Consider the following 72,089-nt stretch of genomic DNA (forward strand, 5'->3'; position numbering starts at 1 on the left):
CTAAAGGGGTTGCCCATAGCTCCATATTTTCCTTAATGACCACTGTAGTGATACTATATGGTCCTGGAGCTCTAGAGGGTTTTGCTCTACCAAGTGCCCACACCAAATCTTCTGGATCCCACTGGCAATTTTGTTCAACCTTTGGCCAGCTTTCCCAATTCAACAGAGGTTCCTTCTCCAGAACAGAATATTTATTCCCAATGAACTGCAACCAGACATGAACTGGAATCTGGCACTCTTCTATCACAGTCATATTTCCTTTGTTACCCCTGTCATCATAGACCAGAATTTCCCTGCATACCTTTTAACCAATGACGTTACAATCTCTTGATTTCTCTTGATTACCGTTTCTCTTTTAATCAGATTAAATACCTGTTTGTAATGTATCATTATCTTCTTCTTTTTCTCTAAGAATGACCCAACAGTAACAGAGTTAAACCTAAATACCTTAATCTCAGCTCTCCTCTTTCTTTTTACTTCCTTGATTTTACCATCTGAGGAATTGGAATGAGTTTGGTTTTCCTGCAAAAGTCCCTTCTTTGCAAGCAAGTTTGCATTTTCTCATCATAATTCCAAACTCTTAGTTGGAGACCATTTTCCACCATATTTCTTATCTCTTTACCCCATGTTTGTGAAATCCCTAACTGTCTTTGTATTCCACCTTATAGCCACACCCCCCCCTTAGTAACCAAAGTAAAGGCCATGTTTGGAGCATATTCAGGGTTATACTTAAGTTATTATATATAGGAAAAATGATCTCTACTCATCGGGTCCCCGCGGACTATACAGTAATTTTTCCTGTTCAGCTCCACAGAAACAAACATGTGATCAATCCAAGAAGCACACCCCCGCCCCCTCTTCCACGTGAAGAAATCATGTATTTCTCCCCCAACTGGAACACAGGTCCACAGGTCCCATGTGCAAAAAATATTTTCTATGAGGCTCCCTGGTGATCATTTGTTCTTGTGATTTTTCCTCTACTAATACCATTTGTCTGTTTAGTCTCTGCACACGATGCATTAAAGTCTCCTGCTACCAGTGTGTTACCATTTCCTTCTTTCTCCAGCCATTCTACAAACAAGAATCCGAGCTCATTCTGCTGTTTTGTTTTATACGTATGAGATGAATTTCCATAAATGTTCATTATCAGGAGATTTAAATCTAGGGAGATCATTTGGATGGATATGACCATTAGTTCAGACAAGGCCATTTCCAGCTCATGATGATTCACGTTCCAACTCTAATCAACAGCTATCACCAATCCTCCTTTGTGGCGACCCATTTTTCCTTGTACTGCCAATTTGCAGTATGTTCTATACCCCTTTAGTTCCAGAGGTTCTCTGGCCATTGTTTCTTGTAAAAGAATCACATTTGCAGCTTCAAAGGACTCACAAGCCACAGATGTTCCATGATGTAAACTTGAGGGTGTTGCTTTTAAAGCTGCTGCTGGGACTTTTTAACCTTCTTGAACATCTCCAAAGCCCCCCTTTCATCCAGGCCCAATGATCTCCATTTACTACATGGCCTTTCAAACCAGTTTTCGCTTCACTTAGGCGGATTATCCAGTATTGGTATTGGATTTAGGAAGCCTCCTATTTCTTCTTGTATAGTCTGTTCTCTTAATTGATAACCCAGTGTTTTCAGGGCCTCTCTGTTACTCCATACCATCTGTGCCACGAGGTTTGAGGCAAAGTAACACACTGATCGTTCTGCCCCCTTTGCAAAATATCCTCCGATCTTAGCACTCCTAGCTGTGGAACCACTTGAAATCCTTTAATTATTGTTAAAGACACTGGCCCCATTATGAGTCCGGCGGTAGCCATGCCGGTAAATACCAGCACGGCTGTCGCCTGAGTCATGATTTTACTGGCACCCGGCAATGGGCAATTACCAGGGCATTCCAGGTATTTATTACTCCCCATCCCATTGAACTCAATGGGGAGGGCGGATGCACCGGCACCATTCATGAATGGTGCCGGTGCATCCGTCGAGGTCTGATCGAAGTCACCCGCAAGTAGAAATCGTAGTTTGACGGTCTGGTAACAACGGTACCGGCAAGCTTACTGGTACCATTGTTACCGGACCGGCAAGCTTGTAATGATGCCCACACACTTTCTCCCGAGCCCCCCCTCCACACTCCAAACAGTATCCCACAACATACACACAGACACGCAAACAGGCACTTATCTCACCTCCAATTTCCATCTTCCTGTGCTTGTCTTGGCCACACCTGTCAGCCCCAGCACACACTTGTGTGCGACAGAGTTGTGGCAATTAGATTAAGAAAGACTACTCTAAGCAGTCTCAGAGCGGTCTTTCTAAATCGTTCTTTTTCACTTGATACAGAATGTTGATGTCCTATTTCCATGGGCATGGCTTGTAAACTGGTGCTGGGTATCGGTAATGCACTATATTCAAAACTTGCTTCAAATGATAGTTGTCAAACAGTAATTTTTTTTTTTATTTGTATTTAAACAGTTTTGATTTTTACAAAGATTTTTTCTGGTTGTAGAATAAAGAGAAGAGTCGTTTTCTGTACTTTAGTAGATTTCTCAAGCAGATGCTTTAACGAAGAAAGGACTCTTTTACGTCACTTGCATAGTCTTCTCCATAGCGATGGTTATAATTTTGGCTGCTGCTATTAGCCAACGCGTTGGCGGTTCCACCAGATGTTTTCGTCAATGATGTGGGATGCTTTATACACAGGACCGAGGAAGGCCTCTCTTTCAAGGTCAATTGCCGGACAGGCTATTAAAAGGTGTTTGATAAATTCAGTGGCTTGGAGGTCTCCACATAGTCTACAGGTTTTTTCTTTAGAAGCGGATCGAATTGCTAAGACTTCCTGCGTCGGTAAGAGGTTTAGACGGGCTTTCAGCAAAGTTCTCATGAGGGATTTACTTGGATATTTGGTGCAGTACTCCATCGGCTGTTTCAATTTGTTGAAGACTGGCGACAGATGGGTTAGTAATTTGTTCGAGACTGCACTGTAGTTGGTTTTTATCCAATCAAGCCACTGCATTTTGGTTTTTATTCTCATAGGATTCTGGAATAGCTCTTCTTCTGAGCAAGCTATTTCTTGCAATATGCGCCTTTGGGTGTCTGCCCAGTTGTTTAGGAAACTGTTGCTCCCTTTAGGTATTTCCTCGGAAATCATCCTGTATATTTCCAGGCTATCTTGGCTCCGAATTTTCCTGTAAAGTTGGATCGTACTCTGAGCGACAACTGCCTCCATAGAGAGCAGCCCAAGTTCACACCTTATGGGTGCTACAGCTGTTGATTTCGGTAAGCCTAGTGTAGTTCTCCAGATGAAGCCTTCTAGTTTGGACCATAGGGTCAGTGGGATAGCGGGGTTAACGTCCAGGCCATATGTCAATGCTTGAATTACTTTTGACTTATAGAATTGGATTGCCGGGAGGAGGCTGTATTTACCGTATTTTCTGTCGACGGCGCAGAGTTGGGCCGTTAGGTCTTTTGTTTTTGACCACAAAGTTTTCTGCATACTTAAAGATCTTTTCGAACTGTCGATGTCAACTCCAAGCTATTTGAATGTGGAGACGATTTCGATTTTCAAGTGGTCTAGGAACCAATTCAATGGCTCTTTTTTTCCGTCCCTGCTTCTATTGAATCAAAATCTTTGTTTTTGAGTTGTTGATCTCCAGATTGTTCTCCTTGGTGTATCGGGCCAGGTTGTCTAGTTGGCGCTGAAGGCCCACTTGAGTGTGGTCTAAAATAATGAGGTTGTCTGCATATAGAAGTCTGGCGACCCTTGTACCTCCGATTTTCGGTGGGAAGCATCTGATCAGTTCTTGTGAGGTTTAAAAATCGCCAAGGAAGGAGATAAAGAGTGCTGGGGCCAGAGGAAAGCCCTGTTTGACTCCACGATTAGATGGTATGGATTTGGACAGTAGCCCTTGGGGTTTAACCTGACTAATACAGTATTGCCGGTATGCAGGGCGATAATTGGGTCGAGGATTTGGCTTGGACAGTTCCAGTTCTGCAATTTGGCCCACAGTTTCGGTCTGTCCAATTTATCAAAGGCCTGGGATAGATCCACGAAGGCAAGGAAGATTCGGGGAGCCCAAGCAGAACTTTTTCTTTTAGGATGTTTAAGATCATTATATTGGCAGCAGTACTGGCGTTTTTCTGGAAACCCGTTTGAAGTGGGTCTCTGGCTGGAGAAGATCTTGCCCAATTCTGGAAGTGAGTCAGAAGAGAGGTAGCGAAGACTTTGCCGAGACATCTAATAGGGCAATAGGACGATAGTTGGAAGGGTCTTCTCGAATGCCTTTTTTGTAGATCGGAACAACAATAGCTTGGTTCCGGGAACTAGGTATTATCTTTCGTTCTTTGCAGTGTTTGAAAATTTAGCTCAAGATCGCTGACCAGGCCTCCGGATGTTCTTTTAAGTCGGTATTTGCTAGACCATCTGGTCCAGGACATGTGATAGTTTCAATTTCGAGATGATTGCCCTTGTGACCCAATTTGATTTGGTAGGAGATGTCTACTCCGTAGCAGAAGCAAGGCAATCGAACAAATTTGAAAAATGGGTGATCCATCGTTCTTCGGAAACCACATTTATCATCTGCAAATTTGGCTGAGCTTTGATGCTGTTGATTAATTTCCAAAATTCTCAGTTTTTTTTGCTGGATATGGTCTTGATCATGTTTTCAGCATCTGCTTGATAAAGTGCTGATGTGGTGTTTCTTAGCCATTGTTTGTAGGATCTCAGCTCGAGAAGATAGGATTTCCATAGTGTTGAAGAGCTCACGGTCATTGCCTCTTTTTTTAGTTTTCTTAGGTGACGACGCCTGATCACTAGGCTATGATTGTAAGTGTGGGTGTGGTTGCTAGTCAGGTTTCCGGGCCCTTTTCTGGGGTTTTTGTATGTCAGAAGCAGTGGAATGTAGCTAGACTTAAATGTTGCATCGTTTGCTTCGATATCAGAAGTAAGAGTTTTTTCTAATCATCTCCCAAAGTTTTGATATCTTTTGCGGTCATACGCAGACGAGAAAGCTGAGTATTGGTCTCGACCGCTACGTTGTAGAATTGTTGATCCCGATGCTGTATACTGCATGTGAGGTTTAGCAGGTTGTGGTCACTAGCCTCAGTTCTAATTACTTCAAAAGAGGATATAATCGCGTAGATTTTTTCTGAAACAAAAATGTAATCGAGATTAGCTGTTGATTGGTCTCGCTCCCATGTAGGAATGGTGGTTTGATTAGTGGATTTTGCAGCGTTCCGAAAGTTTTTAGATTTCATTAGCAATACCCACTGTTTTCCTCTTTCTGCTGCCGGTGTGTGATCTGACGGGTTCAAGCAGTTGGAGTTGAGGTCTCCACAAATAAGAATATTCAATGTTTTGTGTTTGATCATTATTTCATCGATGATGTTAGCTGCTTCGTCACAGAATTTGTCGGCAGAATTTTTTTGTGGGTTCCAGTAGGCATTGATAATAGCCCAGACTTCAGAAGACTTGTTGTTGACCGTTGTTATGAGCACTGCCAAGAACGCATATGTGGCTATTATAGTCTTACTGATGATTATATTGGATCCCATCCGAATTGCTATCAGGAGGCCGGAAGAGGGTCTACCGAACAGACCTTTTAAAGCTGGCGAGATTTCGATGGAATAGCCATCAAGGACAGGCTTACTCAGTAACCACATTTATTGTAGACATAGGATATTGTAGACTCCTATGTTATAGCTCCCAGTTTTGGTTAGGTGTGTGTGACCTCTGGTGTTCCATTATGCTATGGATATACTTGGGTTCTGAAGAGTTTAGCCGTGGAGACGGATAGGCTCCCCGCATTTCCTGCTATCTCTTGAGGCCTGGGGTGAAGGCGTCTCACAGCCAAGACCATGTATCTTTTGTTGGCTTAGGGTCTGGGTGGGTATTAGACTGGTTTATGTTCAGTTTTGATCGTCTATACTGGTCTGTCGATGCGGGTCTTCGTTCCTTATGGCGCTCTGATGATGTATAGGTGGACGTGGATGGTTTTCTCAGCTCTTTGCTATTTCTTGAATCGCTTTTTTCTTCAAATCTTGCATTTGTGTCCCGAAAATATTTCGAGTTGTTGGTTCGGGGTGGATAGTTCCCCGAAGTTCTAGGTTCATGGTGGACACGCTTCTCCCAACGGGGCGTTGTTCTACCCTGTCTTCGCGATCTGTACTGATCCTCAGTTTGTGACTTGTATCTGTAGTTTTTTACTGGCAGATTTTTGTAGTTTACTGTCTGGCTCTTGCTGCTGTTTGTGTTCTGGATCTCCTTCAGGATGAAGCCTGCATGATCCACTTTAGCGTAGACTTCTTGGGGGATCTCTTGGAGCGCCGAGTTTTTGATGTAGAGATAGGCTTTTGCTTGCTTGTTTCTGTGGTAAGGCTCTATCAACGTGAAGTTCTCAGACTTTAGGGTGTTAAGTAAATCAATCTGTTTGAGGATCTTGAGGACAGTTCTTCTGTTCAGGATCTCATTTTTAGATCTAGAAGAGGATTCATGTTGATGTTCTTTTTTTGACTTTTTTTCTTTAGTAGGTGAATGTTTAATCGATGCATTCGATTTAGTAGAGTTAAGTTTTTCATAAAGTTGTTCAATACTCAAGTCTTCCGCTTGGTTTGATTTAGGTGATTTACTGCTCTCGTTAGAGAGTGGGATTGTGTCCGTGGCTTGTTTTGGTGAGTTTGATTGAATTTCCAGTTGATTTTCAGATATGTCTCCTGTTTCTGTGTCAAGCTCACTGATTTCTACTGAGTCCTCCTGTTGTGTTAGATCAATCAATGAGCTTTGGCAGATGAATTCGTCGGCAGACCGTGGAGATTGGATTGGATGGGTGGTTGAATTGGTATTGTTTTCAAGTACAATCACTTGGTCCGTGGTCTCTATTCTAGCTTCTTTAGAATTACCCTTTGCGGCCTGTGGTCGGTCTGCTGTAGCTTCTTTGGGCATTGACCTCAATTCTTGCTGTGGGCTTCTAGTTAGCTTCAGTAGGGGTTGTTTGGTCGTCGGAACTGGTGTTTTTTTTTAAATGGCTTTTGCTGGTGCCATTTTTGTGTTCACTGTTGGTCGAGGGGGCGTTTTGTTTCTTCGGTTGGCAAAAAGCGGCGCTGTTTTCATGGGTTGTGATTGGAGTGTGGTCTGTGTTTCTTTATCGTCTGAGGTGGTTTTTTCTTGGCTTGTGGTTTGGAGGAGTCGCAGTTTTGAACAATGTCGTTTTTTAGAACTATTTTCTAAAATTGGTAGCCAATGTCACACAGTCCCAACCTACTTGCTAGCTGTTTCGTTGGTGCATGTGAGAGACAGACGCAATGGTAGTGTACTCAAATGAAAGGAAGGTCTGATTTCAGCAAGTGTGAATTCTACTCAGAAAGCAATGAAAAGTGCAGGGCAAAATATGCGAAGCAGAGTAGAGGGGCATTAGGTAGTTAATAGCATGTGATGTTTGGCTGTGTGGTGTGTTTGAGAGATGTTACAGATTCCTAGTTACATTGTGGTGGCTTTTTAAACCAGGATTACCTTTTAAATTATTTCATGGGGGAAAACTCTCGAATAGTAATTTGTGAATTGCAAATCAGGAGCTCAGATGTGGCTAGACCTAGAACAGACTGTGTGAAAAGTGAATGTACATGGAGAACAAAAGGGTAAGGTTGCTATGGATCTGTGGATACTTTATAGAATATATTGCAAGCCATTGTGCCAGGAAGAGGGAATCAATTGATATTCTGATAACATCTTGTCTGAGAGTTCAAACGCTGCATGCAGCTGCATGCTCAGGGTTCCTGTGCAGGCAGCTGCATGCATTACATTACACAACTGTTGCCGTGAGGTTATGAAATGATGTGATGGTTTTACGGGCATAATGTTGCAGTAAGGCCACATAACAGGACTCTGAGTTTGCAAGCCAAAAACGTTACTGCTAGTTCACCCAAAGACGAATACTTAAAGGATAGTTCCGGGACTTTTTTTTTATTGTCCCTACGGTTCGGCCATGTGTTTTTAAGCATAAATCGGTAGATCGTAGAAAACTTTCCTATGGACCTTACCCGACTTTCCGTCCATTAACACACTCGAAATCAGCCGCCATTTTCTAATAATCCTATCATTTCACCCCATCGCCCTGGCTCACCTGCTTTTGCGGCACTAAATCAAATCCCCGCCCCTGAAACAGACTTTATCAAAACATTCATATTCCCCGCCTCTATCCGTGACGTGACTGTGCTGCGTAGGCAAACGCGCCCAGGCGTCTTCTACGCGACTACACACAGAACCCGGAAACCAACACAGATCAGCTCACAACACAGCGCGCCACAATTGGGAATATGAAGCTGTACTTTTAAATCAAACCGCAAGATTGTAAATTTGGTAAAGTACATTTATTTGACATCAAATGTTTAGAGAATATTCAGCAATTTGCATTTTTATTTGCTCACGTTCCAAAAAGTTCGTTTTGAGGCACGCGATGTTCCTTTGCTGTACACAGGGTCTTAGATCATCTCACAATACAGCGCCACAATTCGGAATATGAAACTGTGGTTTAAAAGCAAACAGCAAGATTGTCCATTTGGCAAAGTACATTTATTGGACATCAAATGTTTAGAGAATATTCTGCGATTTGCATTTTTCTTTGCTCTCGATCCAAAATAGTTTGTCTTGAGGCAAGCGATGTTTGTGTGCAGTACACAGGGTGTTGGTTTACGATAAAATAAGCTCTTCGGTCGCACTGATAATCGCATGGCTGTTCCAACAACGAGGCACTAGGCCACCACAACGGTCTGTATGTTGCATCTAGCCGTTAGTACCGCGTAAGGGCATACTTGTACTTGGCGATCGTCCCATAAAATGGTCAGGGTGCTAACGTTGTTCACGCGGAGAAGCAACTGGCGGTTATAAAAGCCATCCGCCGGTGTCTGGTACTCGTGACACATACTATAATGAAGGATGTACCTGTTTTAAAAACATAAAAAATGAAATTAGTCTCACCATCAGATCTTTATTAAAATTATTCATTTTATATATTAGGTCGGGAAATTATTTCATAGCTAGGACAGTGCAACTGGGTATTATACGTCAAGGGGGGGCTGTAGGATACTGAGACAGTCCCCCAGTGCAGGGGTTGACAGGGAGGCAGTGCAGGTGGAGAGTGGAAGGGCCCAGGACCGAGGTCGCAGACAGTGGACCATTTGTAGCAGGGGAGAGGGAGAGAGAAAGCAGAAGCAAAGAGGAAGGTTTTGAGGTGCTTCCGTAAAAGGAGATGGTTCTCCTCAAGATAGTGCGCGGCACAAAACAATATGCCACATAGAACGAACAAGTACAACTTAACCCGTCTTTAAAGCTACTGTATAGCAATTAAATTGCGGTATAAACTCATCTAAAGAGTTACTTACATTATATTTGCATTTTCCATTGTGTCTGTGCGTAGGGCAGCCCCGAAATACCACTCCTTCTATGCCGACGTTATTTCTTCTAATGAACGAACATTAAATGGCTTTCGTTTCTGAAATTATATTCATTATCGTTTCTTACGTTATTGCCCCACACCCCCAAAAAGAAGTCTTTCGGGATGGTCCCGGCCTGTCAAGGTCAAATAACAATAGAACCTTATACTGAGTCGTGGGCTATTCCGGCACCCGAGAAAAAAATCAAAGCAGCTGACCTTCACTTTGAACGAGCACACATTCCTAGTTAGCTACATTCAGTGTAAGGCCATCTCACAGGACTCACAGAGCAATCACTTTTATTTACACAATACATAGCTACACATATTCAATGGGCCTGCGACATGAGGAGACTCGAGAGAACAGACAATCAAATTACAATCATTTAAACCGTGATGTGTATTTCTCAATGAGCTCTTCTTTAGGTGGACATGGAACAGAGGCAATGTTGGGTGGCAATGCAGTTGTCCCCTGCACAGGTTCGTTCACAACTCCATGTATGTGCCTATCTAGGACATCAACAATAAGTCTCTCAATAAAGTCATATTGCATATCCTCAAACACTGGTTTGATAACCCATTGTTTACTTCTTTTTGTGAAGGCCTTATTGTAGCGAAGCGTCCCTAAAGTTCCGGTCGTCCTACTTTGTTGACGGCCATCATTATGGTTATGTGCCAAGACCGCTAGAAGAGTCCGATTTATCATGCCCTCCATGCCAAAATGCAATCGTTTTGGCCTGTACTTTAGGCACATATTGTGGAACACCTCCAAATCTCCTGTGTGGCAGAATTCCGTGAGTCCCCTCAAATCTCTTGTTATAGTTTTATCAAATACAATCTTTTCAATGGCTTTGTGAGTGGGTGATGAAGGAATCAAGCACTTCTTCTTCCGTGCCTCCTCTGTGGACAAATGGCCATGTTCACAATTGTGGAAATGTTGCTTTGTGGTCCAGCGGTGAACGTTGCTACAGTGTAGCATTACTGACCGCCATTTTTCCAGTAGAATTTCCAACGACCCTCCACATGTTTTTGAGCTCCACCAAAGATGGTTGCTGATTGACTAGGACCACTGTGAAATACCTTGCATATCTTTTTTTTTACCTGCAGCCGACATTTTTTTATTGATTGTTTTTGCAAGATGCCAAATGTCAAATTGGTGATTTATATTTTTGTACTCTTCTCTCATTGTCTTGGCAATTGAAACGTTTCTGTCCGTGGCTATCAGGTCGATCACCATTCCCCGCGATTGTAGTTCTTGCAATGATGCTACAAAGCCAACTTTCTCCATGGCCACTGAGGATGTACTTTGTGACACCTGCACGACCACCGAACTCACAATTTTCTTACTTTCCATGTCCTGAAAGTGGTAGGTGCAGTACTTGGCTGAAAATCCTGGGCTGTCGCACTGTCCATCACCGGCTAGCCTGAACCGTTTGCCCGCGAATGTACTATCAATAGACATTTTTTCCATTCTCCAAGCTTCGCTAATGGCTGGAAATAGATAATCAGTTTGGTATTTGTAGAACTGAGTTTTCGCAATGAAATGGATTCCCACAAACTGAAAGAAAGACTCTAACTTTTTAAAACTTGAACCACTAAAAAGTGCAGCCGCTGCACAAAGTAGATTGCCTGCTGGCAGTTGCCCCAGCATGGGTTGTGCAGACCATGAGAAAGGATAATATTTTGTACAGGTGGCATGTATTTTAAGGTTAGTGCCTCGAATTGCACGAGTCAAATTAATCAATGGCTCCCCACATTCTTCCCCACCAACCGAATGCCCATATTTCATCCAAATAATAATATCAATCAAACAACTATCGAATACAATGAATTTGGCCTCTTTCCTTATACTGTCACTCTGCATCCCAGCTGGTTCGGCCTGTAACGTTGAGGACATGTCACTCACATGAAAGGTAGAATCTCTGATATCGTCTTCCGCTATGTTCAGTGATATTGATGGTGTTTCATTGTCGTCCAATTCATTCTCTTCCATTGCAACATCTGTTCCTTCTCCGGCGATGGGTGAATAAAACAATTTCTTCAACTTTCTCGCGGTCTTAGTTTTTGCGGGTGTGGATTCTGTGAATTGATCTCCGACTGCATCCGAACTACCAGGAGGACATTCACTATCAATGGCTGGATGTGGTATAGCTCCGTTGTCAATCACTTCATATTCTTCCCATTGGCACGATGCATCTCCAGTCTCAAGTCCCTGCCAAAAGGTTTGACAAGCAACATCTCTCATTCGCTTCACTGTCTGTGTAGATCTAGTTCGTACACCCACTCACAACTAGAGGACAGATTGGAAAAGGGATGTTCAGTTTAAACACAACTTACAGTATTGAACTATTAACAGTGAAAAACAACATAATATAGTGACCAGGACACTAACCTTCTTTTGCTTTCTTTTCTTTGAAACTTTCTTGCCTCGAACTTCAACATCGGGACGCTGTTGCTCCGACTCGTGTGTGTATGTCCCCGCTTCCTCTTGCGCTGCAACGACTATATTTTCATGATAAGCACATCCATCACGCACTGACGCTCCATCGACTCCCTGAAACATAGAACTTTCATTATTATGTATAATAATATTGAAAACACAAAATGTACTTGGGGACCAATACCCACGTACATCTCAATAGCAAAACACGAATGAACGCTTTGTGTAGAACATTCAAACGACAATTATTCACGCATTGTTGATCTAGTTAGATGGAACTGTCAAGATCCATACCTCGGGCTCCTCATAGACTTCCATTGATGATATTATTGAAGATGATGCTTCAGTAACTCCCTGAAACACAGTAATTGCATTAGTATGATTTTCTATTTTGTTAAAAAGAACATACACTTTGTGCAGGTGTCAACGGCTCATCTAAATAGACCTGCACAAATGATCAGTTGTCTAAAATAAATAATGGATATCTAAATATGATTCGATTTGCTTGATCGTTGGAAGTGTCACCACCCAGATATCTGCATCAACTACTAGGGGTGATGTTCTTGTAGAAGAAGCTCCGTCATCTCCCTGAAACATAGTACTTGCGTTAATAAAGAAGGAAGTACAGCGGATGTAATCACGTCATATGATTTCGCTTGATCGAACTGTCAGTATCCATACCTCGAAATGCATAAGAACATCAAGGGACGATGTAACTGCGGTGCACACTTCTGCAAGCTGTTGCGCCGACCCGTAACTGCATGCTCCCCCTTCTTCTTGGACTAATGCTCCATCGACTCCCTGAAACATAGGACTTTCATTAGTAATGAACACAATATTGAAAAAAGAAGACACATAGGAGGGCGACGACAGAAGGACATATCAATGGCTAAAAACGAAAGAAACATTGTGTGTAACAATCACGCTACAAGAATGCAAGATCTGATGATCTCCATCGATGGAACTGTCCGGAAACATACCTCGAGCATCTGAGTGACATCAACGCTTGTCGTCAATACGTTGGACTCCTCAGCATCTCCCTGAAAGACAGTACTTGCATTATTTTGGATAACAATAATTATAACTGAAAACAAAGACTAGAGGACGAGTACAAGGGTGTACCATTAGGTAAAATAATCACACGATAAATTAAAACTATTGATTTACATGCCTAAAACAAGTCAGTGGCAGAATAGCTAAGTAAGATTACCCAATAATCTTCCGCCTTCATATTGAGTGGATACATAAATGGGGAAATTATTGTTAGCTAATGCTACACACTACCGCAAGGCCGAGAGATAAATACGTAAACTTGACTCACCAGTGGAGGGATGTGGACGAATAGAGTGGGAATAGCGGTTGAGAGCAATTTTCGCCTCGCTCGCGGTGTGTTCTCTTTATTAGCAATGATGTGAAGTACATATCTGAGCTAAAGTGCCTGCTGCAGATGCGGTATCGATCACCCCTCTTGTCCGCAAATACTTCTAGGACTCTACTTTCAAGCTCAGACGGTGGATATCCGCAATATCGGACCCATTCTCTTATCTGATCTATTGTCTTAGGGAAAACATGCATTATAGTACCTTCAGATTTATTATGGGTCTTCGAAGGGCAACCGCCAATGGAACAGGCAGGCATTGTGGAAAGTTCTGAAATGTAAAGATCAACAATTCTCTATGAATACCAATGTAAACTCAGAACATGTGACTAGTTCCTTGCATGTACTGTCTTGAACGAAAAGAAATTGGACGCAAAATGATTATGGTACATGGCCTTACCTTGACGAACAAACAGTTAGATGCAGGGATCAGAGTAGTTTCTTGTCGTAAAACAGGGAGCAGTTCACAGGTTGCAAACTGACGAGTTTCCTCGAAGTGGTCACGGAAGTTCACAGAGACGAAGAGCAGATAACCAGCACCTTCACAGGTTGACTAGCAAAGCGCAAAGAAATTCTCATTAGAATATGAAGTGGGTTATAAAGAATTCGAAACAGGGGTGTGTTTGTGAATGAATGACGTGTATATGTCGTGGCATTATGCGGTTTGCAGGGGGCCGTCCAGCGTGAGGGGGGATGCTTGGCAGGAGACACGGGGTCTGGAGGTAGACATGGGAACAACAACCCATGCTCTATAGACCACTTTGAAGTGTACATGGTCTTTGGCACCTCTTGGCCTTTATCGCTCCCTGACAGCTCCACTTGCCAGCACAAGTACCCCGGTGCGAAGTGCCTTTGATAGGGTGGGGGGGTGGATTTGGGCGGTGGTCGTGCAGACAAGACACAGGAAGACTCGTGAATGGAGACACACTTATGTGGATTGCAGGGGGCCGACCAGCGTGAGGGGGGAAGCTTGGCAGGAGACACGGGGTCTGGAGGTAGACATGGGAACAACAACCCATGCTCTATAGACCACTTTGAAGTGTACATGGTCTTTGGCACCTCTTGGCCTTTATCGCTCCCTGACAGCTCCACTTGCCAGCACAAGTACCCCGGTGCGAACTGCCTTTGATAGGGCGGGGGGGTGGATTGGGGTGGTGGTCGTGCAGACAAGACACAGGAAGACTCGTGAATGGAGACACACTTATGTGGATTGCAGGGGGCCGTCCAGCGTGAGGGGGGATGCTTGGCAGGAGACACGGGGTCTGGAGGTAGACATGGGAACAACAACCCATGCTCTATAGACCACTTTGAAGTGTACATGGTCTTTGGCACCTCTTGGCCTTTATCGCTCCCTGACAGCTCCACTTGCCAGCACAAGTACCCCGGTGCGAACTGCCCTTGATAGGGCGGGGGGGTGGATTGGGGCGGTGGTCGTGCAAACAAGACTTGTTTGCCGCAGAGCCTCACCAAGGAGAGGCCATCTAACTGCATGTAAGAGGCAGGCTGCAGGATCTAGTACATGGAAGGCAGGGGGTGAGTTTATAAATACCTCACCCTCCCAGGAGAATATATGGGTGCAGTTCACCCTGAAGACCCTGGATGCCTAGGCAGTTAGTCAGCAGCAGGCTGGCCTGTGGTGGCAAGGCGGCACGGGCCAGAGGGGGTCATCTCTGTACCCGGTGCCCAAAAGGATGATTTATTATGATCAACCATATGGATTATTTACCTATAACAAGGTTTGGTTCAATAAAATCCAACGGCCTTCCTTTTATTGCCAACGCTTGAACAAAGTGGTGTGGTAAGTATTTTTGGGGGAGGAGGCAAGGCCGGGAGGCTTGATGCCAACCCGCAAAATAACATATGTATGTCTGCTGCATATGGGTTCAACGGTTATGTGGATTGAAGGTGGGCGGCCAGCGTGAGGGAGGATGCTGGCCGGAGACATGTGGTGTGACAAGACAAGGCACAGGAAGACTATTCAATGGAGACACACTAGATTCATTTAAAAAATCAAAACAACCATTGTTAAAATATATGTTGGGTTTTATTTTAGATCTTAATTTCAATTGAACATAAATAATAAACATTACACATTGTAAAGTTCCGGTTGCAGCACATCCAGGGAAAATCCGCGGTATTGTCCACTGTCGCTGGGGAAATGTTGTCTAATGGCAAGTACCGCACAGGCAGGTATTACTCTCCGAACGCGGTGTCCGAGCCTCCCGCCGTGAAGCCACCAAGTGAAGCAACGATAGGCCACCAGCCTGTACCACCTGTGAAAATGAAAGATGCAAACTGTATTAAAATGACAAAACTTTCTTATCACTGTCGATTCAGGTAAAAAATGTCATTCTGCTTTGAAAAAAATTCTATCTAGAAAATGCACAATATGGAACCAATTTACATGCATTCAAATGATATGTAGATGTAATTTTATATGTGGGAGACGACCATGAAATAGTAGTGGCATCACTGACATCACAACCAGAGTATACTTACTTGTTACTCAGATTACGCGGACGAACAGTGCCGCGAAGTTCATGCATAAGCACCATCATCATCCTCAACACGGTCCGTGAGAGGCAGGCTTCCCTGAACTCTGGCAGCTCGGTGATGCATTGCGGACTTGGCTCGCCTTCCGAAATGTAGGCCAAGCACCCGGAATTTTCACGGCAGCAGCAGTTCTCCTCCTCAGTTGGCATTAGCTCGCACCGATTGCACGTGCACCAGGTGGAGACGCCGTCCATGCGACATGGTCCAGACTCTTCATCCGTTGACTGGTCCTCCCAACTGCAGTCCGAATCCCCATCGTTTTCGCGTGCTTGCCTTTCCAGTAGTTCTTCCTCGGTGTACTCGGGCTCGTACATATACGGCATTATTGTAGCCATTGTGTGGTAAAGAAAGTAAAATAATTTACAGAGATGGTACAGGTGTTCACAAGGCCTAGAAGCGGCGAAGGTAGCTGACCAGAGCACAGAAACGAGTCACAGAATACTCAAAGTAACACAGAGAGAGTAATGGAATCGAAAATCTGCTGCTGTGTGTTGTGAAACGGTGTGTTTATACTTATAGAGGAAAGAGGCGTCCTGCCATTTCCATGGCGACACTTCATTAGCTGAGGCGCAGCGATTGTTGACACGAAACGTGCTTTGGCGTTGGGAAATGGGCGGTACGCGTCTGCTGATGTCAGGCTCAGGGGCGGGGGATTTGATTTAGTGCCGCAAAAGCAGGTGAGCCAGGGCGATGGGGGGAAATGATAGGATTATTAGAAAATGGCGGCTGATTTCGAGTGCGTTAATGGACGAAAAGTCGGGTAAGGTCCATAGGAAAGTTTTCTACGATCTACCGATTTATGCTTAAAAACACATGGCCGAACCGTAGGGACAATAAAAAAAAAGTCCCGGAACTATCCTTTAAGGGCCCACGGCCAGACAGCTCAAGTGCTGAGAATGGGTTTGAAAACGAGCTGAATGTACTCCAAAACTGACTCACAGGCAAGAGAAATGGTGAACCCTTCTAATTACAACTGTGTGTTTGTATTTCAGAAAAGCAAATTTAACATTTTCACGACTCTGAAAAAATAGCAACATGTTTCCATTATTTTCCCGTTATGTTACAGAGTTTGTATACTGTGCCAAAACACTGTAGTGGTCTCAGGGTGCCTGTGATTGTCCTTCTGTGCACATTATTTGAAGAACATAGGCACATCCTTGGCCCAGCAATATACAGACCTTTAAGCTCTGCACAGAACCAGAGTCTCGTTGTGAGACTGTTGAAATCATACACAAAAACAGGACAGCATTGCTCTACTACTTACTCCAATCCATTATGCCACGATCATTCTGGATTGCTAGTAAAGAAAGTTTAGGGGATCTACAGGAACTTTCAGATGAGAGTGGTGTTTGAACTGCGGCTCTTCTTGGGGCAACCCCCCGCACCAGGCTTCCTAGAAGTTCTTGGGGTTTGGTGGCAATTGTATTTATTTTTTATAATTGTATGTGAGACACTAGTCCTATTTGGTGGAGGCTAGACTCTTCTGGGAGTTAATGTGTATAATGCACCCTTGTGTGAATTATGCAGATTACCTCAACCTGTGCTGCTGTTGCCTTGTCCTGTTAATAGAGGAGAGCACATGGAGTTTATGGAGTCTGCTTACTAGTTTACATTTTGAATTCTTCTTCAGCCATTAGTGCCGATTTCATAAACTGAGCACTGCTTCTATCTATTATTTATTTAGGCGTATTAGAGAGGTCTTTCTATCACTTTATGGCTACTTAAAAGTGTGTGAAATGGCAAAATGAAACACACCCTAGTATAAACGGACAAAACATTATCTAGAAAGATATTATAAATGAGCAAGCATCACGTCATAGAAAAATAAACACGCATTGGCAATGCCAACGGTTTTGGCTTTTGTGTAGGTATGGGAAAGGCACTTGCAAGGCACAGCCGTAGTAGTATTAACTACCCCTTGTTGGTAGTGGTTGCAAAATGCTGTGAGAACCTGGGCATCTGATAACTGTGCCTAGCTGTAACGTTTAAGCACATACACGAATGTAGGCACACCAGACATGAAATCTTCTGTAACTTTTCGGTGTGTTTATTAGTACGGAGAGTTCCCTGAACATCAGCAGTTCCGCTGCCGTCCTCTTCCAGTGTCCTTCTCTTCCAGAATCACGAGGGGAGAACGGCATCAAAAATTGAGGATGCAAAGGTTCTAATAACCTTCTACATCACACAACATCATAACATCTCCCTACCTTATTTTTTTTAAAGAGAAACATTATAACTATGTACAATGAAAAAAAAAATAATAATAATAATAAATCACACAACAATGTATTAGCTCAAAGAAAAGGATACACGTTAACATTTCCTCCTGGAGTTCTAGATGAGTATATAATATATATTCCCTTGAATGGCATTATCAACAATATATAAAATCCTTTTTTTGTAAGAAACCTTTCTTCTAGGTCTCAACCCATCAGTATCATTATTCATAGTATCTGCATGAGCTTTGGATTTTTGTGAAAATGCCACATCATCCTTAGACACATCTCCAGAATCTGCCCTGCTCGGACTATTAGAACTTTGTATGTCTTTCTCTCTTGCCAGAATAACATAACTGCATGACCATCTATTTCCGTCTTCCAATGTCACAGTTTTCCTTGAACAATGCACAACTCTTTGTGGTGAGCGATATCTGGACTCCCCTTTCATGACTCTTCTGGGCTCCTTCACTCTGACCCAATCACCATCTCTTATACTGCTCTCCTTCACATGTTTTTGACTGTCATAGTATTTTTTGTACTGTTCTTGTTTTTTTCTTCACCCTTCTAACAATTGCCTCCATATCTATGTTCTTGTTCTTCTTGAGTGTTAACCAAGCAGGTCTAAGTCTGTTGGTGGCAATTCTTCCCCTCATCAGGGTAAAGGGTTCAACCTCCGTTGCATAATGTGGAGTGACCTTGTATGTATTCAATGCCTCTTTAAGTGTCTCTCTCCAGGGTAGATTGGTTGCCACAGCCAGTTGAATAACATCTTTTATAAAGCGGTTCATTCTCTCCACTAATCCATTGCTCATGGGATGATACAAGGCTGTGGTTTTGTGCTTAATGGCCCGTTATCTATGAAACGTTTGCACTTCTTGCGATATGAATTGTGCACCATTATCTGATATTAGTTCCTTAGGCTCACCCTCTATGTTGAAAATTTCCAGAAATGTCTTTACCTTCATGGCAGACACAGACTCCTCTACAATGCCACACTCTACCCACTTCGAAGTGTAGTCAACCAAAACTATGAAATAGATCTTGTGGGGCTCTAATATTTCAAATGGACCTGATATATCAATAGCTAATTTTGTCCATACTGAATCTGGTATCGTTACGGCTTGTAACGGTGTAGCTCTGGTGACCTTCCCTTTGTCACTTACTGCACACGCAGAACACTCCTTCACGATGGTTTCTAAATCACTCCACATATTGGGCCACCAAAATGTCTCTCTTACTCTCCTTTTTGTTAGGCCTCTCCCTATATGCCCCTCATGTGCGATTTCCGTAATTCTCTCCCTTAAGCTTGCAGGTGGAACAATGCGGTGTCCACGATATATGCACACTCCATCATACAATACTTCGTCCTTCATCTTTTCCCAAGACGAAAATCCCTCAGCCCCTTCTTCCCAGCCACTCTTCACTGCTCTCTTTAAATGCTCTTGTTCATCATCTGTATTGGTAGCTTCAATCCATTCCTCTTTGGAAAAACTGGGATGTATCTGCGCTATTACACTATCCGTTTCTACATCATCAACATCGACTTCTTCACCCGTAGAAGAGCATGGTAAATGAGAAAAACAGTCAGCAACTTTGTTTGTTCTACCAGGTGTAAAATTAATAGTCACATTGTACTGCATTATGATTAATATCCATCTTCTAATTTGTTGAGAAGTTAAATGTGGATTTTTTGGATTCATTATATGAATAAGTGGCTTATGATCCGTCTTAAGTTCAATGGGAATGCCCCATATGTGCCCCTTAAAATGCTCTAGGATCCACATCACAGCCAAAGCCTCCTTTTATATCGTAGAATAATTCTTCTCTGCGCCTCTTAATGCCCTAGAGGCGAAAGCAATTGGTACCACAATTCCATTCTGTACTTGTTCCAGTACCCCTCCCAAACCTACATTGCTCGCATCAACTGATATAATAGTCTTTGCACTGCAATCAAACATCTTCAAGACGGGGGCTTTGTTTATCAATAGTTTGATTGTTTCCAGCTCATCCCTGCATTCATTTGACCATTCAAACTTAACACTTTTATTCATTAAGTTTCTCATGTGAGTTGTCTTATCAGCATAGTGGTCAATACATTTTGAATAATATTCAGTAAGACCTAACAAGCTCCTTAATTGATCCTTATTAGATGGGTCTGGAAGTTTGAGTATCGTGTTCACCAACACTTCTTTAGGCTTGATCCCCTCAGCATTGATACAATGCCCAAGATAGGACACCTCACTTTTCTTTATTTTGCATTTCTCAATTTTCAAAGTAAGACCCTTCTGTTGTATGACCTGCAAAACACCCAATAGTTTGGCATCATGATCTTCCTCAGACATCACGGATATCAAAATATCGTCCTGGAAATAATATACTCCACTCAAGCCTTCAAATAAATGTTGCATCAATCTCTGAAAGACAGCAGCCGCTGATGCTAGACCAAAAGGCATTCTCTTAAAACGGAAGGCACCCAAAGGCGTTATAAAGGACGTAAGATGTCTAGATTCCTCTTCCAAAACAACCTGATGATACGCAGACGACAAATCTAGGGTGGTAAAGTACTTGGCATGCTCCATGGTGGTGAGCATCTCCCCAATGTTGGGCAGAGGGTGTCGATCTATCCATATGTTGTTATTAAGATCTCTTAGATCAACACACATCTGAATTGCTCCTTCTGGTTTCCTTCACGATCACGATGGGAGAGAGCCACTCCGAACTCTCTATTGGCTCAATTATGTCTTGGGCACATAATTTTTCCAATTCCTTCTTCAATGGTTCACAGGTGCCAACCGGTATGTTCCTCAATTTATGCACAACCGGTCTCGCTCCTCTTTTCAGTATAATTTGATGTTTAAATCCCTTGAGCATGCCAATAAAGTTATTAAAAACACTTGGAGAACATTGAGCCAAACGGGCAGCCGAATCGCAACAATTATTCATGACACTCAAAATGGGATTGCTCTCCCCCGGATGAATTTTGATTCTCAAAGAGGCTTGCTCCCACCAGCCGACTATTGCTAATCCTTCAAGAGCCACATACAGCTTGCAATATGTCTGTCTCCCTTCGAATGTCAAATTAACCCAAACATAACCTATGATATCGATGGGAGACTTGCCATATCCAGTTGCTCTGACTTTAATCATATGTAAATCTTCTGATTCTTCTTTAAAACTCCCTGGAATGTATCTCTGTCCACTATGGTATAAGGAGATCCTGTGTCAACCATCACTCGAAGGGCAATTCCATCAATAGTCATGGACACCCACGGACCCACTGCTCCTTGAATTTCAGAGAGAGCTAAAATGTGTACTTCCTCCTCAAATTCAGTTGTTATTGCTACTACCTCATTAGAATTGTGAGCCTCTTCAACAGCTCTTACTCCAGAGGTGGCACCCCTAGCCAGCTGGGGATAACTTCTTCCTATACTTCTACGTACATTCAGTCTTCCTCTGCCTCTGATGCTACGACACACTTTGCCATAATGTCCCACTTGACCACATTTAAAACATTCAGCCATGTTTGCTGGGCAGTCCTTGTCTGGATTGGCATGTTTATACCACCCACATCTGTAACATTTGCCTTGGAGTTGAGGAAACATCTCTCTGTTCTGCTTGGGATTGATTCCCAGATCAGACCTCACAATCCTCTTTACCATAGCAACCAAGGCCTCTTCACCCTTATCTGAATCTCTGCACTGTATGGATTGGACAGATTACACATCAAGGAGTTCTTGTTTACTCTGTACCTCCCTCATACATTTGTCGCCCAACTCTATGGACCTTGCAATTTCTAATGTTTGTTCCAAAGTTGATTTTTCGCTTGCCAAAGTCTTTGTTGAATTTTGGAATCAGCAATGTGTAGAACAATCTGGTTTCTTAAATATTCGTCTGGTACTCCGGTAAACTCACATGTAGCTAAGAGTCCCCTTAAAGATGCAAGATACATGTCAATAGATTCGTTCTTGAGTTGTCTTCTGGTGAAGAACCTGTACCTTTCCAGAACGATGTTCGTTTTGTTCCCAAAATGTTTGCTTAGTTTCAATAATGCAGCATCATACTTCCTAGAACCACTTGCAGAGTTTCCCGATCCACCTCCAGCACCACTATCTCCTGGCAGAGTTCGGAATATCCTCAATGCCTCCGCCCCTATACAACTGAGTAAAGTGGCTTCTTTTAAATCATTGTTAAACTTTGCAGGTACACTTGAAAATTGTCCAACCACTGTTCCCATGAAGAAACAGGGCTTCCCGGTTGAGCCAAAAAAAATTCATGAGCTACAATGTTCTGCATATTAAAATGTGATTAGTTGACACTGTTTTGTCTGTTGTATGTTATGTATTATGATCGCAGTGTTTTTTTTTTTTAATGTGTCTTTTCAACTGGTCCTAACATGAATAATATATATATTGACTGCACACATCTGCCATGTTGCTATCACAGTTCATAAATTTCTTCACCCGTGTACATGTTTCCCAAACGTATTGAAGTATAGCTGGTTTTATGTAAATACTGGATTCAAACTCTCATTCCCAATTATAAAAGTCACTCTGCAGCAAGAATTACAACTTCCTTGGTTGGCAACATTGTTTCTCTTCCTTCACCGACATGAAGAAAGGCGTGTTTGCAATGTTTTACTTTTCGGCCCAACGTATCTTTACACATGCGAAAAGTCCACATTGAATTTAACCTAATATGGCAGCACGTAGAGCACGTAGTAGGGTGCTTTACTCTGCACTCTGTTCCTTACATCACCGCATGCTTAGTGATAGACGCGTGCCGCTCCGTGCCTGCAGCGTTGGAGATTGCGCAGTATTCAAATCCCGCACGTCAATATGTGCACTTTTACGGTACTGTAGTCACACTTTTATGCGCAGTTAATCAAACAGGCTTGGTAGCTTGCTCTGCAACATATGCAGTTCCGGCCGGCCGTTCTTTTTCCTCCATTACAGCTACTACCTTTATGGGGAACTCTCCGATCTGTAAACAGCTGGCCTCCTCGTCGCCACTTGTAACGTTTAAGCACATAAACAAATGTAGGCACACCAGACATGAAATTTTCTGTAACTTTTCGGTGTGTTTATTAGTACGGAGAGTTCCCTGAACATCAGCAGTTCCGCTGCCGTCCTCTTCCTGTGTCCTTCTCTTCCAGAATCACGAGGAGAGAACGGCATCGAAAACTGAGGATGCGAAGGTGCTAATAACCTTCTACATCACACAACATCATAACACTAGCAAAAGCTAAAAACCTATGCACAAGCCAAAAACGTTGGGTTTTCAATGCTTGTTTTAAACAGGACTTCAGTGACGTTGCCAATGCTTGTTTTAAACAGGACTTTAGTGATGGACACGCAGAGAGCTTATAAATCGAGTGGCTGAAGGCAGGATTGGTAAGAGAGCGTGTTTACAACTCCAATGAAGTGATTAACACTCAGAAGACTGTTTTTAAATGTAATGTAATTTGCCATTTGTAAATCGCCTTTATCCCATTGGTATGGCCTCAAACCGCTATAGGTAAACACCCACGAAAGACCGAAGTACAAGGTGTGGGACATTTGATCAGAAGAGTTTGAATGGGTTTTTGCGTTTTAGTCAATCCGAAGGTAGGTAGGTAGGGGTGGACATGTCCCAGCCAGCCACCCATGGATAGCTGACATGTGGATGGATGCTGAGAGGTAGACAAGAGTATGTGAGAGCAGGTAACGCATTATGCGTGCAGCTAGGCCAAATTGGTGTTGTGGGGGGCAAAGCTGAATTCTTACAGCAGAGGTTTTGTACAATGTGTCTTAGAATAGTGTATGATAGCAGATGCGTGCAGGTGGGTGGCTGTGCCTTCGGCTACCTTTCATAAGCATGGAGTGATACGTACCCGTATTTTTATCAAAGCAGCTGGATTTAAAAGGGGGCAAATTCAAATTGCAGCTACATTCTACACAGTGGCTATGTTCTAAAGCATCTGAATATGACAGATTAAACTCAGGAGGTAGCCATATACAGCGGTCCGGCTGAAATAAAACCTATGTATTCCTTCCACTATCTTCTTTAAATATTGGTAAGAGGATTCGAATTGCAGATCCAACATTTTGGCCGTGCAAGAGTTTTCAAAAAACGTATTTGATTTGTTTTGCAATGGGCTCAAAAAATGATGTACTGAAAAAAAGCAGAACACAGTCATTTCCTGCACAATTACATCTGTTTGAACTTCTTTCATTTTAAGCATTCTGCAGCCCGTTGTGATTTCTGCACGGGGACATGTGTGTTGGGTGATCTTTCTCTAGTCATAAGGATGGACATGGAATACAGGGTGACAATTACAAGCACACAGCTGTCAGCACTCATTGTTTCGCCCAGACACTTCTCTTCTAGCGCAAACACCCACATATCCACATCTGCAGGAGAGTCCCTTCCTCTAGTGTTGCCGCTGTTTGCTGCTGGTGCTGTCGGCAACTGGGGTACGGCTGGAGCTGTGTGAGCCTTGAGTTGCCGTCCTTATTTTCGAGTGTGCCTTCCTGCATGCGTCAGCTGTGTCCGCCATGGGAGCTGGCGCGTAGCAGGTGTGGAGGACGTTTGGGATGTTTTCTGCTCCTACATGGAGGGCCATTCTGCTTCATCTGCCCCTACTGTGGGCTGCTGCGTTAGACGTTGAGTGGGTAAGCAGCCTGTGTGATTGTGTTGCTGTGCTCCTGCTCTACCCTATAAATCTTTCTCGCATGGGTGTGCATTCTTCTAATGGCATGTATTGCGACATGGAGAGTTAGCAGGCTTCATGCTTATGATTGTGTGCCTGTACTGGTCCTATTTTTCCATATTTTTCTCAACTACTATGCCCATTAACAGAGCGTGTGCCTCCAAGGGGGTGTCTGAACCACTGATGGAGTCTACCTACCAATGTAAGGCTACTGATATAAGGTTATCAAAAAGGTTCCTTCAATGCATGTCTAGAGTTGGCCTTAATGGAACCTAGTACCTCGCCTTGGTGTGTGACGCTTGTGATGCTGGAAATGCATCAGAGGGACAGGGCCTCTGAATCCTTGTCCTTTACTGCTTTTTATCGTGTGTTCTGTCGTGTTTTCTGCCCAGGAGTCCATGTGGGACTCCTGGCAGTGCAGCTCTCTCTTTTGGTTTGGTGAACAGACCCATGGGACACCCTTATGACACCCATGGGTAGGGGTACAACCCTGTACCCCTAGTGTATGTTTTTGGGCACCTGTGGGTGGCCCACAGAGCAGGGTATGGGCTGGTGGCAGCTCCATGCTGAATTTGACAGGTGCTCTGGGTGTCCTCCATTTTGGGATACCCAGGCCCTGCCATTGGGATCAGTTGACTCCTGATAGGAAACAAGATGGCCCCTGTGGCCTCTTGCTTTCTATTGCCTGTTACCTTGTTTTCCCAAAGTCCTGGGAAGCCCTGACTCTGTCCCTTCCCCCTGACTGGCTGTTGGGTGGAAGTTCCATATATGGTGTTGTTGTGAAGGCCCAGCTAGACTGACTGGAGCCTTCCCAGTGACTGTATGTTGTGGGTACCTCCTGTGGGTGGGACCTGGGTGAATGGAGTGTGTGACCAATATACACTCCTTGTTGTGGTTGTCTGGTTTCTGGCATGAGAGACAAAGACTGAGACAGCCCTGCCCGAAACTGGCCTGAATGCAGTGTGTAGTGTTGAATGGCTGGGTACTTGTCCCAATCCACATTCCGTGTTGTGAGTGTCTGAAAGGGAGGAGTGTGGCCTGAATGCACTGTGTGCCTGATTGGCTGACTGACTGCATGAATGCCCTTCTGTATGATTGGCTGCTGAGTGTGTGCCAGCAGTGTGGTTGAGAGACAGAATAGTATATCTGGGGACCTCTCACCACTGGTAATTGTTCAGAAGCGTTCAGAAGCGTTCTGGAGTTGAGTCTCCACTCTAAGAGTAACTGGAACTGCTGATCCTCGACGTCCAGCTGGAAGAAGGCTTGCTGTTGCATTTGCTTCGACCGATCCGAAGGCTGCCGAAATAGTTGAAGACTGACCCGAGAGAGGACCTGGTAAGGCGCCCTCTTCCCGTGCTCCGAGGGACCATCGAGCACCGCTCCATCTTCGCCGAAGCGCCCTGGAAGTCAGACCCTCGAAAGGCTGCCGACCCGAGATGGGACCGCCGAGGAGATCGAAGTGAAGCACCCGGACATCGCCGCCGTCGAAGTCCATTGCCGTCGACCAGGGTTCGCAGGTTTGTGTAACCGCTGGAGGCCCGTCGAAGTTGTGTTGCCCAGCCGTGGGAACCACTTGACGCCGTGCCGCCAACGAACGGAGCCGTCAGCTCCTTGCCTAAGAACATTTGAATCGAAGGACTCCCTCGTCCGCACCGTCGACCGCTTTATCCTGCCGGAGAAAGTTGAGGACGACCAACGTGCCGAGGAGAAACCTACCGGTGGGTTTCCCGCCACCCGACGACCACCAAGACTCGAACGACTCGACGCCCTTGCTGGGCCTCCGTCTCAACAATCTTTGCGGTCCAGACTATTGTCACCGAGGTGCCCCGCACGCCTCTGCCTTGCAGGACGCCGACGCTCCGACGCCGACGAGCACCGCTCGGACGAAGCTGCCGCCTCATCGACGCCGTTCTACCCTGTTTGTTGTCAGACGTTCGACGCCCCGTGTCTCCCGCTTGAAAGGGAAGGCATTCAAGAAGGGCCGTCGATTCCCCGCCGCCGAACGCCGAGTTCCTCGACGGACGTTCGACGCCCCATGTCTCCCGCTTGAAAGGGAAGGCATTCAAGAAGGGCCGTCGATTCCCCGCCGCCGAACGCCGAGTTCCTCAACGCTTCTCGACGCCTCTCGACGATCCGTGACTCCCGCTTGAAAGGGGGTCGCTCAAGAAGGATCTGTCGACGCCTCTTCGAAGAACTCGACTCCACCAGGTACATTGGGGGGGTAAAAACATTATAGGAGGGAATAAGACTTGCAGAACAATATATGGACTGGGCTTGTGCTATATCTTTATTTTACAGGTTGCCCAGGGGGGGAGGGGGGATCTCCACACAGAACTGTGTCTAGTGGTAGGGGCCAGTATTCTACCTATTGCTCAACCATCTTATTTTCTCTCCTCTCTCTATTGCTGGTTTCACTCTATTGATCTGTGTGACATTGTTACAGTATTGTTGATGCACTTTAATGAGATCTAATACAAAGGGTGGTACCACTTTAGAATTGTATATATTTGCCATTGTTGATTTTCCTAAGTACAAAGTGAGTTATTATGATAAGTGTACATAACCTTGAATATTGATTATATAAAGACTGTGTTCTAACCAATACAGTGTGTGGACATTCCTTTGTGGGGGGTTGGGGACTACACTGTACTTAAGAACCAGCCTGCATCACCTCCTGAGAAGCTAGGCCTTGATTGCTCGTCCATTGCTACCATAATAGAGAATCTTGGCTGGGGTCTTCTGTGCCTCTCTTCTACCATATAGAGAGCAGAAGTACAGACACCCCCTACCGGTCCTTTACAGCTGGTGGCAGCGGTGGGATGCTTATGGTTTTAAGAATCAGTGTATAACCGTGCCACTTACAAAATATCTGCACTTTATTAAATTAAGGTTTAGTTGTGTACAAGATAACTGCATTACAAACAAAGGAGTCTATTGCAAATGGCAAATTGACTCGGATGAGGTTGGAGGCTCTCCAGAGTGCTTGTGAAGCCAGGGAGTTAGACTTTGTGGATAAGTCTAGGGCTGAGATGATAGCTGCCCTGGTGGACTACCAGACTGATGGTGAAACTCTTCATGAGGGGGGGAATGCAACCAGTGAGGACTCTGCCCCTGGGGTTTCTGCTGAATCTGTTTCTGGGAATGCCGCCATTCCTGCTGCCTCTGTTCCAAACCCCAGCAATTCCATGGAGCTTGAGTTATTAAGGATGAAATTGGCCTTTGAATACCGCAAGTTGGAAATAGATGGTGAACTTAAGAAAGAGGAGTTGGCTCAACAAGTGGAGCTCAAGAATAGGGATCTTGAACTCAGAAATAAGGACCTTGAACTCAAGAGCCAGGACACTGAATGTCAGAGAATCCAGCTAGAGAAAGCTAGAGTGGAGACTTCAGCTAAAACCAGTGAGAGTGTCAGGTCCCCAGCCACCAAGTTTATGAAAGATTTGGTAGGTGTATTTGTGGAGGGTTCAGATATCCTCCAATGGATTGAAGCGTTTGAAATGGCTTGTGCGATTCATGATGTTGATAAAAGAGATTGGGCTAAGTGTTTGCTAAGCAGAGTGCCTCAAACTGGATATGACTGTATTCTGAAGCTGAGTGTGGAAGAAAGGGGTCAGTATGAGTGTATGAAGTCTGCTTTGATTGCCAAATTTGGCAAGACACCTACCCAATACCTTAGAAGGTTCAGAGATTTTAAGAAAAGAGAGAATGTGTCTTGGGTTGACTGGGTGAGTGCTGCGCACATGAACATGATGGGGTGGATTGATGGATACAAGGTTAAGACTTTTGTTGAATTGTCCCACCTCTTGTTTTTTGAGCATTTTTCTGAAGCCTGTTCACCAGAGCTGCGTCAGTATGTGGCTGACCAGAACATTTTGGACCCCTTTAAGCTGGCTAGGTTGGCTGACAAGTGGGTCTCCCACCGGGTGTCCCCTAAGGACTCCAGTGGGAAAGACAAGGACAAAGAAAAGGGGGCCTCTCAGAAAGCTGAGGAGTCCCACAAGCAGTCACAGTCGGGTAAACCTAAACCTTCCTCTCCCAAGACCCAAAAAGCTAGTGGGGATAAGTCATCTGTGGGTGGGAATAAGAGTAGTGGTCCACCTGCTGCAAAGCAGGGTCCCAGTGGTTCCAGTACCGTACCCCGCACTCCTGGCGCTTGTTGGGACTGTGGGGCTCTGGATCACAGAAGGGGTGACTCCAAGTGTAAAGGTAAGGCACCTGGAGTACAGGCTGTCAGCCTGACCTACCCTTACCCCGTGTCTGAGGTGGAGGCCACTGTCCTCCCTCCTCTACCGGGATCACATTTGGTGCTCCGGTAGAGATTTCCTTAGTGTCCCTTGGGGCCTGGGACCAGTATGCAGAAGTACTGGCGACTATCCCACAGAACACCCGTAGGTTTTTGAGAAGTGTCCTCTTGAATGGCCAGCCTTCTACTGGTTTGAGAGACACTGGGGGCAAGCATGACAGTGGTGGACAGGACCCTGCTCAAGCCAGAGGACTATGTAGGTGCTCCTCTGAGAACCACCAGGTTAGCTGGTGGGCCTCCCAAATTATTGCCTGTAGCCTTAGTCACACTCATGATTGGAGACAAGACAGCAAAGCTTCCTGTCCTGGTTCAGGACAATGTCCCTGCTAACATTCTGTTAGGAAATGATCTAGTAGAGTTGGGGTTGATCTCTGATGGTCTTCCCATGACTGCTGCTGCAGTCACTAGGTCACAGGTGACACCGGGTCTGGCTGTGAGTCAGGTACCCGAGCCAAAGGCGAGGCCTAAGGCAAGAAGAAGGAAGACCAAGAAGGCCACCTCTGTGGAGGGAACACCTTCTCTTCCTGCTGTTCCGACAGCACCCATTGGGATCCATGCTCCGGACGGGCTGGGTCCAGTGGAAAACCCAAACTCAACTCCTGTGGGAGAAGAGACAGAAGACTCTCCCGTGGGAGAGGTTCTCAACCCGGAGGATCATCCCGACCTTCAATGCTTGTTAGCTGAAGGGGGACCCTCCCGGGCAGACTTCTGTAAGGGACAGAGAGAGTGCCACTCTCTCGAGGGACTGAGGAAACAGGCCCTGTCCCAGGCACAAGGAGAAGTGCCTAGGACATTCCGGATTTATTGGGAGGGTGAGCTCCTTGTTAGTGAGCCCACTAAACCTGAACCTGGTGCCCTCAAGAGGTTGGTGGTACCCCAGGTTTACAGGCCCTTCCTACTGCAGTTGGCGCATGAGGTGCCCTTGGCTGGTCATCTTGGGACCAAGAAGACTAAGCAGAGGCTCTCTGCCCATTTCTACTGGCCACGGATGGGAGTAGAGGTGGAGTCCCACTGCAGGACCTGCCCAAATTGTCAGTTATCTGGCAAGACTGGAGGCAGTGTCATTGCCCCACTGCAGCCATTGCCAGTGGTTGGCACACCATTTGAGAGGGTGGGCATCGAGATTGTCGGTCCCCTTGACCCTCCCACTTCAGGTGGACATCGGTTCATCCTGGTCTTGGTAGATCATGCCACCAGGTACCCTGAGGCAATACCCCTTCGGACTGTTACGGCCAAGGTGGTTGCCAGGGCTCTCCTGGGCATTTTCACCCGTGTTGGATTCCCCAAGGAGGTTGTCTCTGACAGAGGATCCAACTTCATGTCTAGTTACATGAAAACCATGTGGAAAGAGTGCGGGGTAACCTACAAGTTCTCCACCTCTTACCACCCCCAGACCAATGGTCTGGTTGAGAGATTTAATAAAACTCTCGGGCATGCTAGGGGCATTGGAAGAACCCCTAAGGAGGAAATGGGATCTCCTCCTGCCATGCCTGCTGTTTGCTTACAGAGAGGTACCTCAAGAGGGTGTTGGTTTCAGCCCCTTTGAGTTACTCTTTGGACATCCCGTGAGGGGGCCCCTCGCCTTGATCAGAGAAGGCTTGGAAGCCACCCCTCCAGGTCCCGCCAAGCAAGTGGGGGACTATGTGTTAGGCCTCAGACGGAGGATGACACAGATGATGGGTCAGGCAACAGCAAATCTCAAGGCCAGCCAGGAATTGAATAAGTACTGGCATGACCTTAAAGCCTCGCAAGTGGATTGGACTCCGGGACAGGATCCTTGTGATGGAGCCTACCAAGCCTAGAGCTTTGGCAGACAAGTGGACTGGACCCTTCAGGATCATCTCCAAGATGGGCAAAGTCAAATATCTGGTTGACATGGGAGCCTCTGGGGTAGCCCCTCAGATATTCCATGTCAACCGGCTCAAGCCTTTCCACCGGCGAGCAGAAGCCTCATGTCTCTTGCTAGCTTCAGGGCAAGAAGAGGATGAGAGTGAGCCCCTTCCTGATTTGCTGCATAGCAACCCTCAGGATGGCTCAGTGGAGGGAGTACATCTCTCTCCGGATTTGACAACAGAGCAACAGAGGGCCTGCAGGGCTTTGCTCCAACAGTATGCCTCTCTGTTTTCACTGACGCCAGGCCTTACACCGTGGTGTAGGCATGAAATTGACACTGGTGACAGTGTGCCTGTCAAAAGCAGGTGCTACCGTATGTCAGATACCGTCAAGAACCACATCCAGGCTGAGGTCGCCAAGATGTTGGATCTGGGTGTTATTGAACCCTCAACCAGTCCCTGGTCCAGTCCAGTGGTCCTTGTCCCCAAGGCAAGTTCCCAGGCGGGTACCAAGGATTGGAGGTTCTGTGTGGACTACAGAGGAGTCAATGCCGTCACCAAAACTGACACGCACCCATTGCCCAGGGCTGATGAGCTCGTGGACACCATAGGTGCTGCCAAATTTGTGAGCACCTTTGACCTTACCTCAGGCTATTGGCAAATAGCTCTGACGGACCATGCCAAGGAAAAGACGGCCTTCTCAACACCTGAGGGACTCTACCAGTTTAGGGTCATGCCTTTCGGGTTGAAGAATGCCCCTGCCACCTTCCAGAGATTGGTCAACCATGCGCTCAGTGGGCTGGAAGCCTTTTGTGTGGCTTACTTAGACGACATTGCCGTCTACAGTTCCACCTGGGAAGAGCATTTGACACATCTGGATAAGGTGTTGCAGGCCTTGAAAAGGGCTAACCTCACTATCAAGGCCACCAAGTGCCAGATAGCTCAGGGGAAAGTTACCTATCTTGGTCATGAGGTAGGAGGGGGTCAAATCCAACCTCTCTCCAGTAAAGTACAGGATGTACAGAACTGGGAGACTCCCACTACTCAAACCCAGGTGAGAGCCTTTTTGGGCCTCACTGGGTACTATCACAATTTCATGGCAGACTATGGAACCATAGCTGCACCCCTGACAGCTCTAACTTCACCCAAACAGCCTAGGAAGGTTAATTGGACCGAAGACTGTCAGAAAGCCTTTGATGGCTTGAAAGAAAATCTGTGTAGGGCACCTGTGTTGTGTGCGCCTGACTACAGGAGACCCTTTATCGTCCAGACGGATGCCTGCGACACCGGAATTGGAGCTGTCTTGTCCCAGTTAGATGACAAAGGAAGAGAACATCCTATCATATTCATCAGTAGACAACTCAAGGGTAGAGAACTTAGGTGGGCTACTGTTGAAAAGGATTGTTTTAGCATAGTTTGGAGCCTTAGGCGTTTTAGGCCCTACCTTACAGGGTCTACCTTCAAGGTCCAAACAGATCATAAGCCCCTGAAGTGGCTTATGCAGATGAAGGGTGAGAATCCGAAATTGCTCAGGTGGTCCATTAGCCTGCAAGGGCTAGACTTCACCATAGAGCACAGACCAGGGAAGAGTCACGATAATGCAGATGGCCTTTCCAGAAGGTATGTTGACCGTCTGGATGAGGGTGTCTATTCCGTGGGAGATTAGACACCCTCCACCTCAGTCTGGGAGGGGGCGACTGTGATGCTGGAAATGCATCAGAGGGACAGGGCTTCTGAATCCTTGTCCTTTACTGCTTTTTATCGTGTGTTCTGTCGTGTTTTCTGCCCAGGAGTCCATGTGGGACTCCTGGCAGTGCAGCTCTCTCTTTTGGTTTGGTGAACAGACCCATGGGATACCCTTATGGCACCCATGGGTAGGGGTACAACCCTGTACCCCTAGTGTATGTTTTTGGGCACCTATGGGTGGCCCACAGAGCAGGGTATGGGCTGGTGGCAGCTCCATGCTGAATTTGACAGGTGCTCTGGGTGTCCTCCATTTTGGGATACCCAGGCCCTGCCATTGGGATCAGTTGATTCCTGATAGGAAACAAGATGGCCCCTGTGGCCTCTTGCTTTCTATTGCCTGTTACCTTGTTTTCCCAAAGTACTGGGAAGCCCTGACTCTGTCCCTTCCCCCTGACTGGCTGTTGGGTGGAAGTTCCATATATGGTGTTGGTGTGAAGGCCCAGCTAGACTGACTGGAGCCTTCCCAGTGTCTGTATGTTGTGGGTACCTCCTGTGGGTGGGACCTGGGTGAATGGAGTGTGTGACCAATATACACTCCTTGTTGTGGTTGTCTGGTTTCTGGCATGAGAGACAAAGACTGAGACAGCCCTGCCCGAAACTGGCCTGAATGCAGTGTGTAGTGTTGAATGGCTGGGTACTTGTCCCAATCCACATTCCTTGTTGTGAGTGTCTGAAAGGGAGGAGTGTGGCCTGAATGCACTGTGTGCCTGATTGGCTGACTGACTACATGAATGCCCTTCTGTATGATTGGCTGCTGAGTGTGTGCCAGCAGTGTGGATGAGAGACAGAATAGTATATCTGGGGACCTCTCACCACTGGTAATTGTTCAGAAGCGTTCAGAAGCATTCTGGAGTTGAGTCTCCACTCTAAGAGTAACTGGAACTGGTGATCCTCGACGTCCAGCTGGAAGAAGAAGACTTGCTGTTGCATTTGCTTCGACCGATCCGAAGGCTGCCAAAATTGTCGAAGACTGACCCGAGAGAGGACCTGGTAAGGCGCCCTCTTCCCGTGCTCCGAGGGACCATCAAGAACCGCTCCATCTTCGCTGAAGCGCCCTGGAAGTCAGACCCTCGAAAGGCTGCCGACCCGAGACAGGACCGCCGAGGAGATCGAAGTGAAGCACCCGGACATCGCCGCCGTCGAAGTCCATTGCCGTCGACCAGGGTTCGCAGGTTTGTGTAACCGCTGGAGGCCCGTCGAAGTTGTGTTGCCCAGCCGTGGGAACCACTTGACGCCGTGCCGCAGACGACCCGAGCCGTCCGCTCCTTGCCTAAGAACATTTGAATCGAAGGACTCCCTCGTCTGCACCGTCGACCGCTTTATCCTGCCGGAGAAAGTCGAGGACGACCAACGCGCCAAGGAGAAACCTACCGGTGGGTTTCCCGCCACCCGAAGACCACCAAGACTGGAACGACTCGACGCCCTTGCTGGGCCTCCGTCTCCACAATCTTTGCGGTCCAGAACTATTGTAACTGAGGTGCCCCGCACGCCTCTGCCTTGCAGGACGCCGAAGCTCCGACGCCGACGAGCACTGCTCGGACGAAGCTGCCGCCTCATCGACGCCGTTCTACCCTGTTTGTTGTCGGACGTTCGACGCCCCGTGTCTCCCGCTTGAAAGAGAAGGCATTCAAAAAGGGACGTCGATTCCCCGCCGCCGAACGCCGAGTTCCTCGACGCTTCTCGACGCCTCTCGACGATCCGTGACGCCCGCTTGAAAGGGGGTCGCTCAAGAAGGATCTGTCGACGCCTCTTCGAAGAACTCGACTCCACCAGGTACATTGGGGGGCTAAAAACATTATAGGAGGGAATAAAACTTGCAGAACAATATATGGACTGGGCTTGTGCTATATCTTTATTTTACAGGTTGCCAAGGTGGGGGGATCTCCACACAGAACTGTGTCTAGTGGTAGGGGCCAGTATTCTACCTATTGCTCAACCATCTTATTTTCTCCCCTCTCTCTCTATTGCTGGTTTCACTCTATTGATCTGTGTGACATTGTTACAGTATTGTTGATGCACTTTAATGAGATCTAATACAAAGGGTGGTACCACTTTAGAATTGTATATATTTGCCATTGTTGATTTTCCTAAGTACAAAGTGAGTTATTATGATAAGTGTACATAACCTTGAATATTGATTATATAAAGACTGTGTTCTAACCAATACAGTGTGTGGACATTCCTTTGTGGGGGCTTGGGGACTACACTGTACTTAAGAATCAGCCTGCATCACCTCCTGAGAAGCTAGGCCTTGATTGCTCGTCCATTGCTACCGTAATAGAGAATCTTGGCTTTGGTCTTCTGTGCCTCTCTTCTACCATATAGAGAGCAGAAGTACAGACACCCCCTACCGGTCCTTTACAACGCTGACTAATAGCTTGTTGTCTATGGTATTAGCGAGGAGTTCCAAGAGAAGGCAAAGTCTTCAGGAAGAAAAAGGAGGACAATTTGATGTTGATAAGGGAGAGCCATTGGTTATGGTTAGGGCCAACTTTGAATTTCACAAGGAAGAATCAATTTCTCAGAAGGATGACGTGAACATTCCTAGTGAAATATTAGAACAAAGGCACTGGGGAAAATGAGTCCCATTATCTGTAGCAGTGTCCAAAGCCTTACAATTGGCAACTAAGAGCATGGAGAATGTTTTTGCAGAAGCCCTCTTGCAGACGTCCCAGATGGATATTAAGTTGGTCAATGGTGAAAGTCATATGTGGAGTTGGAAACTTATTAAGGAGAAGTTATTGATGATTTCAAGCAATGTCAAAATAGTATGGATTTTTGCCTATGGGTAGGATATTTTGATAAGGTCGGGTCGCTAGTAGCCCCTCTTAAGATAGACAATCAGTATCAAACTGGTACAAATATCACCCAGAGTTGTCCCCTTATGGTGAACGTAGCCTGCCCAAATAACAGGGTTGATTCTGCAGACCCCATTGGGATAAGTAGTGAACGTAGTGTTCAGCAAACTCTTGTGTTGAAGGTAGTTTCTACTTTATTTTTGAACAGTGTGTGTGTTGAAAAACATTGTCTGTAAGGTCAGAATGTATTGTGAATTTTAGCAGTAACCCTATGACTATCGCGGTTTTGAAGGACATTCACACTAAGAAGTTGAGAATGCCAGAGATGCAGGATAGTAACTTAAGAGGTTGTATTATGGATCGTAGCAATGTCATACTAACTAATATAAATGAATCTGAGTGGTGGGAATCCAGTCAGTCCCTTAAGAAATAAGGTCCTTTAGTGGTTGCAATCAAGAACACAGCCTGGATGCATTAGAATGAAGGACCTTAGATTCCTGCAAAGGATACAGGTTAAGGACTGGTCTACAGAGAACAATTTTGACTATATTGTCATAGGTTGTGGACAGAGTAATCCCTGTCTTTTTGAGCGGCTGTAAGACCCTGCAGAATTGTAAGACGTTCACATATGATGGATCCACCCTCTGGCATACATGTGTATTTTTGGGATTCACTCTGCGTGCTGTGAGCTAGGTCATTACATCAAATGAAGAAAACACTGCTACTATGACCGTTGGCCACAGAACGCTGTGCTGATTCTGACAAGCCATAAGGACATGCTTTCTCCCATTAGTGCAGAACAACAACCAATAGGTTTCCATGTTGTTGTATGTACGTGTCCATGTGTCCTAAGCAGCCTGCCCCTTCTTCATGCATAGCAATGAGCTGAGGAGAAAGGCTACAGTATTTAAACTTTTTGTTTCTCGGAGTTGCCGATCGAGCGGCTAAATACAAGCTAGACACATTGCATAACATGTATTTTAGTGCAATATGCTGCATGGATGGTTTGTAATTGGTGCACAGATTGCCCAGAAAATCATCCCATGTTGGTTCTAAGGCTTGGCCGGCCATGCCCGAAGGTCCTATCCAACCCTGTGTGTAGGGCAATAATCATCTGTGGTGGTACTGGCACTTGACATTGATACTGAGGCTGTTGTGCCTGCTGGAGCACATGCACTGGCACCACAACATACAGGGAACTCAGTGGCATCATCCCATACTGCTGTGGACACTGGACCAAGGTCACAGGTCCACTGGGATATGCTTGGGGATAGTGTACCGCCACTTTCCAATTCCTACACTCTTGCGCAAAATGGCCCTTTCTTCAACATGGCCAACACAGTCAAGGTCCAATAACTCTCGGCTGTGCTCTGCCAAATCCTCATCTACCTCCATGGGAAACCCCTCTCCCTTGAGGATAACCTCCCCTATACCCTCCTTGGTATCCCAACTGATACTCTATGTTGTCCGGATAACTCTTGTAGCCTCCTGTCCACTCTGGTACCATCTTTTGTTCCACCTGTGCCATTCGCGGGTCCACCTGTCCCACAGGTAGCCCTGTAATCACTGTTCAACTTCACCATTTTTTTCTGTACCAACTTCAATTCAGCCTTATGTACACTGTCCACCACTTCCTTCTCTCGCTCCTGCCTCCTTCTACAATGGTGTACAATGTTTGCCTGAATCTCTACCCATCCATTAGCCTCTATGCCCACTACCTTGTCCAAGTCTTTATGAACATCCTTTGGCAGACCTTTCTTCAAAATGTGATAGAGTATTGCTATAGTCTTATCTAACGGTTTTGCTGTCTCAGCCCTCCATGTTTGATGAATCTGTAAGATATATTGTGCTGAGACCTTGTCCTCTTTCATGGTTCATGCCATTATCGAATAAATACCTGGTGTATCGGAGTATGCTGGTCGTAGGGCAGCCCGTACCTTAGCGCAGCAATTGTTCAATTGTGCCCCATCATGGTTGTCATGGTTGTCATCCCCCAACCATATCCCTGGTTACCCAGACAGTTTCCAAATGTCATCAGATTGGTCTCCTAATAATGCGGCAAACAAACTTTTCTTGTTCCCTTTCACCAGTGTACTGCCAGCTTTCTGATTTTCCGGGGTGCGTATCCATTTGCCTGCTCCCACCGTGAGTGAGGGCAGTGCCTTCATTGAATGATCTCTATCCATTTTTGGCCAGAGCACGTACTGTGCTCTGCTTGGACCTTTATCTAACAGGAACTGTGCTCCTACCTGCTTGCGCCTTTCCCCCCCTCGTTTCCTCTACTGCCATACGACCTGGTCATGCTTTCAGCCCAGGACCACACAAATGTTCTACCCTCTGAATTGCTCTAGGTAGCCTCTCATCCCCCTGCTCTTCATCCAATCCCCACTCCTCCCCCACTGCTCCTACATCAATATCCAACATCCAGTCTTATTGTAGTCTAGGCTGCCTGTCTGTGGAAATCCCTCCCCATACCTGGTATTATTATGTCCCCCATCCTCTTTTTAAACACTCAGACCCCTAATCTCAGTGCTATCAATTCTAAATAAAATATCACCTGCTCTCTAATTATCAGTACTTAATGACACTCGTTGTCCCTCCTCTCTTTCTAGCTTTACTCGTACAAGCTCTGCCCATGTTCTTCACAAAGCTGTTTTTAGGTCTCTTTGTTGGCAATTCTCTGTTTCCATAGGTAATTGGGTGTGCCTGGTATCTTCTACTGGGGGCTGCAGGATGTTTTCATATGTTGCAGGTGCCCTCTGTAGTGGAGCTATGTGGGGCACGCACTCAAGATTAGGGTAACCTGTTCGTGCTTGCATATGGTAAAACCCCTGTGGGGGTGGCAGGGCTGTGATATTTGCTGGAGCTGCACAACTAGTGTGAGAGTGACAAAAGAAACTTGTATAAATATTTCCCCACTTCTAGACGTCTTCCAAATTCTCAACCATCCTCCAAAGCTCCAAAATGAAATTTCAATTATTTTTAGCTTCTGCCGCCTAAATTTCACAGCTAAATACATGTACATGTGAAACAGAACATTTGTTCCTTCTTCAGGCCATGGCGTATACATCCCTCTCGTGTCAGCGAACCACTCCCTATGATATGTCATGATCTTATCAGGCTACAGCTGAAGTGCCGTACACATGTATTTGAGTGAGGTGAGAGAACTCATAGGTCTGTCAAAACAAATCCTATTATAATACTTCAATCACTATACACCGAACCAGTAGCACCAATCAACCCTCCCTTCTCCCTATACCGCCCACACCGCTGTTGCCCCGTCCCCATCCTCTTCACCCCACACCTTTCTTTACGGAACTCAAACACCACCAATCTACACCACAATTCCAGTCAATATTTACCATAATTATATACAAATGATTTATCACACTTCCTTAGCCTCCTCCTCGAGACAAAGGAATGTACCTCCTTTCGTCCCCTTATGGTGGGCTAAGGGATCTCAGGCCACCATATAATGGGTCTACACAATAAAATCACACTTATTTAAAAAATAGTTTAAACCCTTTCTCCATCCCCTTGCCTCGGGAAGGGGAAAATTAACGCCTCACAGACCCTTATGCTGACATCCAAGGGTCCTACGTATAATGGACCTCACCTCTATTATAATTCCTGCAGGACTGCCTTTCCGCTGCAATTGGAGGAGATCACATTTTACTCTTTTTACCTCGTAATATACCATGACGTCATCTCGGTGGAGGAGATTCCTGTAGCCACTTTTATGTATAAGAATCACTAAATATTGCCACGACTCACACACTAACCATCTACTCACTCCACACATACAGATACACATTCTCCCCTGTTGTTTTCTCCCGCAAAAGTGCCCTTACATCTATGCATTCTCCCAAGCCCCTCCGACATGGGCATAGCTCTCAACACACACGCTTTTGGCGGGTGTCACCCGCCTTCTAAGGGGCTGACTCACCCGCCAAGCCTCCTGCACGCCCATTCATTTCAATGGGCGTCTCACCCGCCAAAAACAAAATCGGGTGATTTCACCCGCCTTTGCAACACAAATGGTTGAGAGCTATGCATGGGGTCTCATCAACATCCTGCACAATCTGGGAGTAGCGCCCCAATCCAAGGAGCAAATGGTACGTCTCCAAATACAGCACCTGCAAACTTCTTCAGATTGTGTTCAGGAACAGATCACTGTAGATGGGTCCCACACACCAGGATGCACGGCTGGGACACACCCTACCTTCCGTGGTGTCTGGGATCTTGTCAGGGTCACTAAATTGTAGAGGAATAATGATCCAAAACCATACACAACAAATAATCCAAAAGGCTAAATAGGCACATCACCATTTTGCAAGATTTAATACATGCAAAAGGTCTCAGACAGTCCTCTAGAACTGAACTGACATGGAGCTTGTCACATCCCATGGAGTTACAGGTTATATAGTGTGTGAAAGGAGCGGAGAGTGGAGCAGAAGTGATCTGCTGTGGTTTATCTGTGCTGTGCTGCCCAGAGAATTTTGTCAATGGCCCTGTTTTGGAGGAGTGGCTACAGAGTGATGCCTGTATGTACTGAATTTAAAAACGCCTGTACTCGCAGAAAGCAGAGCAGGAAGTGGAGCATAAGTTGTCTGCTGTGGTTGAGCTGCACTGTGCTGCCCAGAGGATTTCCTCAGTGGCCCTCTCTTGGAGGAGTGGCTACAGAATGCTGCCTGTTTGTCCAGTAACAGACCTGCTGAACACACAGCAGGAAGTGGAGCAGAAGTGGTCTGCTGAGGGGCGGCACATGGGTAGGACCATAGCAGCTTACTTGGTGCTGAGGTGCCTAAAAACTCCTGCGAGGTAAGCGTAAGTCTGCTGTTAAAGTGTGACGCTGGCAACATTATTAATAATCCAATCTGCACACATTTTGCCTGCGCCCTTCACTGATAAATGATGCCAGGTAATGTTCTGTCTAATGCCAAGAGGTATGACCTCTGTTAATTCAAAACCATATGGGAAGGCTCAAGGACGAATGTCGGGAGGTAAAAGGAATGAAACACAAACTGTGGAACCCTCGAAGCCTATTGAAAATGAGGGACAGCCAGAAGTTAAATCAGTGACCTTCATGCCCCCTAAAGACAAAATAACATTATTTTATTGCCCAGAGAGAGTGGTGAGTGAACTTTCCCTCTGCACTCGCACTTTGAGTACTGAAAAAGAAAAATGGGCCCAGCAACTGGGATCACCTCAGGAAATATTGATACATTTGTTGGGGGACATTGAAAAAAATTACCTCCTTGAACTTTGCTACTCTTTATGTAATATATTGTGTCCACCTACACACACACAGACAGTGAATCAAAGGGGCTTGGGTGGTGAGTTAACCCCCTTGGATGCCATCCAATCACAAAGTCCTTCACAGTCTATCAACCAGCTTTTGTCAGCATCTCCTAATTTGTGTATTAACTCTACTAGTTATTATGGAACATCATCGACCAGTTGTGCCACAAGTATGAGCAGTTCAGAAACCCTGGTTAATAACGGGGTCCTGTCATTTGCGATTACAATATTGCTAAAACTATGTGCCGGATACACAAAGATTTACTTAAACAAGGGGAGTTCATTCATCAACCATATGTGCAGCAACAAGATAGAGGCACAGTAAATGGAGAAATTAGAAAGGAGGTCTTGCCATGTAAATATGATGGAAAACAGACGTTAACAAATTTGACCTTACAGGAACTTGTTTTGGCACAAGTTGCCTTGGAGCCAATTAACCTATTGGCTTTGTCTTCCCCAAATTACCTGTATGAAATGAAAGGCGGAGAGAAAAACAACTACAACGCCTGGCGGGGCCCTTGTAAGGGTCCAGTGAAGGTACTGCCCCCTTGGTGACACAAGAGGATCGTTGTAACCGGATGAACTTTATCCTATCAGATGCACCTATGAAACTGAAAGCCAAGAGAGCTAAAAAGAAGTGTGTGAGGAGAGTGAAGGGCAGGCAACAGTTGGTTGGAGTTCTAACTAGTTGGCTCATCCAAGAGAAAAATGATAGCAATGTATTAGTAGCTGGTGATTCAGATTAAGCAATCTTATATGATAACGATCCATCAAATTAGTTGGTTGTCAACTCGAGTTTCGAGCTGCATCGTTCTCGGCAAAAGTAGGGACCAGCCCTCTTCAGGACAGTCTATGTGAAAGAGATGGCGTTCGTGTCTCCATAATTTTAACCAAACATTCACAGGGAATAGAAGCCATGCATCCGAAAAGTTGATGTGATGTATTCCACTGACAAAGATATTTGACTTGCATTCTTTGGTTAGTAAAACAATAAAACAGTAACTGACTCCTGGTCATTTAGTGCAAAGCTTTGCTCCCCACTAGGTCTATGTTAGGCAGAAACCTGTGCAGTTCCCTTTGGGAACACTGCAAAAGATTTAGGACTACAGGTGTTAGCAGTAAACCCACTTGGTAGCAGTCTGTACCACCCAGATTTACCTGGTAGCTGTGGCTGAGCAGTCAGACTTCCCTCAAGAAGAGTTAGGCAGTTTGCAAAGTATACACAATAGGCACTCAGACACAATAGCACAAGCAAAACACTGACCAGAGCTTTGGTATCAAAGTATATAATTATTTATTTAAAAACTCACTGGTTGAATCTCTCCAGCACTCTTATTGTAAAACACTCTAAACACAGTTATTATTATAATATATACAACCCTTATTCCTTATCAGACAAGTCTTAGTTAACACCACTTATTTCCAGACAGAGGTGAGCGCTTAACTATAGATGGCACTCCAATAAGTTCATGAAGAAGGGAGGGAAAAAGACAGAATATGGGGAGATACACCACTCTAAGATATCGGAACACTTTTGGCAAGGCAGAAGAGCAAAAGTCACTTGTGAGTCAAAGTCCATAGGCTGGGCCCACTCTTAGAGAGAGCAGAGCACAAATGCGCCCAAGATCACACAGTTACACTAGGCTTTGAAAGTCTTGCAGAGAGTTCGAAAAGAGTTTAGAGAGGCTCAGAAAAGTTTAACCAGGGTGTCCCAGGCTAACCCAGGTTCGAAAGCCGGGGGCTAAATCTACCCCGTACAGTCGGTGGCAAGAGAAGCCAGGCGGAACACGGTACCTTAAGTGGGAAGGATCCTCCAGCGGTGGCAGTTGTTCCTGGCAGCGGGTGCAAGTCTCAGCGTCGTCCAGGGGAAGAGAAGATCTCAAATTGGAGGAAAGATGAAGGTTGTTGCACTGCCAGGGAAGAAACCAGCCGCTGAGTTTTCGGTTGAAGGTATTACCCTTTATTTCGCGGTCGTGGTAAAACGTGGTATTCCGGTTGCCGGGGTGCTTGGCACAGGCAAGGCGGCCACGAGATGCGTCGGGAAGGCGAAAAGACTGTGAAACTGGTTATCCCCACCAGTCAAAGGAAGAAGACTCTCCGGCGGGAGATCTCCTCTGTCGTCGGGAAAAGTGGTGAGACGGTCCAGCAGGGCTGCACCGGTGGTGTCGTCGTGGCAGGTCAGCTCAGCTTCTCCCTCGTCGGATTCTTAGGTCCTGTGGCGACTTCTGAAGTTCCAGTCCCCAAAGCCCTGCTTTTATGCAGAAAACCCCCATTCACTCAGCCTAGCTGTCAGTCAAACATGCTAAGTGGTTAGCCGGCCGGCTCACCACTTGGGCCAATCAGGACGGAGTGTGACTTGAGTTGCCTAGGCAACTCAGTCCAGGGTGCCTAAATCCCCCTCCACCCCTCCTAAGTACCCCAGACAAAGTATCACCACTTTGGAGAGCTTCTGTGGAGAAGCCTGCCAAAAAGTGGAACAAAGGGCTCGACTTGGGTTGGAGTCACAGAAGAGAACACAAACGCCATTTTAGAACCGAGTTTTGGCAAAAAATACCAACCGGAGAATTAATAATAATTAAATAAACCGGCGGTATGTTCGAGGCTATCGTAATTAAATAAATAAAGATAGTAGCCTCGAACAATGGGAAAATTCCATAGAGAAATATTTGCGGTTGAATATAAAAAGTAGTATCCACTGCCACCAGCCAAAACTCGATCAGGGGGGACGGAGACATGCCCCCTCGACTAACAGACCCTGGGGCAATCGAATTGCCCCAGCCAGTATGTCCACAATATGATGGTTTGTACTGGTTCTGTTCAGAATTCAAGACTAGTGAAGTCAATGGTGACTTTACATGCCCTGGGAGACAGTAGTCAGTCCCAGGGTATGGAGTCTATACTGGGGGGTCAATATGACACCCCTGTGTTACTGCACTGAGGGTGCTGTGTAACACACATCACAAAAACACATGAAGCCCTATGGAGTAAAAGACCCATAACCCATTAAACACCTCTAGAGTCAAAGGAACACACTCAAATCATGTCCAAGAGTGAGGGTAAAAGTGTCTCACTCTTGGCAGGAGAAAAAAATAAACCCCAAAAATCCAGCAAAGCTGCTGGGGGACTCACTAGGTTAGGAAATTCAGCCTAAACAGAGAATTCTCCCTAACACTAGCCCCCCCAGACTAAGGGACAGGAGGATTTAATCCACTCCTGGATGAACCTCATACCTCTAGTCGATGACATACATCCTAGAGAGTCCCTCAGCATTTTGATGGTGACACCCTGACCTGTGCACAATGGTGAAATCAAACCCTTGCAGGCAGATTGACCATCTCAATAGTTTTGGATGTTCTCCCTTCATTTGCATTAACCATCTCAAGGGTTGGTGGTCAGTCTGAATGACAAAAGTAGAACCATACAAGTATGGCCTAAACTTCTTCAGTGCCCACACAATAGCAAAGCATTCTCTTTCGATGGTTGCCCACCTTGTCTCAGGATCCTTCATCTTATGGCTGATGAAGCAAATGGGGTGCTCCCTACCCTTCTCATCCAGTTGGCGTAGAACTGCACCTATACCTACATTGGAAGCATCAGTTTGTACAATGAAAGTTTGGTGGTAGTCAGGAGCTCTCAGTACTGGAGCTTGGCAAAGAGCTTTCTTCAGTTTTTCAAAGGCCTGATTGAACTCCTCATTCCATTTGACCTTTTTAGGGAATTTTGGAGAGAAGATTACATTCAGCGGAGAAGCTATGGTCCCATAGTTCTCAATGAAATTCCTGTAATACCCAGTGAGGCCTAGGAAGGCTCTCACTTGGGTTTGAGTAGTAGGTGTTGTCCAATTTTGCACAGCTTCAATTTTGCTGAGCAAAGGCCTTATTTCTCCACCTCCTACCTCATGCCCAAGGTAGACCACTTTACTTTGACCAATCTGGCATTTATTTGCCTTGATTGGCACATTGGCCTGCTCAAGAGCCTGCAAAACATGTCCTAGGTGGTTCACATGTTCCTCCCAGGAGTGGCTGAAGACTGCAATGTCATCCAAGTATGCCATGCAGAAGTCCTCCATCCCAGCTAAAACTTGATTCACCATCCTTTGGAATGTAGCAGGTGCATTTTTTCATCTAAAAGGCATGACTTTAAATTGGTACAAGCCAACTGGAGTGGAAAATGCAGTTATCTCCTTGGCATTGTCTGTCAAGGCTATTTGCCAATAGCCTGACGTAAGGTCAAATGTGCTGAGGTACTTGGCTGGACCAGGTTTATCCACCAACTCATCTGTCCTTGGCAAAGGGGGGCATCAGTCTTAGTGACTGCATTAAGAGCTCTATAGTCCACACAGAAACTCAAGTCTTTGGATCCTGCCTTTGGTATTAACACAACTGGGTTAGACCATGGACTAGTAGAGGGCTCTATTACCCCGAGATCAAGCATCTTCTTGACCTCCCCTTTGATATGGGTTCTCACATTTTTGGACATTCTGTATCCTCTGTTTTTGACTGGCAGACAGTCACCAGTGAGTATCTCATGCTGTCCCCAAGGGGTCAAGCCTGGTGAAAGTGAGAACAGGGAGGCAAACTGATTTAACATAGATTTGCACTCCTCTTGTTGCTCAGGTGTCAGATCTGAAGAGAAATTGACTCCTTCAATTTTCTCATCTAAAGGTACACCTCTGAGGAGATCAGGGAGAGATTCACTCTCTTCTTCCTCTGCTGCTGAAGCTAGAAGCAAGGCTCCTATTTCAGGACTGGTGACTTACGCTTTCAGTCGGTTGGTGTGGAAGACTCTAGGAGCTTCCCTGGGTCTGCCCAGATCCACCAGATAGTTGACCTCCCCAAGTTTTCCCACAACTTTGAAGGGTCCCATCCATTTGTCTTGCACGGCCCTCTGCCTTGTTGGGAGCATAACGAGAACTAGCTGGTCTTGAGTGAACTCAACCATGTTAGCCTTTTGATCATGCCAATGCTTGCCCAAAGCTTATCCAGCTTTCAGGTTATCACTAGCTTCTGCCATCATGTGTGACATTCTCCTCCGGAGACCTATCACATAGTCAGTCACTCTGAATGGCTTGAGGGGAGGAGCACCTTCCAATCCCTCCTTAATCAGGGCCAACGGACCTCTGACTGGATGGCCATAGAGAAGTTCATAGGGAGAATAACCTACTCCCTCCTGAGGGACTTCTCTATAAACAAAGAGAAGGCATGGCAGTAAAGGTCCCACTTTCTTTTCAGAGGATCCTCTAAAGCACCTATCATGCTCTTCATGGTTCTGTTAAAAATTTCTACCAATCCATTTGTCTGGGGGTGGTATACGGTTGAGAACTTGTAAGTAACTCCACAGGTTTTCCACATGGCTTTCATGTTGTGGGACATAAAGTTTGACCCCCTGTCGGATATTACTTCCTTAGGAAACCCAACCCTGGTAAAAATACCAAGGAGGGCCTTAGCCACAGCCGGAGCTGTAACAGTCCCCATAGGAATTGCCTCAGGGTACCTAGTAGCATGGTCTACTACAACAAGGATAAACCTGTTGCCTGAGGAGGTTGGGGGATCAAGGGGACCAACAATGTCAATCCCTACCCTCTCAAATGGGACTCCCACAACTGGGAGAGGCACTAAAGGTGCCACATTCTTGGAGCCAACCTTACCAGAAGTTTGGCAGGTATAGCAGCTCTTGCAAAACTTATTTACTTCAGCCCACATTTTTGGCCAATAGAAGTAGAGTGAGAGCCTTTCCTTGGTCTTCTTGAAACTCAAGTGACCAGCCAAAGGAATCTCGTGGGCTAAGTGCAAGAACTGTTGTCTGTTTTCTTGAGGCACTACAAGGCGCTTGTAGTCTCCAGGTTCAGACTCAGTTGGTTCACTGTAGAAGAGGCCATATTCCCAGTGCAACCTATACTTCCCAGGCTCTTGCTCATCAGCCTGAGAAGCTGCCTGTTGGCAGAGACCCTCCAGAGTTGGACATTCTCTTTGTCCCTTACGAAAAGCTGCCCTGCTGGGCCCACCTTCTGCCAGCAAAGACTGCAGCTCAGGATGGTCCTCAGGGTCCAGATCTCCAATAAGTTCTTGGCATCCTACTAGCTCTTCTTCAGAGTCTAGTTCAACCACACAGGGTTGTACCACCCTCTCAGCCTCAGCTGGAGGTGGAGTTACGGGTGTAAATGTGGACAACCGAGGGGAAGTCCTTGTTGGAAGCACTGCGGTGCTTGCTGCTGGCTTTTTTCTAGGAGTCTTGGGTTGCCCCTTTGCTCCTGATCTGGTAGTTACAACAGTAAGTTGCTCCAGTGGGAGAGGAGTGATCTCTGTCATCATCTCCTGAGATAACCCTCGCAGGGTTTTCTCTCTTGCAGGTTTTGTGAGCTCCTGTAACCTTTTACTAGGAGGTCTGGGGGTATGTGACACAACTCCAAGAGCTTTCAGGTCATTACCCAACAGAACCCTACCTGGTACTTCACATTGTATACTGACAGGTATTTTTACAGCCATATCATTACACTGGATGAGAACTGGTAACTGGGGACACATCTGCACAGGCCCTCCAGCTAACTTGGTGAGGCATTTGGGTGCCTATGCAACATCCTCTGCCTTGAAAAATGATTCATCCACCACAGTTATGCTGGCCCCAGTGTCCCTAATGGCAGGAGTCTCCTGACCATTCACCTGGACACTGTCTTTATAATACTCTTTAGTATTATTGGGGATAGAATTAAACACATCTAAATTCTGTTGTTCCCACAACCCCAGAGAGACTAAATAAACACTTGCTGAGACACCAAGGGGTTCATCAGGCAGCAGTAGAAAGTTTCCACTTGCCATTGGGACTTCCTCTTCTGGAGCGAAGGCTAAGGAGGCAAGCTGGATCCCTGAAGGTTTACCCTTGCATCTGGGATCTCCTTTCACATGGTCAGTAGAGCCACAAACAAAGCATTTACCAAATGCTTTCTGGAATGGTGGCTTCTTCTGGCCTCCCTCTGTTTTGGCACCAGAAGGTACACTATTCTGCTGTGGTTTTCCTTGTGGCTTACCCTTATGGTTTTGTTTGGGGCCCTCTTTGGAATTTGCAGTATTAGAATTCTCTTTGGAGTCCTTTTTAGGCTGTTTCCCCTCATCCTTCTTCTGAGTTACCCCAGAATCCTTGTGAGTGGCCCTGTTGGCAACCCAAAATGTCAGCAGCCTTATCTAGCTTTCTGGAATCTAATTCCTTTGAATCAGCCAAGTGCTGTCTGAGCTTAGGAGAGCAGGCATCATAAATTGACTCCAACTTAAAAAGATTCTTCATACCTTCATAAGTGTTCACCTTGTAAACTTAATCCATCCCTCTAAGTTTTTCAACCCTTCACTCACCCAGGTAGCCCAAGGGGTACCATCATGCTTTTTGAGGGTTCTTAACCTCTTAAGATTCTGGGAAGGGGTCTTCCCAAATCTAGCTATCAGAGCTAGTTTCACACATTCATACTCTTTGCCATCCTCCTCCCCCAACTCCATTACCACATCAGTTGCAACAGGGGGAAGCCTAGAGAACAACCAGATGAGTAAGTCATTTCCTGTGATGTTCTGGAGCCCATGATTATATTCAAACAGAGACAACCAATCCAACACATCCAACTTAGGCTCATACATACCAACCAATTCTTTAGGCATCCGGGGTCTTTTAGGACTGGAACTTCTAGAGGAGCCAGAGAGAGAAGCATTTTCAACAGACAATTTCTTCATTTCTAGCTCATGCTTGAGCTCCATTTCCCTTAGCCTTAGTTCTCGGTTCAGTTCCTGGTGTCTTTGTTCAGCCTGAGTATTACGTTTTTTAAACTCTAATTTAAGTTTCATCTTCTCTAGTTCAAGATATTGAGGACTTAGTGTGGGACTTGGTAAAGGTCCAGTAGGTACAGCAGGTAGAGCAGACAGAGGCCTGGGGGGACAGTCACAGCAACCTCGCCCTCCTCTTCTGACTCTTCCTCAATATCATCAACATTTGGTTCAGTTTCAATCTCAATACTGTTATCTACAATTGCTGGAGTGGTAGGTTCCTCTGAACCATCTGCCAGGCTTTGGTTAGCTAACAACCTTTCTATTAGCTCCATTTTCTTGCCTTTAGTCAGTAGATTCTTATGCTTACAGAGAAATCAGCAGTTTTTGTAGCAAGGGACTCTTGACTATAACTTTCCATAGTTAACATGTTAGAAATATTACTTTTTCAGTGCTAAGCTTTGTGGTTAGTTGCACTAAGGTATCTTAAAGCACTCTAAAATGTATACTCAATACAAATCCCATCACTGCCACCAGTGTTAGGCAGAAACCTGTGCAGTTCCCTTTGGGAACACTGCAAAAGATTTAGGACTACAGGTGTTAGCAGTAAACCCACTTGGTAGCAGTCTGTACCACGCAGATTTACCTGGTAGCTGTGGCTGAGCAGTCAGACTTCCCTCAAGAAGAGTCAGGCAGTATGCAAAGTATACACAATAGGCACTCAGACACAATAGCCCAAGCAAACACTGACCAGAGCTTTAAAATATATAATTATTTATTTAAAAACACACTGGTTGAAACACTCCAAAACTCTTATTGTAAAACACTCTAAACACAGTTATTATTATAATACATACAACCCTTATTCCTTATCAGACAAGTCTTAGTTAACACCACTTATTTCCAGACAGAGGTGAGCGCTTAACTATAGATGGCACTCCAATAAGTTCATGAAGAAGGGAGGGAAAAAGACAGAATATGGGGAGATACACCACTCTAAGATTTAGGAACACTTTTGGCAAGGCAGAAGAGCAAAAGTCACTTGTCATCCAAAGTCCATAGGCTGGGCCCACTCTTAGAGAGAGCAGAGCACAAATGCGCCCAAGATCACACAGTTACACTAGGCTTTGAAAGTCTTGCAGAGAGTTCGAAAAGAGTTTAGAGAGGCTCAGAAAAGTTAAACAGGGTGTCCCAGGCTAACCCAGGTTCGAAAGCCGGGGGCTAAATCTACCCTGTACAGTTGGTGGCAAGGGAAGCTAGGCGGAACACGGTACCTTAAGTGGGAAGGATCCTCCAGCGGTGGCAGTTGTTCCTGGCAGCGGGTGCAAGTCTCAGCGTCGTCCAGGGGAAGAGAAGATCGCAACTTAGAGGAAAGATGAAGGTTGTTGCACTGCCAGGGAAGAAACCAGCCACAGAGTTTTCGGTTAAAGGTATTACCCTTTATTTCGCGGTCGTGGTAAAACGTGGTATTCCGGTTGCCGGGGTGCTTGGCACAGGCAAGGCGGCCACGAGATGCGTCGGGAAGGCAAAAAGACGGTGAAACTGGTTATCCCCACCAGTCAAAGGAAGAAGACTCTCCGGCGGGAGATCTCCTCTGTCGTCGGGAAAAGTGGTGAGACGGTCCAGCAGGGCTCCACCGGTGGTGTCGTCGTGGCAGGTCAGCTCAGCTTCTCCCTCGTCGGATTCTTAGGTCCTGTGGCGACTTGTGAAGTTCCAGTCCCCAAAGCCCTGCTTTTATGCAGAAAACCCCCATTCACTCAGCCTAGCTGTCACTCAAACATGCTAAGTTGTGAGCCGGCCGGCTCACCACTTGGGCCAATCAGGACGGAGTGCGACTTGAGTTGCCTAGGCAACTCAGTCCAGGGTGCCTAAATCCCCCTCCACCCCTCCTAAGTACCCCAGACAGAGTGTCACCACTTTGGAGGGCTTCTTTGGAGAAGCCCGCCAAAAAGTGGAACTAAGGGCTCGACTTGGGTTGGAGTCACAGAAGAGAACACAAACGCCATTTTAGAACTGAGTTTTGGCAAAAAATACCAACCGGAGAATTAATAATAATTAAATAAACCGGCGGTATGTTCGAGGCTATCGTAATTAAATAAATTTAGATAGTAGCCTCGAACAATGAGAAAATCCCATAGAGAAATATCCGCGGTTGAATATAAAAAGTAGTATGCACTGCCACCAGCCAAAACTCGATCAGGGGGGACGGAGAGGTGGCCCCTCGACTAACAGACCCCAGGGCAATCGAAGTGCCCCAGCCAGTACTTCCACAATATGATGATTTGTACTGGTTCTGTTCAGAATTCAAGACTAGTAAAGTCAATGGTGACTTTACATGCCCTGGGAGACAGTAGTCAGTCCCAGGGTATGGAGTCTATACTGGGGGGTCACTATGACACCCCTGTGTTACTGCACTGAGGGTGCTGTGTAACACACATCACAAAAACACATGAAGCCCTATGGAGTAAAAGACCCCATAGCCCATTAAACACATCTAGAGTCAAAGGAACACACTCAAATCATGTCCAAGAGTGAGGGTAAAAGTGTCTCACTCTTGGCAGGAGAAAAAAATAAACCCCAGAAATCCAGCAAAGCTGCTGGGGGACTCACTAGGTTAGGAAATTCAGCCTAAACAGAGAATTCTCCCTAACAGTCTAATAGTGAGCATGACAGTACAGTGTGGATCCCTTGTGTGAAAACACTATTTCAAGGCGGAAAGAAGGCAGGGCTAGCGCTGTTTAATTGAGCTGAGCCCCTGAAAAAAACAACAGCTGTAGAGGCGTGTGAATGTTTCAGGCTAATCCCGTCGGTAGAACGGGGAAGATCTGCTGGCACCTATGGATGGAATAAATGGTGAATGGAAACCCACAATTAATACTAGACATGGTTTTAATATAGCCGACCCAGCGCTGGAGTAACCTTATTGCCAATGGACGGGTATGGCATATACCAGCAATACGCAGAAAATGGGCCAATTGGTCGGCCATCTGGAGTGCTTTTTGTTGGGGTTAGTTTAGACGTGAATTGTAGGGTAGTTACTCCTAAAGTGGAAAATGGGAATGTGTTGCTGATTGAGGTAATGATTGGGGATGCATTGCCCCAGTATCGCATGTCGATTCTGAACATTTTCTGAACATTTATGATCCGCCCCGGGGAGCTAACACAATAGAAGTATTTGATTGTATTGATGATATTATCACTGATTGGGGTATCTGTGAAGAATGAGACATATTTTTGGTTTGGGACCTAAACTCACACTGTGGGGTGCCCCCTTCTATGGGACAACATAGGTGCATTGCCTTGAATAGCATAATGAAATCTAAGATGCACAATTGACAGGTTACCTATTGGGTCAGTTCCTTGTCAATTTGGGAATTGACATGTATAAATGGGGGACAGCACCGTTAGGGTCCCTTTAACATTTGCAGTTATGTCTACATACCTACTGTGCACGAACATGCAGTTATAATCATTCAAAGATGGTGCTCTGCTTTTCGAGCAACCTCGAGCGGCACAGCTGAAAGGACACGCGCACATGCGTGTAGGTTGTCATGACAATCAATCTCTTCCATGTACTCGGAAGACGCTACGGTGACCACCGCAGCATGCGCTGTCAGGCTCAGACAGAACCCAGCAATTAACTCCTTGATTGCACACTTACCCCGCCAGTAAATAGACATGTTGCTGATACCGGTACCCACAACACTGGTCTCACCACATGCCGCTTTTGTCCCACAGGACACACGGACCCAGGAAATCATCCTAGCTCGACTATTGGATTGCTGGATCCCTCTCACCTCCGTAGGTGAGTGTGCATATTCAAACAAGTTAATGCTAACACGACTCCATTGACTCCAATGGCCATGGCGTGGTACCCAGGGCTACAATGAAGCGACTGGTCCCATGCTTGGCCATACGTTGATACCATGCCCACCGCAAACGCCATATCCATTTTACATTCTGTATCTACCGCACTTGCTGAGAAGTCATTTGAGACTGATGACAATTTGTGTTGAAATCAAAACTCAACAGTTAGACACACGTCGTGAATGCACAGGTCAGTTACTATAGACCATTGGTCATAGAGTTTGGCTAATTTACCTTTAAGGAATAGTATCACTGACATAGTATTGTCAATATTTATTGCAGAGAATCATCAATATCTCACACCTGACGAAGGGCATGAATGCCGGAAAAACATTGTTTTGACACAGAAGACACAATGAGCACAACCCATCAATCTTAGTTCCTTATTCTTCTTGCGAGAGATATTTGTGTTTTAACTATTATGTAATCTCTTGAAAAAGCTACCCTTGTTGTATGAACAAATCATACTGATTATTTTCCTATGTTACAACTTACACTTTTCTAAATTTGTTTTACTATTGAACGCATTTACCTTGATAAATATTCTGTTTAAATCATTAAAATGGTGTAGACATTGTTAGCCAATAGTGTGCCCTGATTCTGTCATCTGATCCCTGTTGGACCTTTTTCCGGCTAAGTTTTCCATGGCAGATGGGCTCTAAGACTTCTATTATTGACTATTATTGTGGGAATCATTTGTTGTTGGAAAATGTGTCTAACTTTGAGGTTCTCGCTAACCAATATAGTGACCATGCTTTACTTACTTTACACCTAAGTATGCGTATAACACCTAGATAGAGATTGGCGATGCTAATATAAATCATGCAGGAAATCGTGTGACTTGGTCCAATGCAAACATACAGCTGTTCAATATGGACCAAATTCAGATTGCCCCTTAGATCTACTTGAATGTACAGCTGCGGAAATAAAAGAATGGTTATGTAAAATGACACATACAGTTGGTATCATTAAGGGTAAACAAATTGGGTCTACCGAAAAAGCTGTGAAAAGCTTATATGACCTTGATATCCAGATTGCTAAATGTAAATTGAGCAGAGATCTTCGACATTTAAGAAATAGTGCCAACAAATCAAAGCAGGTGGCAGCGAAGATTAAAAAGCTTTAAAACTGTTTTAGCAATTGGGTAAAGAGACATAAAGCCACGGGTTGTAACCTAAATTGATAACATTTAATGGAGGTTTCATGTACTAAGAACACGCCCTCCATCTGGAAGATTTTAACATTGGCGGTAATCAACTTCCCTAGATGTTGTCATTTGACTGGCAGAGCCTGTGTAAATATATCAGGAACCTTAAGAGCTCCAGGGCAACGGGTCCGAATGGGTTAGCGGTGGTGGTCCTAAAACAAGACACGAAAGGGTGGGCAGTGGTACTGCTACATCTATTTTCTAAGGTGTGCCAGGAGCGTAAGATCCCATACTTGGTCCCAGTGTTTAAGGCTAGATATAGGCTTGTACCCGAGAATTACAGACTTTTAGCAATGTTAAATGTCACAGGTAAAATATTTGCATCATATGCCCTTGTGGAATTGCAGACATGCGTTGCGAAATACAATCTGTTGCACCCATTTTCAAACTGGGTTTCGACCGGGGCTAGCACAACTCAAAAACGTTGGATACCCTTATTGTACTTGCTAGTAGCAAACAAAATCCATCGCTGTATATCACCTAATGGATTTCCAATCAGTATTTGATTTGATAAACCGTGACATCTTGAGGAAATTAGAAGCAAGGCGCTGCCCGTCTTGGCTGCTGGAAATTGTAACTGCCCTCCCCATTAACACCCCTGCCTGTATTTGCCTGGGAAATGGGGGTTTGCTCTGTGATTCAATGCCTATAAATAGGGGGGTGCATCAGGGATGTGATTTGGCCCCTATATTTTTCAAAACGTTTGCAGCAGATTCACTAGTACGGTTAGATATCTCTGCTATACATCCTTTGAAAATTGGATCTAGGGTGGGGTCTTCAGTGTTGTATGCTGATCATTTCATTATGTTCAGTCAGACATTTGCAGACATGACGGGCATGATAAACGAACTGGAGAACTATACCTTGGAAAATTAGTTACAAGTTAATTTGGGGAAAACCAAAGTGATCTCCCATTAGAAGGTAAATAGGTCTTCTATGTCCACTAGATTTGATTAAATCGAATACACTGAGCATTATAAATACTTGGGGCTTGAGATCTCTAGTGTTGGTTATTATGCAACCATCATTGCTGGGAAAGCAAGGAAAGCTATGCAGCTAACAGCAATGATACACACATGTATGGAGCAGCATGGAGGATACTCATTAGCAGGTATACTACCACTATATAAACCATGGTTTTGCCATACCATTTTATATGGGCTGGAGGCCCTGGCAATGCAGGACTTCTGGTGGCTCAATAAAATGGAGGGAGCTTTTTGGAGAAAAACTTTAGGCGTCCAACAATCCACCCCTATGGAGTATCTATGCCTTGAGTTGGATTTGACCTCATGGGGAGCAGTTGCCCTGAAGAAGTGGGGTATTCTATTCATTAATTCACAAACAAATTCAAAATGCCCATTACTAATGATTATTGGTAAAGGTCTTGAATTTGAACCCCTCAAATACAGGTACAACTACCTGAAGTTGAATGGTGAGCTCTTCAGGAAACTTGACTGGGTCCCAAACTTGACACAAGTTCAACACTTTGAATCACTTAAGGGTGCCTTTGTGAAAAAATTGACAAGCGGCATTAAGCGACTATGCACTGGTCTGCATGGTGACACATACCATTTTCAAACCACAGCAATATTTTGTATAATGTCCCCACCCAGCAATGCGTAACAGTCTTCTGATGAGGATAAATCAGTTGCCACTATGATCAATTTGGGGAACAAGATGGCAACTACTAATAAATAACATATTGTCGGATATGCAAATGCCAAGAAATGTAGAATCTGTGAGACATGTATTTACGAAATTCCAGAGGCTAGGGACGTTATATATGACCACCCTTAGCAAGCTGGTTATCAACTATTATTCAATTAAAACACTAGAATTCTGGATCTAATGTTTGAACACGGATACCATCTCAACGCAATTGACACTATTTTAGGTATGGCAGCGTATTGAACTCCATTTTAGGGATAATGAAACTGATAGCAGTGTGAGAAGAAGCAGCATTTAAATAGGAGCATTTTCAAATTTGTAAAGACTGTGGTGTTATAAGTTATATTTATCATCTTGTTTTGGCTTTTTAGTTTTGGGCTGTACTGTAAAGTTTGTGTATGTACATTGTACTATATTAATATTTTTATGAATTGTATGTTTTGTCTTTTAAAGATTCATTATGTTTATTTTGTGCAAAGTTTGAAATTAACTATGTCACAAGTAAATAAAATAATGAGAAAATACCAAATTTGATTATATAGGTTACAATGTTATCCCACCACCCTCATTGGCTATCACCTATAGAACATGCTAATGCCATTCTATACTCCCTGGATCGATTGTTGCTACTATCTAGACCCACTCCCCTAGCACGTGGTTCCTCTGCATGGTCACTGTCAGATACAGGTATTGGATTGGTTACCCGAACATAATGGCATATTGATAAATTGAGACTGCCACGTGATGTGCACCTCTCCATTCCAGACGCGACCAGAGTAAACTGGCGAGGTCAACTCTGCTTTAAACACACAATAAGCCTTCACATTATGCCCAACGCTGAGGGGCACATAGGTTTCCTCCCCAAACGTTTGCTTAATTTATTGGCCTTAACTTTTATCCTCCTATCCCAAATCACAGGATGTTCCAGACATGGCTGCCCCCATGTCTACTGAAAGCCACAGGTGCCTGGTAACAATGTGACTGGGGCACTGCACTTGACTCCAAATTTCAGTGATTTATTTGCTTAGGATGTGTGTCTCCTTGTAATTCATATGGGATGAACACTTTTGGGGAGGGCAGTAGTGCTCTTACATTTCTGCTTGGCCTCTTGGCATAACTGAACCGTATGCCCTGTTCTCATGGATTCATCCTTAAAAAGGGCTGATTCCAACCAGCTCACATTCCATTCCCACCACGTCCGAGCCCTGCAGCTGGATACAATTAGCATTTATCTATGTACCTCTGTGGTTCTGATCTCGGCTTCTCACCGGGGGAACAGGGAAGGGGATTTGTTGTTCACATTAACTCCAAGTGGCCACGGCTGCACATCAGGGCCTGTGTTCTATTCTGTAAATAATGTTCTCAGGCCTCAAATTCCAAAATGCTGTTACTTCTGTTCGGCTAGCGCACTGACCTCGCTGTTGCCACAGCACCTTTCTGACTCCCTCATCCACCTACCTGAACTCTTCTCTAACACCATACATCAGCTTCTACCGTTACCTACAACAACTAAACACAGGCCCTATAATACTGCCCTATCTATAACCTTGGCAACTGCAACATTAGTAAGTTTGTTGCTCTTTCTGTCTTAACTATATATGAAATTCTAATATATGTGTCAAACTTAACTAAAACAATGTGTGCTCCTGCTTCTGTGCAAACCTCAATCTGTTCCCATGATAGTTCAAGCTAATAGGTTTTTCTCAACCTGTACCTTTTTGCCTTGCTGGAACGCTGGATGTGCATCCCAACAGTATCTATTTATTTATTTAGAATTTGTATTGCGCCTATACAGCAAATGGTGTTTCAAGCCACATCGATACAAAAGAGGGGGGTGGGACAGGGACAAAAACAAAAACAGTTCGACTAGGCCAGGAATCATTTGGATTGCGGAAGCGCAGTAACAAGTTGTACAGAGGAGAGATGCGAGAGGTTTACATTAAGTGCAAAGTGAACAGGTACAACAAAGCACAACGCCGGCAAAAGAAGAACACATTGGAGGGGTGCACAGATTGGGAAAGCCTCACCTCAAGGTGCAGGGGGTTACATCAAGTCTGCAGGTATATGTAGGTAAAATGCAACATTGGAATACCTCAACTCATGGGGTGGGGGGCTAAATCAAGTTTGTAGGTAAAAGTAGGTTTAGACAGGTAAATGGAACAAAGTAGGTATGAGTTGCAGTTTGGAGAAGAAAACAGGCAGCACAGAAGAATGCAAAGTCAAAATCGGTAGTTACAAGCAGGTAAAATAGAAATGCAGCACAGCTCTGAATACAGGGTCAAAATCGGTAGTTACTGGCAGGAGAGATGCAAATGCAGCAAAGGGCTGACAGAAAATGTACATTGGTAGTTACAGCTGGGTAGTATGCAGAGGCAGCACTAGGCAGAATATAGAGTCAAAATCGAAAGTTGCAGGCCAGTATGATTGCAGAATAGGTAAAATGCAACATTAGGGAGGGTGCACAATTTGGGAGAGCCTCACCTCATGGTCAAAGGGGCTACATCAAATAGGCAGGTACGAATAGGTGTGTTCAGCGCAGGGCGAGAGTCTCAATGTGGTGGTAACAGGAAGGCTGAGTACAAAATACAGCGCAGGGCTGAGAATATTAATCCGGTGGTAAAATGTAGATTGAGTACAAAATACACAGCAGGGCTGAGAATGTTAATCCGGTGGTAACAGGTGGGTTGAGAACAAAATGCATCGCAGGGTGGGAAGGTCAATCCAGTGGTTGAAGGTGAGTAAGGTACAAAATGCAGCAGGCACAGGAAGGAAAGCAGCAGTATCGTCGTGAGTGCACAGATTGGAAAAGCCTCACCTCGTGGTGTGAGAGCTGGTTTGTGGGTGAAATAGGTGCAGAGCGATGATCAAGTGGGTACACAGTCCCGCAGAGCCTTACTACGTGGTGCAGGGGGGCTGCGTTGATAACTCGGAACTTGTGCGCAAAGTAAAACAAATGATCCATGGTAAGACTACACTGATATGGGTAGGAGAAGTGGGGGTGACAGCAGGGACTATAGAAGGGACAGTATGGAGCAGGAGGCGGGAAGAGCAGGTTTAGAAGCCAAAAGCTGACAACCGCTGGTGAGAACAAGGAGGAGGAGGTCTGAAAGTATGTCTGATTAGCTGGAACATTAATGGTTGAAACTCCATTGCGAAAATAGAAGTGCTACTTGATTTCCCGAGGAATTGGTAGCATTTTTTGGTCTGTTTAAATGAAAATCACCTTGAATGAAAGGATAGGCTGGTAGTGCAGGGTTGCTATGTACATGACATTGTATCAATTGGGTGTTGAGGGGGTTGTTATGTTTTATATGGGCAAATATGCTATGATCTTTTTTTGATGAGTTAGGGAGATGGAACTGTGCCTATTGGCAAGATGGAAACACTTCATCGATTATTGAAGGCTTTGTGTATTCACCTGATAAGGATGACCCTTGGATTTATGATGTGATAACTTTGGGGCTAGTTACCTTCCCATTACTGTGTCTTCTGTGTGCAGACTTATATATAGTCCTTGATCCAAGCTTAGACTCTACTAATACATAGACCTATATTAGTAAAGTGAAAACTCTGGATGTTATCCTGTAAATGATGTTTAAGTTTAATTAAGTAGATGTTTGGCGAGGCCTCTAACCCAGAATAACTGACTTTTCTTCTTTCTCTAATAGAAATAATCACTTTTCCCGAATATATTTCTTGCTTGCTACGCAGAGCACTTTCTTTTACCAGTGTGGCTATGAAGGCCTTCTTTTATCTGACCATTAACCCTTGAAGGAACGTCAGAGCTAGCATCTTGTTTGAATAGCCAATATCTGGGACGGGAGTGGGCCCCACCTCCTGGGATGGAATGGGTCCCTGACTCCTTGAGAAGCCAGCAATGGCTGTTGATGGATTTGAGATGTGAGGACATCTTAAATTGGAGTGTATTTTTAAACTTGTTTTACTTCCTATGTTATTAAACCAAGGGAAGTGAAAAAAGCACTGCAAGGCATTTTTTGTGTATTTATTGTATGGGAACAACCTGATATGCAAACAGATATTACTAAAACGTGGTTGCTGCCTTTTCTGGTGGGACTCATCCAAGAGACCAGGTTATTTGTCTATGTTCGCTCAACTAAGAGGGGCATCTGCAATTTAGGCACATTTGAAATTATCTAATCCAAAATTCATGTGCTATGAGTAGATTCTATGAAAAGATTCATACCAATTTAAAGCAATTGCTTCTTCACTATAGGTGTGGAAATATGGGAATCCATCAAGGGAGTAATTTTAGGAAGGGGGGCAAGGGTGTGCGTGTGTCCACCTTTTGTGCCACACCATTTTGTCCCACTCATTTGGCAGGGGCCCCTTTCATTATGATGTCATGTTCTCCCTGCCAACATTTTCAGTAAAGTTACTCCACTGGGAACACTCTGTAATTCACTCTGTATATTTCACAGAAACGTTTGTTCCGAAATCATTGTAGCATGTTCCTTGATCAAAACCAGCACCTTCCATTCTGGCAGAATTGGGGTGGGGCAGTACTGAATTTAAAAACAGCAATTAAACCTGTTTATGTTGTCTACAGATTGGTCCAACCAACAAAGTGAGTGTTTTAAAAAAATATTTGTCAGAATTGTATAGATCTGATTTGGCCCACGTACCCAAGTGGCTTATGTAAACCAAGAAGATGTTATTTGGTGTTGGGTATCTCATTTTACTATCCAGCCAGAGCCAAAAGACAAGCGTGGGTTTGATATCTAAACTGCATGTGGTACAAATGAAGAAATTGACAATTGAACATATTTGCAATGGTGCCCATGAACATAAAAGAGGAACACATGACTAATAAGACATGCAGACTGCCAATGGCCCTGAAACTATTTCTGAAGCAACACCTTGGAGTCCTTCTATTGGAGTACACATGACCAAATGGCTCCCAGACACAACTGATAAATGACAAGGGCCCTCATTACGACCCTGGCGGAAATCGAAAAACGATGGCGGAAATGCAATACCGCCATCGAATAGCGCTCGGTGCGACTATGACCCGTCACCGCAAAGTACGAAGCCATTAGCGACACCGTAGTGAACGCCAACGCTAACTGCACCAAGCACGCGCGCGCGCGCCATGCCAAACCGCAAACACCACCATGGTGCAACGGTACGCCAATTCCGACCCTAGCGGACATGTACCTAACGCCATCAGGCATGGCGGAATGTACCATTCCGCCATGGCGAGAAGTACGGCATCGCGAATCAACCGTAAACGGCCCCACTGAGTGCCTGTACACCGCTCCCTGCCCACAAAGTACAACTCCCCGTAGGTGCAATGAAGCCACAATGCAACCATTGAAATGTACAAGTCACCCATGCATGCCAACGAACAAAAGAAACACAACAGGGGCCAATGGGAGCTGCAGGGCACAGATGGCACGAATACAGAAGCCATCCCAATGGACATGACCACAGTCCCCCACCAAGAAACGCACGCAAACACAGGCACCTGTGACCAGCAATATACCGAAAACCACATCATTCAACCAGTCCACCTGGCTGACCGGCATCTGTTACACAAAACCCAATCCCCCGCCCCTGAGCATGACAACATTCAAACTGGCATATTGGCAGCCCCCATCCCTGACCTCACTGGGCTTCGTAGGCAAACGCGCACAGCACAGTACCACGCAACGAAACCCCGAAGCTGGAACCCAATGCAGATCTCCTCACAATACATCGCCCCCCAAATAGGCATATGCCACATCACTTGCAAAGAAAAACGCTACACGGGCCAAATCAGAATAGATATTTATGCACATCAAAATCACCAAGCACATACAGCCATCAGGCCATGAAATCCAAAACACCAATCACCATTGTGGGCTGCTTCCGCAAGAAATGACCAGCCACTACCTGTGTGTCGCCCTGTTCCCCCATGGTACACAGAGCCACATTCACGTCCGATAAGGCAACATGGAAGCGCACAGAACCGCAGGGCCGTCCCAATGGGGAGGCACTAGTCCAGCTGAAAGGCCGAAATGTTGCTCCGAGCCACCAGTACTGCGTAAGGGCATGTGGCCCATTGGCGATCGTCCCATAAGATCGTAATGCTGCTCCACTGATTAACACGAAGCAGCAGGTGTCGGGAGTAAAATCCATCTGCAGGAGTGGCATACAGATGGCAGTGGCAAAAGGGGAGGAGATACCTGTCAACCAAAAGAAAAGAAAAAGAACAGAATGGCCATCAGAACTACATACCAACAACTCACTTCAATGATCACACGAAATCCACAGCCATATGCATGCTAGCCCACTCCAAAGGAACATCACCACCCCAAAACCACTTGCGACTCATAACCATCTATATCGAGGTGCAAACACCATCGCAAACGAGTGTCTGAGGGCGCCTCGAGACAGGGAGGGCTCAACAAGGCCAGATGGACGATGGTCCCACTATGGCAGCCCTGCATCACATAGCGTAGGGGAGGCGGATAGATCCCAAGAAGCCCTGTACATGGCTAACTCTGTATCAAATCACCTGCCCATGCATCCATCCATCATTCCCTCATCCCGGGATCAAAATGCCTGAATAATTACTCACATGACATTAGAAACATCCATTGAGTCTGTGCGTTATGCAGCCTGCTAAATCCACAGTGCCCCAGCCCGTAATTCCAGTGTTGTGAAGTAACATGTATTTGGGAACGGACGGCCTCATCGCCCACGTAGCTATTGCGCATCCCAAACTATTCATATCAATCATTGCTCCCTCGCCATGGGCCCTGTCTCAAGGACATAGAACAATAGAACGTTACATTTGCAGTCAGACCTGTGGGCATCTCCTCGCCGCTAGCTGGAAACCGAAAGCGCCGCCCTTCGAATTCCTCATTTGCAACATCACGTCGAAAAGGCATCTGTGGCCGTTTGAAATCACTAATCATCCCATCGAGTGCGGCTGTGTGTGAAAATGGCAACTGCCTTCACCCACGAATGGGACGCCCCGCCCGTCGTTGCAACTCGGTACAGTGATGCATGAGGGCCCACCGTTACTCGAGTACTACGTCCCACTGACCCCTCACAAATCTGTTCGCGACTGCACAGATAGTATGTGAAACAATGGGACCACAGCAGAATGAACATATCAACCAATCTTACACGGCCATCGGGTACTAATACATGATTGCAATAGCAAGATACAATTCCCCGAATTGCAGCGTTGTGCGCGGGACGTGCTCGGCCAAAGGGGAGAGCAGTTTGCACAGGTGGAATCAATCACCACAGGTGGAGGCCATACAGCCTGAAAACACATAAATTGCACAGCCAGTCTCCTCCCACAACCACACCGAAATGCTACCGGCAGGACTCGCGATGTTGGCCCTGGGGGACCTGATAGCACTGCAAGTGCTCCGACTCCAAGAAGTAGACGAACACCAACTACAACCAGCCGCACGGAGGAGACGCAGGAGGAGGAGGAGGCCAAGGCAGGGCCAACAAGGCCCACCAGCACAGCCACTACCACCACGCAGGCAGCCCGCAATTCAACGCCTCCGAGCACATCCGTTCAACCTCACTGATGAGCAGATCCACACCCTCTACCGTCTGGACCGGGACACCATAGCCGCCATTGTGGACATGACACAGGCTGACCTTGTCAGCATGATAGATAGCCCAACCGCCATCCCACCCCTACTGAAGGTGGTGTCTGTACTCCACTTCCTGGCCACAGGCACCTACCAGCACACAGTCGGACAGTTGCATGGCATTTCTCAGCCACTGTTCTCACGGACACTATTGCAAGTGCTCGATGCCCTCCTGAAGCACGCAGACGACTACATCTCTCTACCACGCTCGGAGCAGGAAATAACCAACACAAAAGTGGGATTCCATGCACTTGCCGGCATACCGGGTTGCATTGGTGCCATCGACTGCACCCATGTTGAATTGGTCGTCCCACATGCCATGGAGGCCCAGTACCGCAACCGAAAACAATTTCATTCTCTGAATGTACAAATGGTGTGTGACTCCAACAGGATCATTACACATTGTTGTGCCCGATTCCCTGGATCAACCCATGATTCTATGGTCTTGAGGAACTCTACAATACCACGCTACATGGAACGACACGCAGGGAACAGATCCTGGCTACTCGGTGAGTCTCATTACATGCATGATGATGTGGGGTATGTGAATTGGCATTGACCTGCCAGGAAGGGGGGGGGGGGTGTGCGTACGTATCAATGGCATTCCACATCATACGTTTCTCGTCCACATACAGGTGATGCTGGATATCCACTGAAGAGATGGCTCCTCACACCAGTCCGGAACCCACGGGACCAGCATGAGGAGGACTACAACCATGCCCACTCACGTACCCGTGTAGTCATAGAACAGGCATTCGGCCTACTGAAGACCCGTTTCCGCTGCCTCAGCAGGTCTGGCGGGGCACTCCTGTACCGCCATGAGAAGGTTGCAAAGATGGTGATGGCATGTGTCATGCTCCACAACATGTGCGTACGTAGAAATGTGCCCATGCCCCCTGACGCAGAACTGCAAGCACCTGATGATGGTCATGATGAGGGTGGGGATGTGGCAGCACCTCATGGAGTCTGCGAGGCACCGGAGGGCCGTGACATTCGTCAGCATCTCATTGATGTATGCTTCTAGCACTCACGCCTGGTGGCTGATGCATGGACACGGGACTCGTGGCACTGCGTGTGTCTGGGACATGCACAATATGGACTGTACGCCTATGATGGCCTAGTACACAAAGATCAATGTCCACACTTCTCATTGGTTGATCGTGCACTTTTTATGGCATATGTGATATCATGTTGAACACCCTATCGACCCGCCACCCAAGTGAGCCCAACACACCCCCTCCACCCTCCTACCTCCCACCCGAACACCAGTGTCCAAAGATGCTCATTGTCAGTGGGCTGTCGCTATTGCATGCCCCCTCTGCGGGTATCAGGGGCACCCCTGCCTGTGGAGCGCAGGTTCCTTCCAGATCTACGTTGGGGGCTGCCCTGGACGGAACTTGCAACGGATGATGTGTCTGCCTGCTCACGTCCATGCATGTCCCTAAGGGTTTGCGAGAGCTCAGTGAGCACACGGCGCACTGCGGCAAGTTCGGCACATACGTCTTTGGACGTCGCATGCAGTTCCCCCCTCAGGCTCTCGGTGCTACTCTCCATTTGGACTCTCAGGCTCTCGGTGCTACTCTCCATTTGGACTCTCAGGCTCTCGGTGCTACTCTCAATTTGTGCCCTTAGCGTCTCTGTACCTCTCTCCATTTCTGCCCTAAGTGTCTCTGTTGATGTTTCTATGTCTGCCTTGGTGCCCCCACATTCATCGGCATGGCCCTTGAGGAGTGTGGCCATTTGCTGCTGTTGGACGATTAACTTGTCGAGGGACTGTTGCCTCTGCTGGGCCATGGCCATTTGCGGTGGTGTCACAGAGGGGCTGTTGTCCTCATGTTGCCTTGCCACAGGGCTTGTGGGGGATGGCCAGTCGTCGTCTTGTGGCTGCACCTGCGTGGTATCCTCATGTTGTACGGGAGGGGACAGACAGGGGGATTGGGACAGGTCATGGATGGATCTGACCTCGACATCCCCGTCTTCTGTGTCCGAGCATGCTGCCATCAATGGGGTGTCACCTATGGTGCTGCTGCCACCAGAGGCAGTGCCTTCTGTGGCATCCATTGGGGGGACCTGTGGTGGTGGTGTTGTGGCCATGCTGGCTGCTGGGGTGCCTGTTGATGTTCCCTCCTCTGTGCTGCCACCTGATTTGTGCTGCTGCCGTGTCTTGATGCGTGCAGCTGAGGTGGAGGGTCTCTGGCCGTTGGTCTTGGCCCTCTTTGCAGGTGTGCTGGTAGGGGTGTCCTGTAGCTCGTCGTTTGGATCGGACCCTGTGGTGGAGTAAAGGAGGGCGAGGGTTATTGATGGGTCAGTGGGAATTGGAATGGCATTGTATCACATGCATTGGGGTGGTACCTGAGGGTGATTTGGGTCGGGGTCTTGGAGGTGCTTTGATTTGTGTGTGGAGTGAGGGTGCAGTTGTTTGGCAGCCTGCAGTTAGGGTGTGCCTGCTGCACGTGTAGTGCGTGTATTAGGGGTTTTTAATTATTTATGTATTTATTGTGGGTTTTGACGTGCGCTTTCAGGCCGATGTGTGTGGACGTTCTCCTGGACATGTGTTTCTGTTGCACTATGTGGACGCATGGTACTTCACATGGTTGGACTTTGTGGATTTGGCATTGTTTTATCTGGCCCACCTACCTGAATCTTCGGATGTCTGCACTCCTTTCTCCATCCCTCCGACTCCCTCTATGCTCTCCATTCCGATGGTGGAGGCACAGATTTCTTCCCAGGGGGTCAACTTGATGGGTGATTCAGGACCTCCCCCGGTGGCTGTGGCAATGTTGCGGTTGGCAGAGAGTATGCTGCGGACGCGTATCCGCAGGTCGTCCCATCGCTTGCGGCATTGCTGTGGGGTGCGGGGTGCGGTCCCCACCGCACTTACCCGCTGTGCCACCAGAGCCCATATGGCCTTCTTGTTTGCAAGTGCCGTCCTGGTCATTTGCGTGGAGAAGACGACGGCTGCATTCTCCTGGAGGGTCTCTGTTAGCACGGTGAGTTCCTCACGGGAGAAGTGGACCTGCCGCTTGCGGTCGCACGCTTTCTTCGCTACTTTTCCCATTTTTCGTGGTTTCGCTAGGGTGGTTGACGGGTTGGGGTGTGTTTCAGGGTAGTGATTTTAGTGGTTGTGTGGTTTTGGTGTTTTTATAGGTGTACGCCGGGATGTTTCCCGTTCCGGGCCCATGTTTTAACTTCCGTTTCCGTATATTTCCGGGCACCGTACTTTCTGGTAGGCGCACACTGCGGTGACCGCTAAGTGGGGTGGCGGTATTGCACCTAGGGCGCCGTACGGCGGCGGTGTGGGCCGTTTTGGGGTCATTTCCGCCATCGCGGACTTTGCACTTCCGCCGTGGCGTGGTGCTCGTGCCCGATGGGTCGGAATGGGCCGCACTTTGCTCCTTCGTACAATGGCGGAAACGCTATTTACGCTGTGGCGCTCCGGTCAGTCGCTTTCCGCAAGGGTCGTAATGAGGGCCAAGGGCCCTCATTACGACCCTGGCGGAAATCGAAAAACGATGGCGGAAATGCAATACCGCCATCGAATAGCGCTCGGTGCGACTATGACCCGTCACCGCAAAGTACGAAGCCATTAGCGACACCGTAGTGAACGCCAACGCTAACTGCACCAAGCACGCGCGCGCGCGCCATGCCAAACCGCAAACACCACCATGGTGCAACGGTACGCCAATTCCGACCCTAGCGGACATGTACCTAACGCCATCAGGCATGGCGGAATGTACCATTCCGCCATGGCGAGAAGTACGGCATCGCGAATCAACCGTAAACGGCCCCACTGAGTGCCTGTACACCGCTCCCTGCCCACAAAGTACAACTCCCCGTAGGTGCAATGAAGCCACAATGCAACCATTGAAATGTACAAGTCACCCATGCATGCCAACGAACAAAAGAAACACAACAGGGGCCAATGGGAGCTGCAGGGCACAGATGGCACGAATACAGAAGCCATCCCAATGGACATGACCACAGTCCCCCACCAAGAAACGCACGCAAACACAGGCACCTGTGACCAGCAATATACCGAAAACCACATCATTCAACCAGTCCACCTGGCTGACCGGCATCTGTTACACAAAACCCAATCCCCCGCCCCTGAGCATGACAACATTCAAACTGGCATATTGGCAGCCCCCATCCCTGACCTCACTGGGCTTCGTAGGCAAACGCGCACAGCACAGTACCACGCAACGAAACCCCGAAGCTGGAACCCAATGCAGATCTCCTCACAATACATCGCCCCCCAAATAGGCATATGCCACATCACTTGCAAAGAAAAACGCTACACGGGCCAAATCAGAATAGATATTTATGCACATCAAAATCACCAAGCACATACAGCCATCAGGCCATGAAATCCAAAACACCAATCACCATTGGGGGCTGCTTCCGCAAGAAATGACCAGCCACTACCTGTGTGTCGCCCTGTTCCCCCATGGTACACAGAGCCACATTCACGTCCGATAAGGCAACATGGAAGCGCACAGAACCGCAGGGCCGTCCCAATGGGGAGGCACTAGTCCAGCTGAAAGGCCGAAATGTTGCTCCGAGCCACCAGTACTGCGTAAGGGCATGTGGCCCATTGGCGATCGTCCCATAAGATCGTAATGCTGCTCCACTGATTAACACGAAGCAGCAGGTGTCGGGAGTAAAATCCATCTGCAGGAGTGGCATACAGATGGCAGTGGCAAAAGGGGAGGAGATACCTGTCAACCAAAAGAAAAGAAAAAGAACAGAATGGCCATCAGAACTACATACCAACAACTCACTTCAATGATCACACGAAATCCACAGCCATATGCATGCTAGCCCACTCCAAAGGAACATCACCACCCCAAAACCACTTGCGACTCATAACCATCTATATCGAGGTGCAAACACCATCGCAAACGAGTGTCTGAGGGCGCCTCGAGACAGGGAGGGCTCAACAAGGCCAGATGGACGATGGTCCCACTATGGCAGCCCTGCATCACATAGCGTAGGGGAGGCGGATAGATCCCAAGAAGCCCTGTACATGGCTAACTCTGTATCAAATCACCTGCCCATGCATCCATCCATCATTCCCTCATCCCGGGATCAAAATGCCTGAATAATTACTCACATGACATTAGAAACATCCATTGAGTCTGTGCGTTATGCAGCCTGCTAAATCCACAGTGCCCCAGCCCGTAATTCCAGTGTTGTGAAGTAACATGTATTTGGGAACGGACGGCCTCATCGCCCACGTAGCTATTGCGCATCCCAAACTATTCATATCAATCATTGCTCCCTCGCCATGGGCCCTGTCTCAAGGACATAGAACAATAGAACGTTACATTTGCAGTCAGACCTGTGGGCATCTCCTCGCCGCTAGCTGGAAACCGAAAGCGCCGCCCTTCGAATTCCTCATTTGCAACATCACGTCGAAAAGGCATCTGTGGCCGTTTGAAATCACTAATCATCCCATCGAGTGCGGCTGTGTGTGAAAATGGCAACTGCCTTCACCCACGAATGGGACGCCCCGCCCGTCGTTGCAACTCGGTACAGTGATGCATGAGGGCCCACCGTTACTCGAGTACTACGTCCCACTGACCCCTCACAAATCTGTTCGCGACTGCACAGATAGTATGTGAAACAATGGGACCACAGCAGAATGAACATATCAACCAATCTTACACGGCCATCGGGTACTAATACATGATTGCAATAGCAAGATACAATTCCCCGAATTGCAGCGTTGTGCGCGGGACGTGCTCGGCCAAAGGGGAGAGCAGTTTGCACAGGTGGAATCAATCACCACAGGTGGAGGCCATACAGCCTGAAAACACATAAATTGCACAGCCAGTCTCCTCCCACAACCACACCGAAATGCTACCGGCAGGACTCGCGATGTTGGCCCTGGGGGACCTGATAGCACTGCAAGTGCTCCGACTCCAAGAAGTAGACGAACACCAACTACAACCAGCCGCACGGAGGAGACGCAGGAGGAGGAGGCGGCCAAGGCAGGGCCAACAAGGCCCACCAGCACAGCCACTACCACCACGCAGGCAGCCCGCAATTCAACGCCTCCGAGCACATCCGTTCAACCTCACTGATGAGCAGATCCACACCCTCTACCGTCTGGACCGGGACACCATAGCCGCCATTGTGGACATGACACAGGCTGACCTTGTCAGCATGATAGATAGCCCAACCGCCATCCCACCCCTACTGAAGGTGGTGTCTGTACTCCACTTCCTGGCCACAGGCACCTACCAGCACACAGTCGGACAGTTGCATGGCATTTCTCAGCCACTGTTCTCACGGACACTATTGCAAGTGCTCGATGCCCTCCTGAAGCACGCAGACGACTACATCTCTCTACCACGCTCGGAGCAGGAAATAACCAACACAAAAGTGGGATTCCATGCACTTGCCGGCATACCGGGTTGCATTGGTGCCATCGACTGCACCCATGTTGAATTGGTCGTCCCACATGCCATGGAGGCCCAGTACCGCAACCGAAAACAATTTCATTCTCTGAATGTACAAATGGTGTGTGACTCCAACAGGATCATTACACATTGTTGTGCCCGATTCCCTGGATCAACCCATGATTCTATGGTCTTGAGGAACTCTACAATACCACGCTACATGGAACGACACGCAGGGAACAGATCCTGGCTACTCGGTGAGTCTCATTACATGCATGATGATGTGGGGTATGTGAATTGGCATTGACCTGCCAGGAAGGGGGGGGGGGGGGGTGTGCGTACGTATCAATGGCATTCCACATCATACGTTTCTCGTCCACATACAGGTGATGCTGGATATCCACTGAAGAGATGGCTCCTCACACCAGTCCGGAACCCACGGGACCAGCATGAGGAGGACTACAACCATGCCCACTCACGTACCCGTGTAGTCATAGAACAGGCATTCGGCCTACTGAAGACCCGTTTCCGCTGCCTCAGCAGGTCTGGCGGGGCACTCCTGTACCGCCATGAGAAGGTTGCAAAGATGGTGATGGCATGTGTCATGCTCCACAACATGTGCGTACGTAGAAATGTGCCCATGCCCCCTGACGCAGAACTGCAAGCACCTGATGATGGTCATGATGAGGGTGGGGATGTGGCAGCACCTCATGGAGTCTGCGAGGCACCGGAGGGCCGTGACATTCGTCAGCATCTCATTGATGTATGCTTCTAGCACTCACGCCTGGTGGCTGATGCATGGACACGGGACTCGTGGCACTGCGTGTGTCTGGGACATGCACAATATGGACTGTACGCCTATGATGGCCTAGTACACAAAGATCAATGTCCACACTTCTCATTGGTTGATCGTGCACTTTTTATGGCATATGTGATATCATGTTGAACACCCTATCGACCCGCCACCCAAGTGAGCCCAACACACCCCCTCCACCCTCCTACCTCCCACCCGAACACCAGTGTCCAAAGATGCTCATTGTCAGTGGGCTGTCGCTATTGCATGCCCCCTCTGCGGGTATCAGGGGCACCCCTGCCTGTGGAGCGCAGGTTCCTTCCAGATCTACGTTGGGGGCTGCCCTGGACGGAACTTGCAACGGATGATGTGTCTGCCTGCTCACGTCCATGCATGTCCCTAAGGGTTTGCGAGAGCTCAGTGAGCACACGGCGCACTGCGGCAAGTTCGGCACATACGTCTTTGGACGTCGCATGCAGTTCCCCCCTCAGGCTCTCGGTGCTACTCTCCATTTGGACTCTCAGGCTCTCGGTGCTACTCTCCATTTGGACTCTCAGGCTCTCGGTGCTACTCTCAATTTGTGCCCTTAGCGTCTCTGTACCTCTCTCCATTTCTGCCCTAAGTGTCTCTGTTGATGTTTCTATGTCTGCCTTGGTGCCCCCACATTCATCGGCATGGCCCTTGAGGAGTGTGGCCATTTGCTGCTGTTGGACGATTAACTTGTCGAGGGACTGTTGCCTCTGCTGGGCCATGGCCATTTGCGGTGGTGTCACAGAGGGGCTGTTGTCCTCATGTTGCCTTGCCACAGGGCTTGTGGGGGATGGCCAGTCGTCGTCTTGTGGCTGCACCTGCGTGGTATCCTCATGTTGTACGGGAGGGGACAGACAGGGGGATTGGGACAGGTCATGGATGGATCTGACCTCGACATCCCCGTCTTCTGTGTCCGAGCATGCTGCCATCAATGGGGTGTCACCTATGGTGCTGCTGCCACCAGAGGCAGTGCCTTCTGTGGCATCCATTGGGGGGACCTGTGGTGGTGGTGTTGTGGCCATGCTGGCTGCTGGGGTGCCTGTTGATGTTCCCTCCTCTGTGCTGCCACCTGATTTGTGCTGCTGCCGTGTCTTGATGCGTGCAGCTGAGGTGGAGGGTCTCTGGCCGTTGGTCTTGGCCCTCTTTGCAGGTGTGCTGGTAGGGGTGTCCTGTAGCTCGTCGTTTGGATCGGACCCTGTGGTGGAGTAAAGGAGGGCGAGGGTTATTGATGGGTCAGTGGGAATTGGAATGGCATTGTATCACATGCATTGGGGTGGTACCTGAGGGTGATTTGGGTCGGGGTCTTGGAGGTGCTTTGATTTGTGTGTGGAGTGAGGGTGCAGTTGTTTGGCAGCCTGCAGTTAGGGTGTGCCTGCTGCACGTGTAGTGCGTGTATTAGGGGTTTTTAATTATTTATGTATTTATTGTGGGTTTTGACGTGCGCTTTCAGGCCGATGTGTGTGGACGTTCTCCTGGACATGTGTTTCTGTTGCACTATGTGGACGCATGGTACTTCACATGGTTGGACTTTGTGGATTTGGCATTGTTTTATCTGGCCCACCTACCTGAATCTTCGGATGTCTGCACTCCTTTCTCCATCCCTCCGACTCCCTCTATGCTCTCCATTCCGATGGTGGAGGCACAGATTTCTTCCCAGGGGGTCAACTTGATGGGTGATTCAGGACCTCCCCCGGTGGCTGTGGCAATGTTGCGGTTGGCAGAGAGTATGCTGCGGACACGTATCCGCAGGTCGTCCCATCGCTTGCGGCATTGCTGTGGGGTGCGGGGTGCGGTCCCCACCGCACTTACCCGCTGTGCCACCAGAGCCCATATGGCCTTCTTGTTTGCAAGTGCCGTCCTGGTCATTTGCGTGGAGAAGACGACGGCTGCATTCTCCTGGAGGGTCTCTGTTAGCACGGTGAGTTCCTCACGGGAGAAGTGGACCTGCCGCTTGCGGTCGCACGCTTTCTTCGCTACTTTTCCCATTTTTCGTGGTTTCGCTAGGGTGGTTGACGGGTTGGGGTGTGTTTCAGGGTAGTGATTTTAGTGGTTGTGTGGTTTTGGTGTTTTTAT

This window comes from Ambystoma mexicanum, chromosome 8 (genome assembly GCF_040938575.1).
Source record: "Ambystoma mexicanum isolate Mex_15411 chromosome 8, UKY_AmexF1_1, whole genome shotgun sequence".
In the NCBI taxonomy this organism is placed as follows: Eukaryota; Metazoa; Chordata; class Amphibia; order Caudata; family Ambystomatidae; genus Ambystoma; species Ambystoma mexicanum.